The 71,218-nt window shown below is 44.6% G+C and overlaps 1 protein-coding gene across 1 annotated transcript; it reads left to right on the plus strand.

Moving 5' to 3' along the window:
- Positions 1-4,724: 4,724 nt before the first annotated feature.
- Positions 4,725-37,362, plus strand: LOC8042536 (arylsulfatase B-like). Its single transcript, XM_029983151.2, has 9 exons — positions 4,725-4,814; positions 8,340-8,499; positions 17,507-17,619; positions 17,680-17,819; positions 20,628-20,742; positions 24,782-24,908; positions 29,347-29,640; positions 34,981-35,423; positions 37,120-37,362. The coding sequence occupies exons 1-9, from the start codon at positions 4,725-4,727 to the stop codon at positions 37,243-37,245; spliced, it is 1,608 nt and encodes a 535-aa protein (XP_029839011.2). The 3' UTR covers positions 37,246-37,362.
- Positions 37,363-71,218: the final 33,856 nt, after the last annotated feature.

A 71,218-nucleotide genomic window follows, 5' to 3' on the forward strand; every position in this document is an offset into this window, starting at 1 on the left:
AGGTTAAGAAAAAGTTATCAAATGCTTATAATGCAATTAATACATAGTTGAAAACGAGCTCCACAATAATGGCAATAATAATCCCTCGAGAAAGGGAACGAATGGGACACAGGACAAACACAAAACCCCAAACACAGCAAGGTGACTGGTGCGCGACCGAAAAAATCCGCCTGGTCCTGGCATCGAACCAGGGACATCTCCATATACAGTGGAGCGCTCTACAAACTCAGCTAACCAGGAGTTAGACGTCAGTAGAGCAAACGGGTTTTATCAGCTGCCACCAGTCCAACACCAACAAGGATGAACGACGTGCATTTTGAGCTGATGATTATAGTGCAATCAATGCTAAGGTGCAAGAGATCTGGACAATAATAATCTCTGGAGGAGGGAAACGAAGGGGACAAAGGAAAAACACAAAACTTCGAACAGAGAGCGCTCCACTGAAAATGGAGAGTTCTATGGTTTGATACCAGGGCCAGGCGGATTATTTCGGTTGCGCACCACTCACTTTGATGTGATTAGCTTTGTGTTTGTCTTTTGTTTCATTCGTTCCCACTCTCCAGGGATTGTTATTGCCATTATTAAATGCCTAGGTTTACTTTCTTAGGTGAAGCTTGATACTCTTGGCCACTAGCTCACGCTGACGTTTTTACTTTAAGTACAAAATAAAAGCAGATTTATTGATGATGTATGTTATGTTCATCGTATGCTACTTGTTATAAGAAGCTTAAATTATTCGCATCCGTCAATTTCTACAGTTTCTAGTCAGCGGAGTTTTTGCCAACTTCTTTATCTCCGTATTTTCTCACTAAATGTTCAGCTGTCCATATTAACGAGTATTAAAAACTAGCTGAATAAATACGAGTAATTTTTATAAGACACTGACACGTTAGGCAATACCCTAAAATTATGACACTGTTTTTGGGCCGCTGTGTCGTCTTTATTCATCAAATATTGCTGTGACGCTGTGACACCGGTGAGTGCGCAAGATATGTTTACTCAGTAGAATTTTTCAATAAACCTTTTAGTTGCAAGTTAGAGCTCGTCCTATGTTCTACACTTCTTCCGTGTCCCGTATCTTTTACGCAACACTTTTACAATGTATGTTAACAACCAACCAGCCCGTCAATCAACTATTTCACGTGACATTTGTAACAACAAAATTTCTTATTCCCCCTTGATACATTATGTTGCCCCAAAGAGAAAACAATCATTTTGCTTTCTGAATGTAATGGTTATATGTAGGGAATAACAAAAATAGACGCCTTCATTTGCAATCCAGTCAAACTGCAGTTGACAAACCACGAAGCAAATCACGAATTAGTCAACTGCACGTAGCTGGCTTCCCGCGCGTATTAGTTTAGTGTTAGCTGTAGGAATGGTTTTTACCTGTTTTTACCACGCATATTTAATGACCAGGGACAGAGAACGTTTGTTTAATTTGTTTTAATGTTTTAAAGTTTCAACGTTTTAGAGCATTGTGTTCCCAATAAAAATATATTAACGGGTTCAACAGACATGAGAACAAGGTTTCACATGAACTTAGATACCGATTGGATGCGCCCTATATAAGTTGTGAAATGTGATAGGTTTATTGAAGAAATAACTGTATTTTTTTTCTAATAATATTAGTAATAATATTAATAGTCGACCTTATTTTCCCTCAAGCGGTGTGAGTGGACAGGAGAAAAAGTTCCACGAAGCAGTTTGACGAGGCTCGCGTTCCCCTCCCTTGTCATTACAGGCGCCACTGCAGAAACACACAACGAACTATACAGAGACACAAATACTAAGGGTAAAAAAAAGCACAATAAATACTATAGTAAAGTGGTTAGTTGGGCGAGTTGGTAATGATTGAACATGGTTAAAATTGTGCAGAAATAAAAAGGTACAGAGAAGAGGGAAGACAGAAGAGACAAGCACAAACTCACAACTCGATGTATTGAAGGAAGAAAAAGGAACAGCCCTCGGTATCAGCTCGAGCCGAGGCCACACTCGCACGGGGGCACCCGAGCACGCGGAGGACACACACCATCAACCACACTCAAACGACTGTAGAAAGGCTATTTCCTTGTCGGTTAAAGCCACAGAAGGGCGGCTGACACAACGCTCGCCTAAGCGGAGTATACTAAAAGCTTCAAAAATTGCGCGAGTGGGTTTTTCGGTGAATCTGCCAATCATCGAGGTCTTTTGTAAAGAAGGTGTACACTTACACGCTTGACAATGCAGAGGTAGGTGACCCCCCACTGTTGAATTTAGAGAAAGATTGTGCTCCCTTAACCGGTCATTAATGCACCGTCCCGTCTGTCCTACGTAGGATCTGCCACAGGAAAGGGGAATGCTATAAACCACTCTGGTTGAACAGGGCACGAAAGGGCGGACGTGTTTTGTGCGGCACCTGTGTTATGTAATATTTTCTATTTTTGCTCGAACTTTAGAACAAATTTGACCCATTTTTTGGGGTGCTGACATCACTAAGGGGACTCCGTACCTATTGGCTACCTGTTTGAGATTGTGAGATATTCTGTGTATATACGGAACCACCACCACACTTTTTTTGTCGATATCACGTGCAGCTTTTTTGCATCCTTTTACTTTTTTTATCAGAGTTCCTACCACTTCAGTTAGCGCCTGCGCTGGAAAGCTAGACGCTGTAAGTCTCTTAATTTGCGCATTAAAACTGCTTTTGATGGTGTGGAGGCATGACTTCTTTAGGGCTGAAGTAAGGCAGGAAAGAGCTATGCCTCTCTTTACGACTTTTGAGTGCGAGGACGTATAGTGCAGTAAACCTTTTTTAGAACGGGGTGAAAATGACCAGCACAGGTGGTTTGTTTGCAAAGATAGGGAAAGGTCTAGAAATTGCAACACACCTTCCTTAGGAGTTTCACATGTAAAAATAAGTCCTGAACCGCACTTGTGGAATATGTCCATGATGCTACAAAGTACATTATTGTCCAATGTCTTTTGGTACACTAGCAGAAAATCGTCTACATACCTAAGCACGTGAAGAACTGGCATAGACGCTATGGCCGTCTTAATGGCGCGGTCGACCCCCGCAAGAAAAATATCACTTAGGACCGGTGCAACGCAAGAGCCTATACAGACTCCCGATTTTTGCAAAAATACCCCGTTTTGCCAACCAATGAATGTCGAATTAAGATAGAAATGTAGCACCTCAAGAAAACTTTCTATAGGTACACCACTTGAGTTTCGGAACGAGAGCTCACCGTGGGACTCAATACAGGACTTAACAGAGGCAAGTAGATGTTCGTGGGGAAGCGAGTAAAAAAGATCTTGAACGTCCACGCTGAAAACACTGTGATTGGACAGTTCATTTGACCTTAGTACTTCAACGACGGCTTCCGAATTGCAGACTCTAAAGGGATCCGTAATCTTAACACCCGAAAGGTGCTTTTGAAGATAGGCCGACATCTGCCGTTGCCACGACCCTCTTTCGGTGACAATTGCTCGGAAAGGGCAGGCTTCCTTGTGTGTTTTGGCACTAAAGAAGACTTCAAGGTGTAGCCCTTCAGCTTTGTTGATGTTGCTTGCTAACTGGTTCAACGTGAAACGTTGACAAAGGGAGAGTGCCTGGCTCTTGGCAATAGGTACGGAGTCCCCTTAGTGATGTCAGCACCCCAAAAAATGGGTCAAATTTGTTCTAAAGTTCGAGCAAAAATAGAAAATATTACAAAACACAGGTGCCGCACAAAACACGTCCGCCCATTCGTGCCCCGTTCAACCAGAGTGGTTTATAGCATTCCACTTTCCTGTGGAAGATCCTACATAGGACAGACGGGACGGTGTATTAATGACCGGTTAAGGGAGCACAATCTTTCTCTAAATTCAACAGCGGGGGGTCACCTACCTCTGCATTGTCAAGCGTGTAAGTGTACACCTTCTTTACAAAAGACCTCGATGATTGGCAGATTCACCGAAAAACACACTCGCGAAATTTTTGAAGCTTTTAGTATACTCCGCTTAGGCGAGCGTGGTGTCAGCCATCCTTCTGTGGCTTTAACCGACAAGGAAATAGCCTTTCTCCAGTCGTTTGAGTGTGGTTGATGGTGTGTGTCCTCCGCGTGCTCGGGTGCCCCCGTGCGAGTGTGGCCTCGGCTCGAGCTGATACCGAGGGCTGTTCCTTTTTCTTCCTTCAATACATCGACTTGTGAGTTTGCGCTTGTCTCTTCTCTCTTCCCTCTTCTCTGTACCTTTCTATTTGTGCGCAATTTTAACCATGTTCACAATAAATACATATAAAAACAAGCGCTTACAAGAGGAAAATTTCAACAACAAAAAATAACACATAAAAAATAAGCTTCCGCAAGATTAGAAAGATTCAGCAGAAATGAAATAGGCCATCAAGAACTTGTTTGCGGACATCGCCGGAAGGATATTAATATGAAACAGTTTATTTAAAAGTATGGGCAAGTTATACAAAATTAAATGATCTTCGTAAGTTGTTCGGGACCTGGTTATGTTACAGGTATTTTGATAACGGATATTATAAGAAAAAAAAACGTGGGTATTCAAACTAAACTTTGACAATAAATCTATATTTTTTGCTCTAACTGCTGTTCAGCAAAAGCAGGCTATACGAAAATCGTACAGGCACTCGTAAGACAAAATTATCACGAGTTGAAACTACTTGGTACCTTTGTGAATGTACTTTTCTTTTTATATATTTTTGGTTCGCAAGCATTTTGATTTAATTTATCTACAGGATGTCTCTTATCCTGGCTTTGCAAACGGTCGGATTCTCCGAGCCAAGTCAAGTTCCTCCAAATATAGTGTTCATCCTGGCGGATGATCTGGTTTGTAAATTTTCAGTAATTCTTTTTTTCGGATATCTTTTTTTTTTCACTTCAGATGCTCTCAAAATAACACGCAAAGAATTTAAGAGCAGGCGCAATACAAGAGCTTATATTTAAAAAAGAAAGTTTTCCCATTTAAGCTGATGTTTGCACTTATTCTTTGTGTACTGTGATGGGTGCTTTTTTTCTGACGTATTTCTACAGCGTCACTGTGTGCGTTTTTGTTGCGCACTGAAAAAAAAAACAAAAAAACAGGCCCCTTAGCTTCTGAACAGTACCTTAGTTTAATCTCCTTCTATACAAACATTCCCAATGTACCAGTTTGTTACGAGGGAACACTTCAGTTTGGTCAGCTCGGCACCCTTACTCTACACTGATCTCCGTCATTCAGAAATATTAAATCAATCAGTGACAAATCAAAACGATATTTACGTGACTCCTGACACCCAGTGTTACCAACTGTAGGAACATGTCCCAAAATGTTAAGACTTTTTTTTAGTTTTTTTGTGTTTTTTTTTTGTTTTTTTTTTTTTTTTGTTTTTTTTGTCCAGTAGCGGTGGGGAGGCCTTATGTTTCACTGGAAAACAAAAAAATTTCAAATTTCTTATAGTAATGTTCTTTAATTTGCAGAAATTATTTTTAGAACGAATTAATGCGTTTTCTGAATTGCAACCTTGCTATACCTTGTTCAACCCTTAGCTGACAAGTGCAGTGGGCCTTTACGCTCGTCTGCCCAACCGTTGGAACGTGATCACGTGGCAAAAGATAGATGTGTGATCAGTTCAACGATGACATGGCTTCTACCACACTCTCGACGTTATTTTTTTTTAATTCATTGGCGCCACAGCTTTGCCTACGTCAAGTTCCACCCATGGCGGCTGATGAGGTGTCAGATGACAACATGCTTCTTAGTCCTGCATCGGAATGATGCCCTCATGTGTATTATCCTGTATTCCATTTTAACTCTACTTGCGTTCGAACATTGCTTTAGGCGTTATGAGGCGTGGAAACAAAACGCAGGTCGGTATTATTTTAAAGCATCTCTATCAATACTGTGAACTCATTAGGAAGTTTTTGCATAGCGTTACCGCAGGCTACCATGGGGTCGTACGGCTCCTGGCGTGCCGCGATCAGTGCTTCTAAGCACTAGTCTCTATGACGATTTGCGGAATCACTAAGCATTTGTAGCAGATCGTTTTTCTCCTCCGCTACGGTATCCGGGAAGAAAACGTCGCAGCTGCGCATGCGCACCGCCAGCCATGTCTGCATAGTTCAAGGTCTTCTGGCGGATTACGGAGCGCTATCCGGGTGCTTAGCGGGCTCCGGAAACGGTCTACTACAATTGCCTATTGATTCCCGCTTTGAGACCACTGCGCGATTCCGGCCACCGGTCAGCCATGTTACGTCACCTACAGGAGGCGTTGTCAAGCCTGAAGAGCTACCACCTGTCGAGCACATTTTATGCTCAATCACTATCGTTTGTCGAAGTAGTTTCATGAAACTTTATGTAAACTGCCGACCAATTACAGGTACGTTCATTCGACCAAGCTCGATGAAATGCGGTAGTTTTACAGAGCATCGTGAGTGAAAAAAAAAATAGTAACGGAAACGGTATGGTGATGAAATGGTTGTAATATGGCGTGCACAGATCGACGCCGACGTCGAAAACGAACTTCAGGACGACCTGTAGGACGACCTCAAGGGCGACGTCGAGGAGGACGTCGAGGACGGTGTCTAGAACGACGTCGATGACGAACTCAAGGACAACCTCAAAAACGACTTTAAAGGGCCCCTAAACAAAAAACAAAAAAAGTTTTTTTTATTTTTTTTTTTTAGCAGTCTGGTTGAGACACGCGTGTCGAAAAATCAATTTTATGCGAAGAAAACCTTTTGGAACAATATTGACGATACGTGATTGATTTCAAAATTTTCCGCGCAAAGTCCATGACGTCACGAAATGGTCCTACACTCTTTCCACCTCAACGGGATGGCAAAGCCGATCCACCTCTTCTCTAAGCGCCCGAAATGACGAGCGAGAAAAGTGGAAAGGAGGCCACTACCGTTTAAATCGCCGTCTCGCGCCGGTAATATTACTCTAAAAAGTTGTTTTTTTTCGAGAAAATTATTTTTTTGACACGCGTGTCCCAACCAGATTGTTTGAAAAAAAAAAATTTTTTTTTCAGGGGCCTTCAAAGTCGCCGTTTAGGACGGCGTCTAGGACGACGTCGAGGATAACGTCCTAGAGGACGACATGAGGAATGACGTCTAGGACGAGTTCAAGGAAAACGTCAAAGACGACCTATAAGATGATCTCAAGGACGACCTCTAGGACGAGTTTAATGACGTCATAAAGGCGATGTCTAGGACAACCTTTACGACGATATCGTGGACAACGTTAACAGGTCACGTCAGCTTCAGCCTCCGGCGCCTACGAGCTTACGCGACTGGCGCTTACGTGACGTCAATTACGCCACCTTGCACTTCAGCCACGGGCATTACATGACCTTGTTACGCGCCTTTGCAATTAAACCACGGGCGGTAAGTTACCTTGAGGACACGACCTTGAGCGTGGTTGGGCTTAAAAAGCACACTGGCTATGCGTGCTGTCGACTCAATCCATATATTTTTTTTTTCGAGCTTAGGTGCTGAGGTTTTCTGAAACTTTCTCAGGATCCCGGAGCGTTATTGTTTGAGAGTTTACATGAAGTTTCACGAAACAGCTTCGACAAAGATGGGGATTGAGCACAAAGTGTGCTCTACAGATAATAGCTTTCCAGGCTTGATAGCGCACCGTGTACGTGGTGTAAGATGGCCGGCCGGTGGTCGGATTTGCGGAGGGGCGATAGCGATCCAGCAAACCGTCAGAGAGATCAGTGCGGCCTATAAACACGGCCTATAAACGCGGCCCATAAACCACGTGACCCCTATCGAGCAGTTGTAAACTCTCTGTAATACAGGCTCTCTGGCAGAACAGCTGTGATGCACCCCCCCCCCCCCCCCCCCTTCTCGGCAGGAATGCAAGCCAGCACGGTCTCTAGGTTGGCACTGTGGTAGTTGCGTGTAACGGGGACGTAAGCATAAAGGAGGTCGTGGTCTGCAAACCGTTATGGTGTAGCCAATGTGGGACCACCATACAAGGAAGGAACATACCTCAGAGAGTGTCTGCAGACTCTATTTTGTAAGACACATTAGAGTCTGAGAGCGTCTTGAACATTGCCTTGAACAAGGTTCTCTTCTACGCACCTCATACACGTATATTATCGCCGCACGAAGTGCCATTCGTTCGCTGAAGACACGGTGGCTGCAGAACGGCAGGCGGCAGAAAGCGGTCTGTCACTGCACCACCACAAAACCTCAAAGCTTTCACCAAGGGCTGCCTTACAATCAGACGCCGTGGCAGCTGCTATTCCCAAAGAGAGTGCGATATCCGTTAATTACTCGTAAAGAGGTTTTATTGTTACAGGCTCGATCATTCGATCATTTTGGGTCTTTGTTGCCTGATGCGAGGTCTCTATTCTACTACAGGGCTGGGCGGACGTCAGCTTTCGCGGAGATCCACAGATACCGACTCCGAACCTGGACGTCCTCGCCTCGCAGGGCATCATCCTCAACAACTACTACGTGCAGTCCCTCTGCACTCCCTCAAGGGGGGCTCTGATGTCGGGCCTATACCCCATTCACACAGGTTTGAGATAGCGTTATCTTGCAACACAACTTTCCAAGAATCACGCGTTATGGTAGAGCCATTTCAAAAGAGCGCTCCATCTAGTGGCTGCTGCGCCGATTATCCTTGTCCGCCATTGTTTGGGCACGCATACTCTGAGCATGTATTGGACACGAGGATTACGTCAGCGTTCGGCGAGGACTCGCAACCAATCACACGCTTCGTGCCCAATTAATGGCGACCGCCAGTGTTACTTGGTGAATTTTTGTAAAGGGTTCATACTTACGTTGAAGCAGTGAGTGCGCAGTATTGATACTTTCAAAGAGCACCTGAAGACAAAGGATTACAGACCGCGTTAAATGCGCTTGCAGAAAGTTCTTTGTAGATGCGTTTGGCATTAACGGTTAATATTTACCCGAACAACTAACGAACTAGCGTACGGTGTTAGGGGTACATTCGGCGCTGGTACGAACACAACACACTAAGGCTCGCTTTACGATGATCTACAATCAAAGCTACGGTAAACCAGGCCTAATCGCACGCCTGTTAGTATAGTTGTGGTGCCACGACGTATATTCTTCGAAGTATGTTTCCGAACGGCGCAATGATACGCTTTTCGGAACAATATATAAGGTGCTAGCGTGCTGGCTCGTGATAAGATCAAACGCCCTGTAGCTTTTTGACTGTAGACCACTGCACGATGGCACCAGACATAGGTGCTTCGTATCCGCACGCTGCTATGTCCTCACTGGATCTGTTTTTGTGAATTTATATCTGCAGCCCCTGTAAAGCTGTGACGTTGCTTCGTCTGCGCAGTTATTAGGATGTTTTAGTGAGTCGTTTTGACGCGAACTGTTTGTTCCCGAACGATTCGAAGACTCCACTCCGCATGCGCGCGGATATTGCGCGGGAACTCCGGAAGGTTTGACTTAATCGTTACGATTTGAGGCACGTGAACTAGTGTGACCGAATAGACTTAAAGTCGTTTAACGTGGTGGATGAAGCAGAAAAAGCTTGGACAGGCGCTGCAACCCCCACTCCTAGGTAGTTCAAATAAGCAGCTCTGGTTTCGTTTACGGCGGCGAGATCATAGACTGACCAAACTCTCCCCATATACGGCCCTGGTCAGTCTATGATCTCGCCGCCGTAACGCTGTCCTCCCGAGTGAGCCAATCACCACGCGGCGTAGAGCGGGAGGCATGAGCGCATGCGCGTGAACTCCCGGCTGCTCCCACCTGAGTGGGGAGGGCCGCCATCTTCGATCATTCTCCCGGCGGAATGCGTGGGATCGGCATCTAAATTCCGAATATTGCCTTTTATATCGCTGGCTCTGGCAAGAAAATGACATTCTGTTATTCCTCGGTTGGTTAAGAAGCTAGTAAATGAAGATTTTTCGGCGTATGGCCACAAACTTTTATTCATGCGAAAAAGAAGTCGGCCCGTAGCAGACGACGCGTAGCCTCAGGAGTGCTCTTCTCCGACCAGTCTCCGACAGCGTTGCTAAAAAATGGCGGTTGTCTCCTCTCTGCTCCCTTCTTTCTCTCTCGCTCCTTCGGCGCTCTCCTCCCTTTCATTTACTTTTCTTCTCTCCGGCGCCTTCGTCGCCACACCCACTGGCCAAACTCTCCCAATATACGGCTCTGGTAAAAACGAAACAACAGCGCCCTCTTTGAATCACCTTGACCGCTTGCCCAAAGTCACCCTGCTCCACCTACCAGGAAGAAGCTAGGGCTTATTGTCTTCCTCGTTCACGCTAGTTGGGAGCCGCAAATCATAACAACTTTGCCGAATCCTTCCCAGGCTCCTTCGGAGACGAATCAATCGATTCAAAATGACTCACTAAATCTCAATTGTCTCGAAGTCCGGGACAATTGTTCGGGGACGAACCTTTCGCGTTAAAACGACTCACTTGAACTCCCTATTACATCGTTTTCCATGTCATCCTATAAATTGACGCGCTGTTTTCAAACAAGGAAGCGTCGGCCGACACCAGATTTGGCGACTGCGCGTGCGCCGAAACCAGTTTCACGAGATGTTTACCGCCTGCGGATGCACCCCACTGATCTCTATGACAATTGCTGGATCGCGCTTCCCCGCTTGTTCGCTGCAGCGCAAGTGAAGCCACCGGACTTCACTCGCTTGGGATACGATTTGCCGTTTTTGCTAGCCTTTGCTGCGGTTTTCCAGCGTTCTGTGGACACGTTTTCTACTCGTTCGTCGTCATTCGCCGAAGAAGTTTTTTGAAGACTCTGTGTATTGTTGAGACTTGCCGTTGTGAACACGTGGAAAATTTTACGAAAGTGCAGTGTCGCAGGAAAAAGGCACAACGCGTCGAAAGGAAGGGCTGGCGGCGTGTTCAAAGCGTCCTTGGCACGCCGAAGTGCCGTGTCTCTGTGCCTTCGCGCGCTTGGATACCGACCAAGAACCGACGCCGTGTGTATGTGTTTAGCGAGTGCAATGTGCGTGAAGCTGTTCGTGCCTCTGGATCAGCGTCTTTTCCCCTCGCGGTTTAGGAACGAGCTTAATCCAGCGTCCACTAGCGACGGAAGACGGGGGGAAGGTACGTCTTTTTTTCGTCCTTAGACGATTTACACAATACCGTGCACAACAGCTCCTCATCACTGATCAGTGCTGGCTTATTATAAACCTACTTAATTGCACTTGACGTTTGAGCGCGGCTCGCCTAATTGTAATTGGTCAACAGATTGCACACGACCATATCGGCCGCGCTTCAAAGATTTTCATTCTCGCCGTCTTGTACTTTTGCTTTCGAAAACCCCCTGGCTCCACAACGTTGCCCTATTCGTGCTCCCACGGAATCTATTAGAGTAGATTTGGGACATAGCCATGGTTAATATAGTACATAAGAACACGTACAGATCTCCCCCTTTTATTGATAGCAACTCACCGGAACAGCTGGACGATCCAGAACTCCGTGGCCGATATATATAAACGATCTAAAGGCATCTACGCGCGACACACGTTCAGAACTTTGGCGCGGCGTCAATTCTTGACCGGTATCCAAGCGTGCGAAGGCACAAAGATGCATCACTCGGCGTGCCAAGGAAGCTTTGATCACGCCGCGACACCGGCGACACGTTTTCGACGAGTTGTACCTTTTGATACGTCTTCACGCACATTGCACTCGCTGAACACATTCACACGGCGTCGGTTCTTGGTCGGTATCCAAGCGCGCGAAGGCACAGAGACACGGCACTTCGGTGTGCCAAGGACTCTTTGAACACGCCGCCAGCCCTTCCTTTCGACGCGTTGTGCCTTTTTCCTGCGACACTGCACTTTCGTAAAATTTTCCACGTGTTCACAACGGCAAGTCTCAACAATACACAGAGTCTTCAAAAAACTTCTTCGGCGAATGACGACGAACGAGTAGAAAACGTGCCTACAGCACGCTGGAAAACCGCAGCAAAGGCTAGCAAAAACGGCAAATCGTATCCCAAGCGAGTGAAGTCCGGTGGCTTCACTTGCGGGAGCGGCAAGCGCGATCCAGCAATTGTCATTGAGATCAGTGATGCACCCTATCGAAAACAGCGCCACACTCTAAGAAAAAATGGAGGAAAAAAGCCCAGCAACGGCGCGTCTTCCTCCCTTCTACTGACGCGCCCCCACGCGGACACGAGGAAAGGGGAGGAACGAAACGTTTTTCTCCATCTCCAGGCAGACGAGAGAAAGCTTCTGCCGTCCCGACTCATCTATAGGTTTCGTTTTTCGAGGAGGTTGCGCACGTTGTTTAATAAATAGCTGTTGAGTTGATTGAGCTTCAGCGGCAGCGAAGGCCGACTGTAATTCCGTCTTCTAGTCTAAACGTGCAGAACATTTCGGTTGCATTGACGTTTTTATCACTAATTTTATCAGACGAGCAAACGAAGCCGCTAGAAACAGCGAAGTTCCGGAGCAGTGCCAGCAGCGCCACGTACACTGGGTAGGATGTCCGTCTCCGGATTGCGGGACTCACGCGGCACGGAACTACAGTAGCGAAACCACGCGGAACTGTGTCGACGTTTTCGACATTATGGAAACCGCAGGAACTGCGTTAAAGACAGGCAGGTTTTGCTGCCGGCTGCCTGGGTGCCTTCCGTGCCGAGTTCGGTTCTGTTTTCCGATGCCGAGTGCAACCGGCGTTCAACGTGGTTCTGTATGTGTGCGTGTCAGCAACATAGCTGCAACATCGTGATGGCAGTGTTGGGGGTTGTGAACAGAAGACTGGAATTATCGCCGCGATGTGACCGTGTGTTCGCGTGTCAGTGGTGTAACAACAAGATGAGATGGCGTAAATTGTCGGGCATTGATGCCGCTGGTCGGGCCGTGATCGGCGGGGGCGGGGTGTCGCAGGTTAACATTTCGCTTTACATTAAAAAAGTTTAATACCGCTTGAGGGGTTACGTGCAATCCATCAACGTGCGGATAGTCATGTTGGAACGCTGGTCTGAACAGTATAAGCTCCTATCGTACAGTGGCCAATGTGACTGTCGGTTGTCTCGTCCCCGAGAGCGACTGCGCTCTGGGGCAAGGACAACAGTCGTGACGGAAAGTACGTATATTTACAGTGTGGAATTTTAGCATTAAAAATAATAGTAGGTAAAATAGAGAGAAAAAAAAAGCTACTCTTCATTTTTCTGTTTAAATGTACAACGGTTCCTTGAGAAACTGCCCTCCAAGTGGCGCGCTAGGATGAGCGCTAGTAGTTTTCGGGCTCGCCACGGCGTAGCTCCGTACACTTAACACACGCCGCAAGTCGCGGCTTTGACTACATTCAAGTTGATCGAAAAGCGATTTCTCAGCCCGTGAAGCATCAATTCCAACTGCGTGAATATCCGCACTACAGATATTAATTCAAGACGGCAATTGCAGCTTTGCGCGAACAGCACAAATAGAAAAACAAACACAACAATAGAAATACAGGCTACGACGTGCTGTGCGGGGAATCAAACTCATGGCTTCGAACCGCATTGGAGCGGCTTGATTTATTGGCTTTCAAAAAATTACGGCATGATCGAGCGTTTGCTTTTTGATGAGAGATTCATCCTCTGAGCCATTCAAAATACTCTCACAGGTATGACATTGCTGGGAAAAAATCAACATGCTGGGAATATTTTTTATTGCTTATTCAGTCACCGAAAAATTTCGTCAGTTCAAAACGACCAGTATAAAAGACGGAAACGCAGATCACTTTAGTGTTCGGGTTAGTGTGGTGTTCCGTTGTATTGATATTTGTGTGTGCCGTGTATGTGCTCAATGTATGTTTACCTGATGCTGCTTATAAGCGTAACGTGTGTATAGTAGAGGATCCCCAAGCGCAGGAGAGGCGTGAGGAAATCAAATTATTTAGAACATAAATTGGGCGGTACCTAGCGCCACCTAGCCTAGCTACTTGCAATTACTCTGCTTGACCCCGCCATCTGGTGTCTAGCGATGTAACATTCTTTCATGCTACGCGATGAACAGCGGCTTCGAGTTTGCTCTTTCGAGAGCGGCTTTTGGTTTCGCGGATTGAGTTTGCCCTTCTCCGTGATGTGCAGTTGACGAAGGAATTGTGACTCGAGGAACACCAAAGGTAAGACGCAAAGTGCGCGAAATGACTGGGTATCGGTTGTCTCCGTTTAACATCGCAGTGCTGTCGACGAGACGACTGAGTAACTGCTTTCGAAACGCAAGTTTCTGTATCTGTGGGGGGAATGTGGCTTCGGAAATAAACACAGTTCGCGGAAAGCTCGTGTTACGCTTTTATTTGCTGCTCCTCTCGTCCCGTACAAGAGACGTAGCGTCCTCGTCAAGCCTTATTGGGCTCGATTCGCTCGATTTGGGGCCGCCATAATAAGATGCAGGCGACGGAGGAACTAGTTGCTCCCCTGCTTCAGGGACGAAAGTTTCTCCCTTTCTAAAGGAACATAGGGAAGGAACGGATAGACCGTTCCTTCCCTAAGGAAGGACTATCCATACCCGTTTTTCTAAGAGTGCCCTGCAAGGGCGTGACGTCAAAGTCGCGTGTTGGTGTAGACTATAACGTGTCTGAAAAAACAACAATATGGAATACGCTGCTGTATTTTTGAGAATGTGACCTAAATCTTTACTAGGGAAGAATAAGAATGTGACCTAAATCTTTATTTGGGAAGAATAAGTACTCGCTTACCTGTGGGAGACAAGACTATTAAGGGGGACGCCTGTTGAGATTGACCTTGCATTCCTGTGCGGACGACGACCGAGCGAACGTCGAGACGGTTCGATTGCGATCAGAACCCTTTTCACCGAGCAACCCTAGTTTGTTAAAGTTCACATCACGACCAAGAACTGTTATCGCTAGGCTTAATGTGACGATGCACGAAAAAAGTGGATTACTGTATCCGCACTAGAAGGACCGTAAGGGCAAGATCTTAGATCATTTGTATACCTGCTAAGTATCGAGCTGACATCCTGAGCCTTTGCCTCGGAAACTGCTGGTCCGGTCACGTATAGGGTAAACGAAACGAAGAAGAAGCTGCTAGGGAAATACTACAGGCCTGGGTGCCTCAAAGACGTGGAGCGCTACGTGAAGTCAACCCACGCATTCCAGCGTGTGTGTAATCTGAGTGAAAAATGGAAAGCCCTGTTTAAACTTGTCCCACTGATCTCGAAGCCTTTCCGTAGACTTGTCATCGACACGGTGGGCGCGCTGCCCAAAACAAAGTCAGGATATAGGTTCCTGCTCGCCATTGTCTGCTTTGCAGCTAAATACCCGGAAGCAATTCCCTTGAGGGAACTGAGCTCGCCTGGAATGGATGACGCGCTTTTCAATGTGTTTGCGCGAAGTGAATTTCCAACGGAAATTTAGGCTGACCAGCGAACAGTTTTTACAAGCGCACTAACAACCACGCTCTCGCAAAGGTGTGGAGGGAGATTGGTACACAGCTCAGTGTATCACCCTCACTCCAACAGCCTGGGAAATGGGCACTCTGTGCTCTAGAGTATTACGCGCGTTATGTTACGAGCACAAAGAAGACTGGGAGATGTCTTGCAGCGACGTTGTTCGGCTATGTCCTCATGTGCAGTCACGTGCACAGGTTATGTGCAGAGGTCACGTGCCGGTCACGTGACCTGACGTCCTCTAAAGACGTCACGTCTTGACAGGTCGACTACAAGGACGACGTCTAGGACGACGTCGAGGGCGACGTCCTAGAGGACGGCTCCAGAGACGACATAATTAACGGCCTCTAAGACGACCTCTAGGGCGATATCAAGGATCAACTCTAGGACGACCTTTAGAAAGTCCTTGAGGGCGGCGTGAAGGACGACGTCCTTGAAGACGATGTCAAAGATGACGTCTAGGACAACCTCTAAGACGACCTCTAGGGTGATCTCAAGGACGACCTCAAGGACGACCTCTAGGATGACGTCTAGGACGACGTCTTAGTGAACGACGTCGAAGACTACGTCTCAGGACCTCTGCGACGACGTCGTCCTCGACGTCGAAGGCCGTCGTTCAAAGGTCGTCGTCGTTGACGTCGAAGGTCGTTCGAAGGTCGTCAGGTCCTTAGAAGAGGGTGCGAATGTGAAGGTGTGCGTACTGCCCCTCCGCATTCGTTCGGCGCAATCGGGTGCAAGCACATTGAGCTGAAATGGTCTACTGCGCATACCTACTGCGCATTAGGAGACCAGAATATACATACGTAGAATATCGCGCATCCACCCATACCACACTAAGCGCTCATGTCCAAATTTGTAAAATCTGAGAAAATATGCACAGTACATTGATACGTAAAGTTGATGACCGGAGAAGCGCCCATCCCCCATTTTTTGCGATTATCTCTAAATATTGAGTGGGCACTTGCCCGGTACTTTACGACTGCTGAAAATCTGTAGTAGTAGCTTAATAATGCCATCGCATTAAAAACACCGAAATGGTGGGGCTATCGTGAAATCCGCTAGAGCCACGTGTCGGTGGTTTGTTCGGTGCTGTTCCCAGTCGCTACCAGATCCCTTGCGTTCCTCTCTCTCCCCCCCCCCCCCCCCCTTCCCCGGACTCTCCCTTCCTTCTAACCCGTGGTGGCCGACTACAGCCACCCGGGGTTAGGACTGAACTGACGTATAGCTACAGTTGACGACAGCGCATGGCAATATTGTATGAGCTTCCTAACACCGAATATAATTCTGAGGAAGTCACACTTTTTAATCATGACAATGGGAAGTTGCGTCTGCACTGTACTAAGCACCAAGATGGCGTCGCCTATAACAATTTCGGGGAATAGAGTGTCGACACTCTAAGCGTAGCTCATTTAGTGGCTCTGGGCTGAACCATCGACCCCACCTGCTCCTCACTACGGCCCCAAGTGAGAGAGGAACGAAGCTCTGGACCGAGGACTCCAATTTTAATCATACAATTAAGTTATTCTTCTTGAATTCCTGGCGCTCAGAGTGACCACAAGTCCCATCTGAAAACGGCCTGTCTCCTTGGAATATTCCAAAGGAGCTCTAAAAGTATAGCATCTTTGACGTCATGGTGTAACATGACGCTACGAGACGTAACCATAGGACATGGCGTTGCAGTGTCAATCAGAAAAGCACGTAGTGAAGCGACTTTCAGTCCCGTGACCACATGACGTGAAGTTCCTGTTGGACATGATGTCATGGTGTCCCACGTGACGTCATGTGAACGTCAGGAAAGAGCGTAACCACGTGACCTCCGCGTGACGTCATAATGTTGCATGTCGTAACAGCGTCATATCACGTTACGGTGTCACCTGACGGCACAACGTTACGTGATGGCACAATGTTACGGTTTCGTGGGACGTTAGGTCACGTTACATTATAATGTCACGTGAGAACCGTCATGAATATGATGATCGTCACGTGAACCCATGACGTCACTGAGGCTACATCCCAGGTGCGGACACGAAAGCGCTAAGAGCTGGGGTTATAAATGCTATGTATTTAAAACGTGGTCGGTGCAGTCGTCGCCACTCAACCTTTTCTAAAGCTGCGGGGTATTCACCTTCGAGAATATCTGCGTATTGGCGTGTCCATTTGTCTCTATCAGGTTTACAACATTACGCCCCTGCACCGGGCGAGCCTTGGGGGTTGACGACCAACTTAACCATCTTGCCTGAGCACCTGAAGAACCTAGGATACTCCACTCACATGATTGGAAAGGTAAAGCTGTTCTAAACACCACCCTTTGTCTTCGCCTAATCATTCCTTATTTACTTGCAGTGGCATCTGGGTTACTACAAAGAAAGTTACACGCCGACCCGAAGAGGTTTCGATTCGTTCTATGGCTTCCTCGGCGGTGGCGAAGACTACTATGACCACACAGTATTCTGGGCAAGCACGTGCTTCAGAACGATGACGCCGTTAGTTAAGATGCTATGCGCGTTATACAGGGCCGGAAATAAAAATATGAGGCTCTGAGTTAAAGAGCATCTGCCCCCCCCCCCCCCCCCCCTTGCTACACAACTGTCTCCTTGTTATGCTTTCCTCGCTGCGTACGTGGCGTCCGAAATTTAATTATAGGGTCTTCTTATATAAAGAACGTTAGCATAAATTCCCCCTCGCCCCACCCACCCCTAAGTGCGCTGGCGTTATAGGAAGAAACAAAATAGATGCGCATTCTCGTGTGCGTTGTTGGCCGAAGTTTCAATACACTCTGGTTGAAACCAAAGTTAAAAATCGAGGGCTCAGTCCTCGGACTTCGATTTATGCAGGACACCTAGAGTCGTGCTTAAGCTCCTCTGCATGAAAGGCGGGGCGGGGCGTAAGCTTATTGGTGACTCCATCGAAATCGACAGCGCCTAGCGGTTAGTAGAGAAAGCTGTGGCGGCAGGTTCGCTCGCCAGCCTTTTAGAGCGAATCAGAAATTCAAGGTGCCTGGCGATGTAAAGACCAAGTCATGAAAGTAGCTTCGACGGCACGTCATTAAAATCGCCAATATAGGAGGTATCCATTGGCGGTCATAGCTGAGTCCGTGGCTGCTGAGCACGAACTGATGGTGAACTTCTACAGTGATTTTGCAATGCACATTCTAAGCAATAAAAACGTGAGCCCTAACAGCCTATAAATATGAGCTCCTTCTGAGCATGCCTGCGCTCCGTCTCCTTTTTTCCCTGCCCTGCCACCTTCCTCCCGGTGCGATCTGGTGCTGTGTGTATTTGTCTGTCTCCCGTGGCCCCACTTGTTCCAGCTATCTTGCTGAAAGTCCGCGTTGGCTGCTCATTTCCGGCATCGCCCTGGCTACCTCTTATATCACCCTGCTGGAGAAGACACCCCACGTCAGCGCTCGGCTATCCCACCAGTTGAGCGCCCATATCTGACTCTCGCTGCGTCTCAGCCCTTCCATTGCAATCTCTACTGCTTCTCGCTTCTCCCCTTGTGCCTTTCCCCTTGCCTCTACCTCCTCAATCCGCCCTTCCAACTGCCTTGATGCGCTCTTGCTTTTTTGCCATTAGGCTCTCCCTCAGCTCCCTGACCATAACCTCCAGCGCCGCCTGCATTCTCTTTCTTTCCGCAGTTCCTCCACCAGCTTCGCTACCCTCCTTCCCCATTTTTAGTTGAGAAATGTGGTTGGGGGGCTTAAACACGCCCTGCAAATGAACTCTGCCTCTTGTGCCGGCCCCACATTCGGAAACGAAGCTTCATCCAAATAGCACCACCTGCAACACACGTCGCAACGCATGTCCCCTTTGTCTTTCGCCTCGTCCTCTTTCTTCTTCGCGTTCATCTCGCCATCATTCACCCTATCTACAACGGGTATTATTAAGTGTACAGTCGTCTCCTTTTTTTTTCCTTAGCTCGCTCAAGATAACCGGCCGCACTGCCCTGCGTGGCAAGCTCCCCGTGTAGCCTCGCCACGAGTGGAGCTTGCTACGCAGGCTGTCAGGCAATGAAGCCGCAAAAACCAAAAACTAACCGGTCTTTGTCATCACAAACTATTTCCTGGTAGCGTTGAGACAAATCAAATCCTTTCTATTCCGGTCGTTACTAACTTCAGCGAAAGCGGTCAAACCATCGCGCCAAACGTTCAAACAAACCATGTCACGTAACCCCAAAAATCCAACTCCTAACGCTAAGCTTATAACCCAACCTAACTTCAAAAGCTGCCTTAACGCCCCTATCACTATTTAACACTATCTTCTTCTCTACCCCATGCACACTAAAACAAGGACAAAGAAAATATATAATTTCGCTGGAGCTTCGGAAAACTACGTCCGCTGTCGTCCGTCCTCCACACCTGGCCCGGATGGATCGATGCATGCTAACCAGAGCCGTAGAGTTTGGTCAATGGGAGGCGCGGGCAAAGACAGGGCATGCGGCAGACTCAGAAAGAGGGCTTGGCATTCTCTCTTGACCAACCAGAAGCCGAAAAGAATCCCCTAGCGGTTGTAGCCAGAAACAGTTCTGATCAAAGGTCTATGTTCGTATATGGTTTTAATAAGCGCGTAAGAGTGAAGTGAAGTAACTCTTTGTGGTTGAAAATAGGGTGCACGTGTTGTTTTGATCATGATCATGCAAAAAGATGTAAGAAACGAATGCGCCGCTCAACTCTGTTTTGCACGGACAGTGTGTGACCGCTCGGACGGCAGATTCCCGGCCCTCGGCGCTTGGCGTACGGATTATGTCGATCGTTCCGCTAGTCGCACTCTTCCACCATCATTTTGGATGAGCGTGATTGAACCATCACGTGTACCATATTTTCAGCCATCAAGAGTTACTCTAATGCAGTTATCAGGTTTGCTTCTCGCGACCACCGCCAGGGTATTATTTCCGGCTTCTGGTTGGTCACATTCAAATTTCTGAAGACGCCCTGGAACATGCCCAGCCCGCTTTCGGCCAATGGCGCCTCCTCATTCGTCTCCTATACTTCCCAACGAATGGCCAAACTCTCTACATATACGGCTCTGATGCTAACGGCTGTACCCTTTATACCGGGCGGTAGCTTGCGCCACCTTACCTTGAGGTTAATAACCAAAAGTATGATTTCTTTCCTACGCCAGTTTGCTTACCTTCTGCAGTTTCGTAACTATCACCCAACAATGATAGGTATCCAAGTTTCCATACTTAATTTCGGAAAGTGTCTATTGTCGAGTGTTAGTCTTGAATGTATTGTTAGTGTTTGTTTTCCTTTTAATAGTATATATCTCAATTCATCCCCAGGCCAACGCAAGCGGCCTGGACTTCTGGGAGGACACGACCCCAGTGAGAAATGAGGCGCACCATTATTCGACCGATTTATTCACCGAAAAAGCCCTGTCTCTTATCAAGGATCATGATCAAGCAAAGGTACTTGTACACAAATATGCCCAAACGCAGTTAATATCACTTTTATTTAATATTAAGCCAATCAGATTTTATAAATTAAGAGAAAGTATCTTAGTACCGGGTCTTTGAAAAAAGAGAACAGTGTTTTTTGGCCCGCATAAACAAACCACGAATTACAAAAACTCCGTTAGAATGTGGCGCTAGTGGTAGTGATATATATTGTGAAAGACTGAGAATGTGACGTTATATCAACATTGGAAGAACAAGGCGTTTTCTTGAGCCGACATCTAGATAACCCTATTATCGTCAGAAGCAGAAATGATAATTCTGCACGTATGTTTCATTTATATATATACCGCAGAATACCGGGCAAGCGCCTACTTAAACTTTAGAGGTAATCGCGAAAAAATAGGGGATGGGCGCTTGTCCGGTCATCAATTTTACGTATCAATGTACTGTGCATATTTTCTCAGATCTTACAAATTGGGGAGTAGGCGCTTAATGTGGAATGGATGGATGCGCGTCATTCTAGAGTGAGTATATATATATATATATATATATATATATATATATAAGGCCCTTGGCTGGGAAAAAAGAAAACATTGTTTCCTTCCTAGGTAACGTCTTTTTTTTCTCAATGGATTCAATGACACGCGCACATAGCGCAATTTGTGTAGAGTCTTTAGACAATATTAGGCTTCGGTTGACTTTTTTTTTCTTTTGGTCTAGGTAACATCATGTCGTCAAACTGATGTATTCTACCGCCACCGCTAAGCTAAGGTTTAGCCCGGTAACGGCTATGTTGGCGTGAAAAAGTACTTCTCTTTCAATGCCTAATATTGACGTTACATATCACGCCGATATTGATGTTACAAACGTCATGCCGGTATTGGGGACTTTTGTGACACCCATTAGGCGTTACAGATGGCTGATACAGTCACGCTTAAATTTACGTGGACAGACGTCACCCTTTAAAAAGGCTAGAATAGTCGAATCATGCTTTGAAAATTGGCGTAAAATTCAAAAAGAGCAAAGAAGATCGTTGCGCGTAATTGTTTTGCGAGAAGCACGTCGTCGCCTTATGCTGCCCAATTTGCTGAAGGCTGCCATTGACGGGAAATGCTTTCTCATCCGAAATGCAAACTGCAAAGGCGCAAAACACCCAGTACTGTTCAAACACATTATCCCCGCGTTTTTGTAGAAAGACGGCATCACAACATGGCAAGAACCTATGTGTGGAAATCGTCTATCCACTCAGTCAAACAAAGGAAGACAAAAAACATGCGTAAGAAACAAGTGCAATTTAGAGTTAAAATAAAGAGATTACTGCGCACGTTTAAAATTTTCAAGTTTTAATCCCATTCATTTTATTATGTAATCCCAAATTTTGTTTTAGAAGGTTAACTGATTTATGTAGAAAGCGATAATGTTTTGTGGAACTAACAGAGTTGGTGCAATAGACAGTGTGTTACGTGACAACAACAATGTGCATTAAATTTATGAGGCATGTAGGCGAACTTCCGATGAAGCCAGGTTGTCCCATTTAAAAACAACCGAGAGCTCACCTAAACATTTTAGCCGCCCGAGGCTTGGAAGGCGCCTATCCACAGTATAAATACGAAATATCTGTCGATGCGATGTTTCCAGATCCACTGGGGCCACATAGCTGTCTTTCGTGAATTATGTACAGCACTTCATGGTGCCGATGGCCGCCTACAACCCCTCGAATATCCGCTGATCTGAACATTAGCGCAAAACTCGCCGAGCGGCCGAAGACAAGTCGAAAACTTGATTGACAGAAGCGCTCATTCCTCCTGACGAGAAACCAGGTTCAAGAATCCGTCGAGCGGCTTCTCGGGAGCAAAGTCGTGGGCAAAACAAAACGTTACGACCGACCCATCGTCCTCAAATATGGACACTCTTCCACCTCTTTGAGTGTTGAAGTTGGGCTGGACCAGGGTGTAAGATAGACAGGTGGGGAGACGAGAGCCAAATGAGTGACCGCATTGTGTCCCCCTTGGTTTTCTCTTTTTCTGTGGCGCCATCTATGTGGAGCACCGCGAACTCTCACTCCGGTTGGGCGACAGATGGCGACCGGCTAAACTGATGGAGATGGTTTTTTGTGGATTTTTAATAAAAGACTGTCGTGCTCTCGGTTTATTTTGCGCAGTATCCCATAGAGTTCCACGCAAATCCGATTCCGATTTTTTTCCTCTCGCCGCAGCGCCATCTGTCGTAAGTCGGGGGTACCCGCAAGCAGACGAGTACACAATCCGGTCACGGCGCTGCGGTAGGCTTCTATGGGCCGTTTCCCCACCTGTCTACCTTACACCCTGGGCTGGACCCTCCCGACCTCTTCTCCCCGGCCTCCGGCGTGGCTCGACCTTCAAATTTTAAGGATATTATTTTTTTGTGCGTCCTGATTTGGGCCGCTATTTGTTTTATAGGCTTCGCCACTGTCAGCGTGAAAAACAAATTATAACGCCGATGGCGTTCGGAAATCTTATGTTGTAAAGCCTAAGTGGCTTTAAGAAACTTGAAAAGACTAGAGTGTCATGGCTATTTCAGGGTCACTTTTTTGCCGTGTCGAAATATAGCGTATGTCACGCGTAAGCCCTCTGTAGGAGTGTCTTCAGCCGTGACCGAACTACAAGCGTAGCGTCCCCCTCTCACGGAGTTCCAGCCTTTTACGACGGGTAGTTTAATTTAGGCAAAAAAAAAAACAATTATTATTACATATCTTTCGTGTTTTTTTTTTTTTTCTGGAAAACACCCAGCATATATACAAAATGTCCAAAACCAATTTACAGCTTTTTTTTTTTTTTTTTGCATCACAAAAATAAAGTTTGCTAGCCGAACGCTCATTCTTTGCACAAATGTGTGGCTAGAGGTCTGAAATGCCAAAGTTTCAAAACGACCCATGATTTTATGCAGAAGTTACGAGTTATTTTCTAAATATTTCAATGGCGCGCCACTGAGCCTTTTAACGTACAGCGCTGAAGTGGGGAGGAGGGGAGAAATACTAGCCCTAGAACGGGCCAATATTTTACATCAAAATTTTCAGAAAATCCCTGATGCTTTCTGAATGAGATAAAGGTTAGTTCTGAAACTTTGGCGTCCGGTTCGTACCGTTGTGCTCGATTCGGGCTGAGAGTGAACGTCCGGCAATTCATAAATTATATTTTCAATTAAAGAAAAACATTTTTTTTGGGGGGGGGGGGAGAGGGGGGGGGGAGGGGGATACGCTGTACCTTTTACAGCGCAGCTCTTGGGCGCCCGTTTCCGGGTGAGCGGCGTCGCCGTTGGCGTCGGCGTCGAAGTAACCGCGCGCGTTGCATTAGAAAAAATTTTCCCGATAAGCTTAACGGAAAAATTTGTCCGCTAAATTTAGCAAGTGAACTTTCCCCTACATTTAGCGGAAAACTTTCCTTGCTAAATTTCGCGGGGAACTTTTTTCGCTAAATTTAGCGGTTGAATTTTTGCGGTAAACATAGCGGAAAAATTTCTCCGCTAAACTTAGTGGGGAAATTTTCCCGCTAAATCTAGCGGGAAATTTTTTCCTTTAGATTCAGCGGGTAAATCTTTCCGCCAAATTTAGCGAAACATTTTTACGCTAAATTTAGCGGAACAATTTTCCCGCTAAATTTAGCGGAGAAATTGACGTCCCGTGACCTCAACACCAATTCAGCTTTCCCGCTAAACAAAAGTTTCGCTAAATTTCTCTGCTAAATTTAGCGGGGAAATGGACGTCAAATGCTTTCAAGACCTATTCACTTTCCCAGCGAAATTTGGCGGAAATAGTTTCGCTACATTTCTCCGCTAGATTTAGCAGAGAAAGTTTCGCTAAATTTAGCGGGGAATTTAGCAAAAATTTCCCTCAAAAGGGGAAGGCAGCAGGAGAGGAGGTGGGGCATGCCCTCCCCTCCGTACCCTTTCCTCCTCCTCCTCAGGAGCTGCGCTCTAATTCGGCATTGCGGAGAATCGTAGACGTCTTTATTTTTTAACAATATTGCTTTCAAATTAGTCTCAGTAACATGTGCACACCTTTGTCCAACCACAGCCAATGTTCCTGTACTTCAGTCATCAGGCAGTTCACTGTGGAGACTACAAGGTTAAACTAGAAGCACCTGCCTCGGCTGTCGCACATTTTCCCTACATTAAGAGCCAGAACAGATCAATACATGCAGGTAAATTTTAAATCACTTCTAGATATGTCTACACGTATAAATCTGTTTAGGCACTAAATGATCGCGTGGGCCGCTGGTGAGATCTTCGTTTAAAGGAAGCTCTGTAATGCTTTAAGGTTCTTCCTCTTACGGGAAAGAAAGCAACAACGATCCTTAAAGACTTTTTCAGCTCCTCTAACTGCAACGCCTATACTTAGCTGAGTGAAAGTGACTCGCACTTTAATATAAACGCAGATATTAAAACAAAATGGAAGCATGTAACCTTCAGTTGATCTACTACGCATATATATTAATAAACTTTATTACTTGCAGTATTATTGCAAGTAATTATGCAGAAATATATCCAAACGAAGACTAAGCAATGATGCAAATAATCAGACTTGTCATATTGAAGACTAAACAATAAAACTTTATTACTTGCAGTACTATTGCAAGTGATCATGCAGATATATATCCAAACCAAGACTAGGCAATGATACAACTAATCAAGCTAAAATATGCCAAACCGTAAACAAACCGCAAAAACTATTGGCAGACGGTAAAGCTCCCAACACAAACTTACCACTCACGGCGTTTCAGCGTGTTTAAATATCATATAAGGTGACCTGTGTTTTTCCTTACGTTATCCATTATATAAAGTATCTTTCAGACAATACCTCTGCATGTTGCCCGAATAGCAGATAATTTGCATTGAATAGAAACCATCCTCAAATAGACATTTTTTTAAGTGCGCACAATGATGTAGCTGCTGCGCCATTTACCCGAGCCCCCATGGCTTTGGGTATATACTCTGAACATGCATTGGACACGAGGGTGACGTCATCGTTCGGCGAGAACTCGGATCCAATCACCAAGAAGTGGCAACAGCCAGCGTTGCTTGATGATTTTTTGCAAAGCGTCCATTATACACGCGAGCTTGCCGTAGGTTCAACCCCTGACATTGACAGAAAGAACTCCTTTTGTAAGATAAAAGTACAGGGTATGATTTTTATAAAATAAAATTTTAAAATAAGCCGTGAAAGCTACACAAATTTTGTCTCTGTGAGTTATACGGCCCGACGGATATTATGTTCAAGAGATAACGGAACTAAAATATGGCTGACTAACAAAAATTTACTAATTACTTTTTTTAATTATATGTGTTTGGACACATGTTCATATTGAAGAGATGAAGGTAATCAATGTTGAAAATCAGCCCTCTATTGTTTTGTTTTCTTATCCTGGATGGAGCATGCAGCTCGAGTTCTTAATTGTCAAATTTTGTTTCGGAAATCTGCCGATGCGGATACCAAGCGTATGATCCCCGCCTGAAGGACAGGCCTCGTTTGATGTCGAAGCCGGAGGGTTAGGTATTAGTGACAAAACTTGCGTCACTTTTGCGTCACAGCGCGCCGGAGCTGATGGCGATCTGTGTTACGTTACTGGCGAACTAGATTTATGTGCTACCTTAGGGGCTGCGACAAGTTGCTTTGCTTTGTTACGCGATGCCACCGCAAAAAGAACAGTATCTATCTGAGACGCAGGGGAATAATTTAAAAGTGACACGTTTATCAGTCCGTGAATGTGACGCATCAGTATTGTTTGTATGAATAGTTAATTTATGCGCACGGAAAGCATACAATTCCAGATGTAATTCGAACCTTTTATGAACGTGGCAGAGTCGTGAACTGTGCTGTTCAGAAGAAAGGCGGCTCTTTGGCTTCGAGCTAGCTTTTGCTGGGAGGTCTTCGACGCTCAGGAGCTATTGCAAGCCCAGCTGTTTTGTCTTTAGTGTACCATAGAACGGTTCTGCAATGGCTTCCCCAGTGGGCTTCAGGCACTTAGTCACAGAAAGAAAGCGATCCCGGCATGCGCAGAGTTGCACGGCGAATTCCCGACTGCCCACACGGATGTACGCTGCTGACTTCCCGGATCGCCTGGTTCCCGGACATGCCAAGTTGGCGAGCGTATTCACAAAGTTTCGGCCAAACAGGTTCTGTATTAACAGAAGGCGCAGAAAGTTCGTTATCGTATGTCAAAATTATATAATGGACGTCCTTGCTTACGTGAAAGTCCACCGCAAGCCAGCACCCGAAATTAAGGATGAGTGTGGAAGCAGCGCCACTTTCGTCTGGAATGTACTACGGAAGAATACCCTGCATCCGTACCATGTGCGTCTACACCAGAACCTCACTGAAGAAGACCTTGCAAAACGGCGTAAGTTCTGCCACTGGGTCCTAATTAAAGCGAATCTGGTCAGGGACTTTTTCAACAAAGTAATTTGGGCCGAAGATGCAAAATCCTCTCTAGACGGAACTGTAAACTTTCACAATGTGGATTACTGGAAAGACCAGAAGCCCCATTGGTTACGAGAGCACAACCACCAGGTTCGCTGTGTCAACGTTTCTGTGTAGCATCCTCGACAGCAAGGTTATGGGACCTTACTTTCTTGTAGGCAACTTTTGATTCGTGGATAACTTTGCCTGCAACGTTCCAGTGCAAGATCGTGCCGAGACGTGGTCTCAGCACCATAAAGCATCACCGGAGTTTTCGTCTGGCGCTAGAAGCTGACTTGAGAACAACTTTCCAGATCGGTGTATCGGACGAGCCGGACCAATAATTTGGCCTCCCAGATCGCCCGATTTCGCGGAAGTGGACTTTTTTCTTTGGGGTCACATAAATGCGTGACCGAAAATAGGGATATTATTGACTTTGAGCTAAGAATCCTCGAGGCTTGCGCAAGCGTTAGTCCCGAAATAATAGAGCGACCTGTGGGCTCAATGGAAGAGAATTTAGTGGATTGCATTGGCAGCTGAAGAAAAGCACTTCGAGGATTTTTTTTTTTTTTTTACATTCCTATTCAGACAGACGCGATTTATTTTTGTTGCTAAAATGTGACTATTAATGTAAAAAAACTTTTACCAAAAAATAATAGAGAGCCCGACGTTTCAAGGCCAGTTCGGCGCCCCTTGTTCACGGGTGTCTGTTTTCGTTCCTGTCGTCGTCTTGCCAATTGCCCGGTGTTGTTGACTTCCTTAAAGCGGCCTTTCGGTGGATGTCCACCGAAAGATTTACGTTAATAGGCGACTGAAAAAAAAAACAGTCCTGCGGCGACAGATTTTATTCCTAATGTTTTCTCTCAGCCATGAAAAGCCATTAGGCGTCAACATAAATGTCTAGAATCTTACGGTTGGACCACAGTGAAACAGGCAAATAGCACGACAGAGCCTAACGTGTTTTAAATAGTTTACGTTATCATCGGCAGTGATAGAGTATTAAGAAAACACTGGACGTATAACAGCGTTCCTGACATTTTTACGATAACTGTTTGCTGCGATTGAGACCAGAATGCAATTAGAAACATGTTTAACTAGAACGCTACTAGGTGTGCAACCGAAACACCTCCTTGCAACTTGGAGTGGGCTACAAGAAGGTAGACATGCTGTTTCGGCCGTCGACTCTGGATGTTTGAGTGCCGTGATATGGGAACGTCTAACTCAACACTTTTTCACCCATTTTTTTTTTTTGCTTCTTTTTACGGCTTTTTTTTTTTTTCTGCCATGGTTTCTGCTTCTCGTTGTAGAGAACCATCCACTACGCAGCACTAGGTGATTGAACTCACCGACTTAGCATTCACCTTTTCGTTAGCCACTCTACGCGCTTTTTCTTCTTTTTGGCCGGATAATGTTTGTCGCCTTTTCCTGCTGCAAATCCCGTCGATGCATTCAATTTTAGTGAGTATAGTTTACGTTCAGGTTTTTTTTTTTTTTTTTTTTTAATTTGACGGTTCCCCGTGCTTAAAACATTATTAAGAGATACCGCGCAGCAATTAGAGCAATGCAACTTGTCGCGGCCGCTAACGTGGCTTATCGCGTAAACTAAGGAAACATCGACTGCAATAAGCTCGGACGCGCTGTGGCTGAAAAGTCACGCAAATTTCGTAATTAACACGTGATCCTCCGGCGTCAAACGAGGATTTTCCTTTCGGCAGGCATCGCGGGTTCGGTTTCTCAACAAATTTCCAAAACAAAATTTGACAATAAATAATTGAAATTACGTGCTCGAACCAGTTTTTTTTTCTTTTTTTTTTAGGAACTGGGCTGGTTTTTAACATTGATTGCCTCCATTCCTTCAATATAAACATTTGCCCTAATACGTCTAATTAAATAGCGATTAGTGAATTTTTCTTAATTAGTCATCTGTTAGTTGCATTTTCTCTTAAACATGATGTCCGTCTGGCAATACAACTCACATTCGCAGACCACATACGTCTAGCGTTCACGTTTATTTTCTAATCTGCATTCAATAAAAAAAGAAAACGCCCTGTATATGCGAATTCTATTGCGCTAAGTCTGAACGTCTTTCATATGATGACGGAGGTGATCCTCATGATAATATGGGAAGCACTTCTACAGTCATTCCTTGTGGATATGAACAATTAATCCACGTTCATTGTCAGGCGCAGTGTACGAGCTGGATAAATCCGTTGGACTGGTCATGGAAGCGATGAACAAGAAGGGCATGCTGAAGAACAGCATCATCGTCTTCAGCACGGATAATGGAGGTCTTCCGTGGGGCAAGGAGCCCAACAGCGGCTACAACTGGCCTCTGAGGGGCGCCAAGTTCACGCTCTGGGAAGGGGGCGTCAGAGGAGCCGCCTTCGTCTGGAGTCCTCTGCTGTCCAAGTCTGGACGTCTGTCCAACCAGTTGATGCACATCACCGACTGGTTGCCAACTCTCTATTCAGCAGCCGGTGAGATGAAACATACATTTCTTTTTTCTCTTTTTTTTTTGTGCTACATTAAAGCTCTGTTGTCCCGTGATAGGGGATTCCCGAAATTTGTCGTTAATTGTTTATACAGTAGGAGTTTAACCTGCCAGAGTAAGACCGAATCGTTACCCACTATAGGTGACAAATTTAGCCCGTACACTACAACTGCTACCATGAGGTCATTAACGTACATCATGTAGTAATGACAGAGGACTGCACACCGCGATACGATGCTTATCCAGATCCAAACTGGCAGGGCTGAGGATTGAACCCAAGATCTCCGGGTTCTGCAGTGCGAGCTTTCGCCCCAGGTGCTCCGAGGGGCGGTGCACTAACAAGCTCGGCCAAGGATCCCCTGGAAATTCGCCATGCCGCTTTTTTTAGCTGAGGATAACACAGCAGACATTAAGTAGGAGCAGGACGAATTACAAATATGAAAGGAGGTTTGCTTCATGGTTTAAGCCGACGATAGATGCCCGAGCTTCTGCTCAGGAAAGCCTGAAGAGTCCTTAAGCCTATACGATAGATGCCAAGCTTCTGCTCAGGAAAGCCTGAGGATCGAGTCCCGTTTTCTATGGTTTATACGTACACCGCGTGAAATGTGTTTTCATCTGATCTCTTGTAGTGCGTCCGTGTTTGGAAACTATGCAAACTGACTTTGTAGTAGTGATGGACCGAATCTGCCGAACTTCAGATTCGGCAAAGTTCAGCAAATGCCGAACTTGTGAAGAAATGTTCGGCAAAGTTTCGGCAAAAATTCGACAAATGTCTGCGCACGCGCGAGAATGCGACGGGGCCGTGGATTGCAAATGGACGCCGTGCAGTCGTGCGGTTACCATCGTGCAGTGCAGTACAACCAGCGGTTACGGCAAGGTGTGGAGTATGCAACACGGTAACTATGCGTTTGTAAGCGAGGGTGGTTGTCTTCAATATGTTCTGCCTTGAGAACAGAAGATTGACCAGTAATTTACGCAGTCCACTGCGCCAGTGACGAATGATGCGGTACATTCTGGATAACGTCATTTTCATTGGACATTTACAGTGATGCAACGAGGTAGTTGAAACATTGACCGACAATGAGTTCAAAGCACTCCTCGCAGTCATAACAATTTTGTTTTCGCCTCAGAAATAGTGTGTGTCAAAACAAAATATTATTAAATATTCCCATGTATGTGCACATCTGATATTTCAAACTCTTCCTATCTTCCTAAACGTTCATGTGGGGCTAACATTAAAAACTGGTATTTTAAAGGTCAAAAACGAGGCGTTGCGAATATGGGACGCACACTTTCATGCAAAGCTGACGTCAAGTGACTCAAATAAAAAAAAGCATGCATATTTACAATAATATTATTATCTCTTCTGGTGAAGGCTCAGCTACCGTTGCATTCGCTTTCGCGCACAAAACGGTGACTTCCAGAGAAAGCAAGAACGCAGCGTTATTGCCTTTATTGTAACAATGTACAAACACATGCAGCTTAAAACCGAAACTCTCGTAGCGTGATTCGTGACTGCGCCACGCTCGCTTCTACCCAACCTCGTTGTCACGCCACTTCTGCAAGGAGTTACTAAAATTGCCAGTAAACACACAAAAACGACACCGATACAATTATCTTGTAGAATATCACCTTATTCAGTAATAAGTGTGTCAATGTGCAATTCATGTTGAATTTAAGTTAAGCAAAAAATCCTAAAACCGTTTTTCACCGGAAAAAACTAAATATCAACGTTAAACCTGGTAACAATGTATTTTTGCCGAATCTTTAAAAAAGTTCGGCAAAAGTTCGCTTTGCCGAATCCCAAGATCCGGCGCCGAACTTTCGATTCGGCAAAAGTTCGGACCATCACTACTTCGTAGTGTGGAAACATGTTGTTTCGACGGCAAAGTGTTACTTCCTGTTCTCATGGGGTCGGATCGGGTTGTATATAAAGCCTGTCGGTAAGTGCCTCTGCATTACTTACAACGGTGTGTCGGCAATGCTTCGCTACAGACCACCTCGAAATGCAATAACATTGATGTCTTTTATAAATACTATAGTCTGCTGATTAAGATGCGACGAACCCTATTCGCGACTCCAACTGTCTATAGGTGGCGCCACTTGTTTTCCAAAATGGTGGTTATAGGTCGAGTGGGAAATGCGTGCTGATATTCCAGTTGCTGAGCCTTTCTGGTAAGCTTCACTGAGCGTCATAAATTATTCCCGTTTATACGAGGATGCCGGAGTATTATGCGCGCCGGTCACCTCTTTCTTCTGAAAACAAAAACGATGGTTAGCGTAATATTTACGTTAGGAGGCACGTTTTATTTCCTGAAGGAAAACGAATATAAATTATATTTTGGATTTAATTACTCGATACAGGTGTTAATTTTGGTTTCTCTCTTAAATCAAGTTGTGTCCCACAGTGTATTATCTAGCTAAAAAATTGGTCCCGGAAACTTTGTTTTGTGACATACGTGTCAGATGCATGTATTTAATAATATTGGGAAAAGTTCAGTGTCTTTTTGAAGACAGCTTTTTTTTTTTTTTTACACATTACCTAGAATATTGTACTTATTGAAAAAATCGGCCATGATATTTGTGTTCTTTCTGATTTTTCTCGCTCAGATAATTGACATGTGAAATAATTAACTGCGGGCCCTTTAATGTGTTTTGGGGCATTTAGATTAGTAACTGATTTAGCATTATTATCAGCACAACAGAATGAAATCAAATTTCACAAATACATCGCCACGAGAGACAGGAATTAAAATATCTTCACAAAATATATAAATTAAAAAACGCAATTACCACTACGAAGGAAAAAAACGGAATCCGAGTCAAACAGCAGAAGTATGCGTGTTTTTTAAGGCAACGCTTAACACATAGGACTTTATATTACATCCAGTGTCTACGCCTATCTTGAAAATGATGTCAGAGTTTTTTTTATATCCTAAAAAGAAAAGAAAATGAGACCTTTATGTAAAGTCTATTACGAATAAATGGCGTACTTTTGTTATTGTAGCATTTATTGGGAGCCTGCACTACCGGAAGTTGTATTAATAATAATGCAATTAAGATATTTAATACGTTGTTTTTTAAGCTCTAATGTGTGTTGCTTATAATCTAATTTCAAGCGCGCGAACAGCTTTGGCAGTTCAAATTTAGAAAAATATCATCGCTAGAGCCTGTTGCAGCCTATTTAAAACACAACTTATAAAATAGAAAGTCTAAAATCAATGAAAACATTCTAGCTAGTTTGAGAAGCAAAACTTCCGAATTCGTGGCCATTAATTTGGAACTAAATGCTCCAAAAAACAAAGAAAAAAATTCAGTTTTTATTTTTGATTACAAAATATTTTATAACATTTATTTGCATTAATTTTTACACGCCATCGTTTTGCCAATCTTAGCCTTTCCAATTCGAAGGAACGCCTACCCGCTTACACGTCTGCTCACTACAGCACGTTTCGTTTCTTTGTACACGCACTACTAAAACTCTCTAGTTATGTACAGCCCCATACGTGCTGCAGCACTACAATGAGGAAGTAAAGAGTGTTCCTTGCATTCAGAGATGACTGTTGGCGAGCCATGATCGCAAGCAGTTCCGCCGTACCCGCTGAGCACGAGAAGTGGGGGACCCTCACTCGAGCGTTTCCCGTTTCCGCCGCGGGAGGGCGAGCAAAGAGCTGGGGACGCGAATAGCGATCAAATGTCCGCACAATGTTCATTTCACAGCAAAGCAGGCCCACCTCGCGTCACTGTCCCTAGTCAAACCCCGCTTTCTCTCCCCCGGTTTCTCCTTTTGGCGACCAGCGCAGTCATGCTCACCGCGTCGCCGCTTCAGATCAGCTATTCCCGTTTCAGCCCGCCCGTTCATGCTAGGCATTCTGAAAACTGCGGCCCATCCAGTGAGAGCCTCAACCCGCAACCGGCCCATGCGCGCGATAAGGAGAAGAGGACGGCACATGTACTTTATTCTCCCGCACGTGCGCATGCATTTCGATCTGACGGCCGTAATCTTTGAATTCGGTGGTTTAAAGTAAGGCTACCGCACTCAATACGCATAGCTTGGGGTTCCGAGGTACAACATGCGGGGGGACGAGCGTGGGGACGGTGACTGCGCATTACGTATTCACCGCATTCGGTGGGAGTTGGTACCACGAGGGCGCCACAGTATTTGGTGCCCCAGTAGACTTCCGGTAGTGTATTTATTTCTTCTTCAGTAACACACAGCGATCGGAAAATAAGATTTTCCTTCGGAGAGGTACCTTTAATAGGTTTGTAAGAACCTACGCGGTTTGTAGAACGTAGTACAAATAACAAAAGGATGTGTGACAAGAGGAAAAGAAGAGAAAAACCGGAAGCGCGCAGGGGTCCGCCGATAGTGGGCGGCAGCGAGCTTGTTTGCAAACAAATATTGGTGAATAAGCATTAGTGCTGCCGTTAGGATCGTCTGGTGATATCATGCCTCGACGTTCCTCCCGTGAATAAGCTCATTATAACTGCTCCGTCCGAGTGATCATAACTTGCTTATCTGTTATAGGTTGGGTTCCGTACCTTGTCAGCGATAAACCCCGATAGGCACCTCGGTAGCTCCGAGGAAAAACGCCGGCCTACGGCTCCCAGGTGGCGGGTTTGAATCCCGGCCGAGGTCCCCGAAATCTGACTGAGGCTTTTTGCGTATAATAAGGCGCCTTTTAACTGATATTTCGACTGCACGATGACGTATTCCCAGGTGGTCTAAATTATTACTACCCTCCACTGGGGCGTGCCAGACTTCTCTTTAATTTCGCACGTAAAACACTCAAATTTAAAAAACTTTTATATGCTCCGAAAATTTTGTTGAGCCTGTTTTACTCAAGTCGAGACGAACCGAAAAATCCAGGTTTTGAGGTGTCGAACTGAATAAGAAAAGACGATACTCCACGGGCAATCATATCTTTCTTCTGTTCACCGGGAACACAGCTCACCAACTCCTTCTTTTCGGAATTCTACTTCTTTCTGTCGTTACCTTTGCTAATGGGTACAAGGACATTATCCGAATATTCGGGCCACATATATTCATAACAAAGGGTTCCCTCAGCCTGAGTGCGATTAGTCCAGTAGGATAAGACTATCACGAGATAATTGGTTGGAAAATATAATCGATGGCGGATGTTAAGCTATTCTTGCTAATAATCTAATACAGGTTTCACTGAGTTAATTAACTTCTCGGTGGAGATCCTTTTCACAGTACATCCAGGAGATCGACCAAAAATATTATTCAGCATTATCAGACGACCTAACCGCTACATAACCAAAGTTGTCTGCAAATCTTGATTTATTCTTCATCGCATTCCAGGAGGAAACCTGTCAACGCTTAGCGAGATTGACGGCAAGGACACGTGGAAGGCCCTATCTGAAGACCTGGAATCTCCTCGGCAAGAGGTCCTCATTAACATTGATCCGACGGACAACATCTCGGCGCTGATTGTTGGGCGGCGTAAGATAGTTCTGGGATCGTACAACGAAGGAATGTACGACCTCCGCATGAAGGCCCCTGGAGGCTCTCGTACCGTGGATGGTCTTGACCAAATGATGCTATCGTCTCGAACCGGAAAAGTGCTCAAAGATTTCTACAACGTCCGTCAACTCACAGTTAGGCCTAACTGGCGCAACGAAACCGTCGTGAGATGCGACCAGTACGCCCCCCGCGACAACTTCGTAGCTGCCAGCCCTCCGTACTACTTTGACCTTGAACACGATCCTTGCGAGCTGAACAACTTGGCGGCTTCCAACATGACGGTAAGTGCGCAAACTAGAAATGTAGACCAGTCTCGCAATCGAAATACTTCCGTTGCAATCGAGGAACCGCACAAACTTTAAACACAACTTTTTACTCCCGAATCTCTCGGAGATGTGCGTCAAATATTCGCCGTTTTGGGCTCATCAGAAGCGGATTAGATAGTGGCTGAGGGTCTAAACGTAAGGATCAGGTGTCAAAGGCTACAAAATTCTCGGCCGCAAGTTGCGACAGCGTTGAGATACACTGTCAGACGCGCTTTGTGCGAACGACAAAGGGTAGCCCAGGGGTGAGGTGACAGCGCCCCCCGCGAATTGCGGCGGGAGGTGGCGACTTCCCCAATTGCAAAGGCCGTAAGAAGAGAAAGAGAGCGCGCGCTTCCAGTCCGGCCGTGGTTATACATCGCAATGCTACATACTACTTAGGTCAGTTAGGAATGGGGCAGTGGGGGTGGAAAGTGAATAATAAACTTCTCTTCACTTGAAGACGGTTAAAGATAAAGACGGTGTGCCGAAAAAAAGAAACGGAGATTAGAAGAGCATCAATAAGGTATTTTACCATTCTTGAGTTCCGTCGGCCTTGTAACAGAAAGATATGCCGAGTTTATGTTTACTCACATTATCTAATAAGCTTACCATTACATCTTTGGAGAGGGGGGGGGGGGGGGGGGGGCATCTGCGCATCAGTCATTGCCAATTCGAGGCATTAAAGCAACAAAGAGATGGTGCAAATTAAATAAAAAGTATGAAAGTGGACGACGTAAGACATAAGAAGATGGATTGTGAAAAGGCTGTTTTTACGGTAAAAAACGGAAATCTAAAAATAACATTTCTTTGTTTTAAATGAGCTCTTGTAGTAGATACTGCTACATATCTCGGAATGCGTCGTCCACAATTAAACCCACTTTCAGCAACCCACAACTTGTAGTGATAATTGGCTTCCAAAATTGACATCTGACTGACATAAAGCCACCATAAAAAATATCGATTTGTCAATGTGTCCTTTTTTAAATTCATGCCGCCTTCTCCTACTTCACGAGGTGCCGCCAAGCTTAATGGGTAGGGCTATCATCGCTTATTAAATATTTAAATTATTCTGTAGTACTATATAGAACAACGGTATAGGAGGAAATCTTATTTACAGCATGTTTCAATTCTCATAATATACTTCGTTTACTTCCATCAACGTTGATGGTTGGAGGTCGAGGAAAAAAGCTGTAAAAATGCCGCTTGACATTGCCTCGACCTCCTAGATAGGCTTAACAGCAGAGACGTAAAAACAGGTGTTCAGTACAGATACAGCAAGTCAAGAAGAACAAATACTTCGCGAAGTAATAAATGAAGAACAAAAAATACCTCCACTTTACCCATAAACATTTTGAAATATTCTTTAATTGTTTGAATGGTATTTAGGTAAATCCAACCTACTATCATCTATTTCGTTAAGTAATTTACGCAGCTTATATCCAATACTCTGAACGTTGTAATTTGTTCTCCACGCGAAGTACCTTATCTGATACTCTCGAACATAAGGAATGTTTTCATGAGCGAGGAATGCGACAAGACTTGGTATCTCACTCTACGTGACATGCCAATATAGTAAGTCTTGAAATGGTACTGCCATGACTCGAAACAAACAGTATTCCTTCAGTCAAAAACATGTTTTAAATATAAAACGATGTGGTTTTATTCTCCGCAGGAACTGAAGGAGCTCATCATGAAGATTGATGAGTATGCCAAGAGTATGGTGCCGCCTGCAAACAAACCGTTAGATCCCAGGGGACTGCCACGATACAACCACGGCTTGTGGGGCCCGTGGAAATGACAACTTTCAAAAGAACACCGAATAATTGCAATAGTATTAACGTTTGGAAACAAAACACTCGAAAATGTTATCTGTCAAAAAATAAAAAATAAAATACCTCAAATAGGAATAATAAACACACAGAGGACGTTCATAGACAACCGCAGTATTTTTATTGTCGGAGTTTTTATCCTACTAATTTAAGAAAAAAAGGTGGTCTTTAATTTTTTTTAATTTATAGTGCTAAAATTTATTATACTGATATTGTCAGTGGTGATTTCAAATCCGCATTTAGCTTTCAGATAGCTTTACCACATCGTGAGTTATCAATAAATTTGTAATTTTAATTAGGTCCTCCTTACAGGTCGTTAGCGTAAAAGTCTTCAGAATATAGGGTGGTCCAAGTAACCAGGCCCGTTCTAAAATGGGCCGTAAAAATCGACGCCTGCACGTAGCAATCTAAAATTTCCATCAAAGGTGTATATCACAGGTCGGTTTTTTCTTGTAAAATTACAAAGCGTAGTTCTCTTTCTGTAAAAAATAAGGCCAAGAAACTTGCCAGGGTCTACGGTGGGCAGCGACGCAGACGACAGGGTTTCAGTAGCGGGGTGTGTTTGGCGTTCGTATTGATAGATGGCGTCGGGAGCAGCGTCCGAAGGTGCAGCCGACCAGCGAAACAAAGCAGACGACACGCAGACGAAATCCGTTGGCAGCAAAAGCGCCGCCGTTATGCATCGCGTTTTTTTTTTTTTACTTCGAGTTTTGCTTTTATTGGCCGCATTTATTTATTAAATTTAATTACCGAAGATACATTTCAAAAAGGTTATGTTCATTTTAATAAACCACGGTGATCGCGAACCGTCGCGATAAGGAGGTAGCGCCGTCTATCAATACGAACGCCAAACACACCCCGCTACTGAACCCCTGTCGTCTGCGTCGCTGCCCGCCGCAGACCCTGGCAAGGTTTGTTCGCCTTATTTTTTACAAAAAAAAAGAGCTACGCTTTGTAATTTTACAACAAAAGAACTACCTGTGAAATACACCTTTGACGAAAAGTTTAGATTTCGATGTGCAGGCGTCGATTTTCACGGTCCATTTTAGATCGAGCCTGGTGACTTGGACCACCCTATATATCGGAATTTTTTATTAAATTGCATTCACCAAGACATACTTTGAGCGGTGATGCTATTTTTGCTGCTTTATATGTCATGCAATAATATTAATTAAATAGTCTAAGAAAACATAGCCTCCCGTTTGGTGCAACTTGATTGCAAATATCTTTTACCAATGTAATATCATTAAATCTGGGTTAAAATAGCATCACCGCACAAGACATGTTTTGGTGAATACAATGCTATAAAAAATGTTGATATAGTTTGAAAAAGTTTACGCTAACGACCCGTAAGGAGGACCTAATTGAATTTATAAATTTATTGATAACTCAGTATCTAGTAAAGCTATCTGAAAACGAATTTTATATTTGAAATCACTACTGAGAGATACATCAAAATACTAAAACGCGATAAATTAAAAAGTAAAAAAGTTAAAGACCAGCGTCTCACCATTTAAGTACTCATAATTAGAACCGGTCGCCTATAACAAGTAAAAATTGTTTTATTTTGTTGATTAAGCATATTTAATTTTAGGTCACACACTTTTACGACCGTATGCCTTAAAACTTTGGAAAATCTATACGCCTCGCAAGTGGGCTCATTTTCGTCTTCTGCGCACGAGAAAGGAAGTAGCGGTGACGTCAGAACGCCGAGCCCTGATTGGCTGACCGCGACCCCCTATCTGAGCGTCGTCTGCTCCTTTGCAACGTCGTCTGCTCGCAACGTCGTATGCGTCTGTCTCACCTTTCCTGCGAATTTCGGAAGTGCAGGTTCTTACGAGCGAGCTCGACTTCGTCTTTCAGAGAGGGCAGACGAAACAACTTGAGCGGTACGTTGTTTTTGTCTAACAACTAGCAGACGCGCATCAAGGAGGGAAGTCAAAGGTCTCACTGGCGAGGTGTCCCGAGGCGCCGATGTTTGTTTGCTAAGAACCGAGAGTGAGCGTCCACAAGTTCCCCCCCCCCCCCCCCCCCAAATACTTTTTCCCTTCATTTGTGTGCGGCGAGACTCCTCTCTTCAACGGCGTCGGCAGGTTGGCGCAGTTAACGTCGTCTGCTTTACGTCTGCTAGTCAAAGCGATGGCTGCTTTACCTTCATGCGTCTGTCGGAGATTCACCGATTTTTCACCGGCGAAAGTCACCGTTGCCTCGGGAAACAAGGAGATAACAAGAGGAAGAAATTGACCTCTTAATCTAAAATTGAGGTCAGCGATCAAAGTATAATACGGGAAGGGTTCACAAGGGTCGCGCGGGCATATTCCATTCAGCACGCCAGCCGGTTGTGGGCAAACGGTCGCCGAGTAGCGGAGTGCCTGCTAGGCCTAACTGCCGTGCTCGCTTGGTCGCGTTCGGTGAAATCGTGGCCGTTGGAGCTTTTCCCGGGTGTTTGTGGATCCATCGTTCTTGTTCGTCAAGGTCTGTTTCAAGTACTTTTTACTTTTTTCTTGCTGCTTGAAGTCGGGACGCGTGAGAAGCGCATGTAGAAAAATAAACGTCTGTGGGTCGTCGCGACCGCGACGCTGTCGGCCATGCTGCCGTAAGATTTCGTCGTAACCTGCGCAAAACTTACGAAAATTTCGTTTCGTGAATACGAATTTGTTTTTAAGTTTTGTCTTACGCACATTTTTGGCGTAAGGTCGTTTCGTGAATCTTGCCTCTGCACTTCCGAAAGTCGCAGGAAAGGTAAGAAAGACGCAGACGACGTTGCAAAGGAGCAGACGACGCTCAGATAGGGGGGTCGCGATCAGCCAATCAGGGCTCGGCGTTCTGACGTCACCGCTACCCCCTGCGCAAGAAGCAGACGAACTTGCCCTCCCCATTACGGCCAAAAAATACACTGGCGTCATCTATCGGGAAACCGTGAAACCCTGGGCATTTCCCTAAGTTTCCCTTTTTATGCGCATAATTCTTTCTTTTCTGGATTAACAATCTTTTGACAATGTTATAAGCGGCCGCCTCTTAAAAATAGTATGTACATTTGATCCCGTAAATACCACAAGAACTTCGCTCTAGTGAATTGTTTTTAAAAGGTTAAAACAGCGCAAACGACGAGGGACGCTTAGCAGAAGTACACATACACAGCGCTGTGTTTGCGTCCTTCTACTTCTCGTCCCTCGTCGTTTGCGCTGTTTTAACCTTTTAAAAGTGTCAAACTAACTTTCAAGCTTCAACCTCAGCTAGTGAAATGTAGTTTCAGGATCATCTCATAGATGGCGCCAGCGCGACAGTGTGCTCTCTCGTCGTAAGGGATCGCAAGGACTCGGTCGTAAGCAAACGTAAGTGTGCCAACGCGCCTTACGTCGTTTGAGAACGAGTATTAAAATATGGATATGCGATAGATGAGGAAGCTACCACGATGAACAAATGTGGACTTCGCAAAATGTCGCGTTACGTCTTTCTGGTTAAATACATTTTAAGCCCAAGTTCAAAAACGTGTCTTTGCAAACTATCTTCAAAACTTGTCTATTTTTTCTCATACAAAAAATAAAGTTGAAGGGCGTAGTTTAATGTATTCTCAGAGGAATAGATTTTTGATATTTAACGATGTTTATAATGATAATAAAGCATAAAATTATATTGGCAGCTGATAACGTATTCGGACTCTTTAATCTTATAAATCCAACTTAATTTTTAGCGCAATAACTCCGTAGGCACTTAAACGCCACCAATAGAACATGCGGCAATGATGCAACTAGGGCAGCGCTGCTGTAGTCCATTTAAATTGTCCGGCCAATTTTTTGGCCCTCTGGCTGATTTCTGACTTCGCCTGCAACTCAAAAACATTGTGATCCATTGAAGAACATTCTTTCTCCAGGTTTGCAGTCGAACACATTTGTGTACGCCTTGCTGATTTTCATAAACGTGTGCATTCTGAAAAGAAGACAAAGAAAATGACGCTGTAAAAAAAAAGGCGTGTCCTTCGTCCCCTTAATATGATCACATTTTAGAAGAATTTCATTCCTAAGGTTCAATGAAGAAGAAGATGGGGAATGAATTAGCGTAATTCTAATCATTCATTTTCCAAATAAAGATGTAACCCAGCTAGAATGTGAGAAATATCCTTTTTGAGTTATATCTTCTGCACAATCTAACGTATTAACAATGCGCTAACCAGAGACTGGATTAAAATCCTTTGAATCGTGCAATGGCAGAACATTTTAAGATTACGACACTTCGAATTCAGAGAAGGGTGTCAAGCAAATGTGATCTTGCTTCTACGCAAAAATGCACTGGAATTGGTGGCTATGAGCAACAAACCATGATCAGGAGCAGAAGTCTTCTAGAAAACTATCAATTAAAACACACACACGAAAAAAAACAATTTTGCTGCATACATTATTAATTTAAGGGACAGTCAGTTTGTGATATCTACTCGCATGTATCTTGCTAGTGAAGTGCGCGTCCAAAATATCGTTGTGGCAGGCCTTCCGCGATTGGCCAAGCGAGGGGCACTGTGAGACTGTCAACTTCGACGGGGTTGGTCTAAGGGTGCGATTGCTTCAAACATCCACCGTGCTTTTTACACGCACCACCAAACGTGTCGTCACAACTGATGATAAGCAGCCAGGATCGCAACTCGTGACGTCACGGCGGTGAAAATCCTGGTCGTGACATCAGTGATGGTTACAATGAGTGGACTCCACCGAAACGTCTCAGCGTAACACTTCCGGGTGACAACACTAACGGGGTAGCATTACTCTTTTTCGTTAGCCCACTTCTTTTTGGCGGCTGCTTTTGGCAGTACTTGAATGAACTCGTGTGTGAAAAGAGACGCCATCCCAACATTACCAGGTTTGCGTAAATATTTACTCTCAGTACGAATCAGGGTGTGTTAATCATACAAGCTCTAAAATTAGAAATTTGGCATTTAAAAATAACAGATGGTTTCGGGAAGATGTATTTATGAAGTCACCTTGCACGTGACTGTGTAACAGCTGTAGCGATTCCCTCGACAACACTAAACCAGGTGGTTCTTTGACCTGAACTAAACGATAGTTGACCTCATATACGACTGTAGATGTAAGTTTAAAATATATCTAGTTCACAGTGCAGCTTCAGTGTTGTCAAACGGAATTACAAATACATGCACGTGCGTGTTCCTAGAATGGAATACATGTGAACGGTTGCGTCATCAAAGCTTACTTGAGTTCATCCGAGCCGAAAATTGGATCCAGAAATGGTGAACAAAATTTCTGGAATTAACGATACACGAAAGGCAAAAATTAAAAAAAAAAAAACACTTGAACGAGATTAATTTTTTTGGCAAACAACCGGTTTGAAGTCGAGACGATTTCTCTATATATTTTCAACACCAGTAGCTTTACAAAACATATATAGTCCTATTTTTAAGTAAAAATTCCTCACCATAAGTTCATTTACTGAACGTACCTCGACTAGGGCATCTTATTTTTTTACAATTGTTCTCGTTGAAATTGTACAATTAATACATGATATATCAAACATTCGAATGATCACGATTGAATATAGATTCCACACTATTGTGAAATCCACCATGCACGCATAATATAAAAAATACATAATATTGCTGTTTTTTACGTAATATTAAGATAAAAGTATGTGCAGGCCGACTTCTATACCAGGAATTCCTAACATAGCTGTCAAAAAAAGGAAAATTAAGAGCCCCCTTGCAATACTTTTACTGGATCCGACTGATACAAGACAATTAACTAGGGTCAGTGGGGTGTCCTTGCTGCCCGTTACACATTGGAATGTGAGCAATAAAGCTAATAATGCGATACCTGTACGTACAAAACAAAAAACAAGTCTTGTTTCGTTGAAGATTTTCCGAGACCAGAGTATGCCTGCAAATAATTCAAAGGGCACAGCATTTACTAAATTGCATCATTTCAAGCTTTTTGAAACATGTTATTCAGCTCATGGTCAATAGTCTATTCAATAATTATACATGGAATTGAAACCAAATGAAAAGGTTCCTATTTATTCTGGCACCATTTGCTACGTTTGATATCAGAAATTGTGTGGTCGGTTCACACCATGATATATTCACCTATACGTTTTTTAGACATACTCTCGATTACCCAATACTGTAGATATTTGTTGTCCTGAAAACTATACTCGATTGCCGATTGACAAGTGTAATTCATTTCAGTCATAAATAAAAGAAGGGACAATTTTTTTGTTTAGAAATCTCTTCGCATTTTTAAGTCCTGAAAATGGTAGTACATACTTTTACGACATCTTGGAGTGTCTTAGCTTCCAAATATTGTTCCGCATACTCCCAAGGAGTGAGGACCTGTAAATAAATACCCGTTTCAGGTTTCGTCTGTCAGACGTTTGTTCTGGAGCTTTGAACAATCTGAGGCACAAACCTAGATTTTTGCCATAGAATTTTACAAACTGCAGTCGTTCGGCGGACGTTCGCCCTAAAGATTTCAACAACCTGATGTTTGGACTGACGTTCGTCCTAGCAATTTAAACAATCTGAAGGTATTCGCCTGAAGTTTATGCTAAATATCTATACAATATTAAGGTGATCGGCAGACGTTTGTGCTAAAGATCTCACAAATGTGGACGCTTTCGACTGATGTTCTACAAATATGAACAATCTGAGGGTCGTTTGCATAACGTTTGTCCTTCCGATTTAACCGATCTCAAAGAGTTTCGCTGACAGCAATTTGAGTCAGACTGTAGAGTTTTAAAACCTTTATTTTAAAAATTTGTGAATGTAAATTCGGCACTTTTTGTTGCGACCGTCCAGTATAATCTACGAATTCATAGAGACGAACAGCACTCGATGGTAATGGGAAGTGTTAAAACATTTTTTTATGTTTTTTTTATCAATTTAAATTGAGATGGCGCTTAAAAAATGCTACTTCCGACTGTTGTTTGGCTCTCCAATCGAATGGAACATAAAACATTTGTGATGCGTAGTTAATTTATTTAGGACTAAGAAAACATTGGCTTTCTATCACCAACACCCTGTAGCTCAGCTGAAGTTTTTACATAATTATTGTTTATGTTTATTCATTGATTCTCATCAACAGCAACGTGTCTTCTCGGTGGTTTATTACAACAAAGAAGACGAAACAGACGCACACACATCAAACGCACTAATATTTAAGACACAACAAACAAATAAAAATAACATTTCGTTATGCTTCTGACATTGCTACGTTTTTAAAATAGCTCAAAAGGCATGAACATGGTAATTGGGGGTGACGAAATGCCATTCTACAAAACTTCGATTCGGGTGACTGCCGAAAGCTGGAAGCACACCAGCAAAAAAAAAAAAAAAACAGTTACATTGACCCCAGAGAGCGAGAAGATAAACAAAAGCTTTTTGCGGAAAATAAACTTTAGCATGACACTTTGCAGTTTAAAAGTTTTGGCAAAAAAAAAATCGTGAAGACTTCATTATTCTGAAATAGTGTCCACCTATTTTACTTATCATGCAGTTGTAGTCATACTATTATTCATTTTCGTTGTATCGGTCATAAACTAAAACATTAATCTTCTCTGGGCGCCTTCAATGTATTTTGATTTTGAATAATTAGGTGAATTCCAGGGAGTAGAAGCGGACTACACTTTTGAGGGGACAACGCAATTAAACAGCACAATCGCAGACGACAGTAGTTTAAACTCTCGCGTAACTATGTACAATATGCTGAGCATCCTCAATGGTAAATCAACCACAGCGTTAACGCAAATATCACGCCAATAAAAGTCGCCGCTTCATTGGACATTATACAGCTTTATTTATATTAATAATGCATATAGCTCGTAATATTTAGGACTATGCGCGATATATAAAAAAAAACTTACCGGTAAATTATTACCAGATATTGCATTGTAAGCATTTCCCAAATTTGTGGCCACACATTTGGTAGTGTCTGGATTAGGAATCCCCACTGTTATAGGGATTAATAAAGCCATAATTTGCAAGCATATCTGGTGCTAGAAGGTAGTAAGTGAATCGTTATATTCCGTGATTTATTGTATTGATATGATGTGCAATTTGTTTTATTGCCAAGATCAATTTTTACAGCAATTGCTTCTAGCAATTGTTTATAGACACAGTAGCTTTGCAACTAAAACTAAAACGTTTCAATAATGATTTAGAGAAGTTTCAACATGTACTGCATATGTTATGAACTCATGTAAGTCTTCACAGATTTGAGATCATATGAATAGAGTACCGAGAAATTGTCGTCTTCGCCTTGCGTTCACAGATTTGCAATTCATTATTATCGGAATATTTACGCGGCTTATCACAGCAAATTGACGCGGAGTGTTTCTCGAGCTAAACTAAACGTTTGACTCTAGTAAAAAAAAAATCATTTGTATGAGAAATTTCTTGTGTCCAATAAACACATATGAATCATACAAGATATATAAGAACATATAAGAACATATAAGAACCATATAAGGATTATATGAGAACTATATAAGAATTATATAAGATATATAAGAACCCCATAAGAACCCCACAAGGTGATGTTCTCATATATCTTATATAGTTCTTACATAGTTCTTATATGGTATTTATACGGTTCTTATATGTTCTTATATATCTTGTATGATCCATATGTGTTTATTGGACACAGAAATTTCTCATACAAATGCGAATATTCAATAGGGGGGGGGGGTTACATGGAGCTATTCAACGGGTGGGCTGCGGATGCAGAATAACCTTCACGAAAACCATTGTCTTGCAAGATTGATTTTCACTCAAAAAACGCCAAAATATTTATAACGAGAGTCAAATAGAGGTAGAGGCGCACCCGTTTTCTGTCGAACTGCTACGTAGATCAGATATGTATTTATCTTCAACAACATTGTTCACGCTATCCGCGCGGCGGACTTCCTCGTGTTTTCGCTTCATCATGTGCTTTTGCTGTAAAGCAGCTGCGTGCAGGTCACTACCGCGCTGCATATATTTGTTGCGCTCATCTCCATTTATTTCTGCAGGTAATTTTTGGTTCACCTTTTTGGTGACTTTAAATAACTTCCTGAAGTACCAAGAAAATACTTACGAGCCCTGTTCAGGGTGTGCGCAACCTCAGTCGCATATAACGGAAAGGCATCCACCGGCCTGTGAAGACGAATGTCACACTAAAGGTGCGACGCAACAAGTTTCGCACCCTGACTAAATACCACTTAGAATTATTTCTTGGCATTCATAACCTATAAAACTCACGTTAGGTTTCTTGTCGACGCAATAACAGTAGCAAAAAGAAAATACGATCGAGAAGAATGAGCCGCGCTGATGTCCTCAATTCGTTACCAGCACGCGCTGCAACGTAGCATGAAGCCTGTTATATGCCGCAAATATATGCCAGCCCCACTCGCTAAAGTTGGCTAAGCACAAGGCTCGATCTAAGTTCCACACGTGGTATTAAGGTTCGGTTATTGCAACGATTTGGAACAATTCCAAGCAGCACGGAATTAGGCCAAGCATTGGCCAATGGCTGGCAATGGTCTTTTGGCCAATGGCCAAAGAGTGGCCATTCATCGGCCAATGCTTGGCCGACGGCTGAAGGCTAGTGGCCATTGGCCCAGGACCAAAGAAAGGCCGGTCATCGGCCAATGGCTAGCCACTGTCTGCCCACCGGCCAAAGGACCATTTCCAGCCATTGGCCAATGATTGGCCAAATCTGTGCTGCTCGGGAAGCCGCTGACCGAATGCGTGTTGAAGCACTGACTGTCGCGAGCCCAAATTGAATGCTTACGCAGCGTTCATGTTCACTGTGTGATTCACTGGGGATCGCATTGTTGGCAGCGCCAACAATGCGTTCCCCACATCTTTGTCACCGAGTTTTTCGAATCAGAGACTTGAAGGAAAAGTCCGCTTTTATGCTTTCAATAACACGTGGACAAAGAAGCTTCTTGGTAATTGGTGTTACGTGCGAGTGTACTTGGGTCCCATTAGTGCAAATAAGCAGGTGAAAGTAAGGAACGTTCCTACTCAATATCGTTCCACGGCCCCTTTAACAGAAAGTGAAAACATGCAAAACACGTCGTTCTAGTATATCAATATTTGCCTTCTCCGTGCCGCTATCTATGTCTACTGGGTAGTGATATGCGTTCTGAGTACCCCAGTGAATCAGCATCTTTCGACTGTGTGATAAGTGTTTGAAAGGTGAATACCCGCTCAAACATTTGGGGGCCTGCATACCCGCACTATGGACGTAGAGCATCCGTCCGTAAAGCTGTCATCATCCGCGAAGTCAATTTGAAACAGTTGAACGGAGTGCAAAGATGTATTAGATCAAAGTCAGTTGACAAGCTTCCTAGAACGCCTGGCACCTTTTCGCGGCGCGCCTGCTTGGTGGCGCTCGCTAAGCTATCAGCTTGCCCTATGGACAGAAGCGGCGGAACCGGTGCAACGTTGGATTCACATTGCCTGCGGTGGAAAGTGATTATATGTCGGTTTATGTGGCAAACATCAAGTTTGCGCAAAAGTTTGCGCAAAAAGAGTGTCGTTCGAAAACAGTTCTTCTCCGTTGCTCATGAAGGCATTACCGCCTGTGACGCTAGGAAAGCTATCCACCGGTACCTGGTGGCGTACAAGCAATAGAGAAGAACCATGTTGGGACACCGCTCTTTTGAGAAGCTTGTCAACTGACAGATCTAATACTCGTGCCACACGGACACGGCAAATGCCATTCAGGGCGAATCTCATTCGGGCGCCGAAGGACATTACATTTCAAGCCCGTGCTACACGTACATTTCGAATGTCATTTTGCGCCATGATGATGATAGCGGCTGCTCTCTGAAGAAAACTAGTTGTAAAGTCTTCTTTTTTTTTTTGTAAGTTAAATACATTTGTTCAAGGTTATGATCTCTAAAACGTGTCTATAGGTAGTTTTAACCTAATTTTGCAGTCAATTGCTTTATGTTTTGTGCGCTTCCACTGTAATTCATTTGTTGGTGACGCTCTAGTTGCTCTAGCCGCAATAAGCCAAAGCCAAAGACAGAAGCTGACCAAAGCGAAAGGAAATGGCGCCTGTACAATCGTGAGTGCCGGTCCTTGCACCGGAGGACGGTAAACGGGTGCGACGGTTAATCAGCGCCCTCATTTATTTATGCGCCAAGCACCGTGCCGAGCAGCAAAGGCTCGAAGCCGAAGCTGAGGACGCTCACTCTTGCGTTTGTGAAATCGAAGAGCAGCTGCTCTCGAACTCCGTGGCTCTGGCTGCTGCTTTCGCTGCGCACCGCCCAGTGCACCAATCGCGTTGGCGGTACCCAAGAAAACAAAGGTAGTTTCTAGCGGCGCTTCCAGCTCCATAGGAAGAAACTTCGAAGTTCGAACAAAACGTAACAAAACCGAGAAGAAACGCGAAAAAAATGGCGACGCAGGCGAAATGGCTCTGTCTACTGGGTTAAAGAGTAGCCGCTTGCAATTATGTGACAAGCCGCGCTTCAAATCTAGTATAAAAGAATGCATACATAAAGAAAAAAAAATAAATAACTTTTAGTTCGGGTATATTTTGATTAACGCAATCACATTGGTGTTGTTTTTTACTTGGTGCCTGGGGTAGAGGCTACACATTTGGCCCGTGACAGAATGCGAATGAGTTCCGCCGAACCCCTTCGGTGGCAAATGACATTTGCAGCGAATGCCATTCGTGCAGGCCGTGTAGCACCAGTCGAATGACATATGGGGCTAATGTCATTCGTTGTACATGGCATTCGAGTTGCCCGTGTGGCACGGGTATAAGAGCGTTGGTGCGAAGGTCGTCCACTAGAACTTCGTTTGTGACAATTTTTTTATAGGAATTCAAATGGAAGTAAATTATTCTTGGAGGATCACCTTGGCTTGGCTTTCTACGAACAAGCTAGACTCAATGGATACAGCGCTCGTATTTAGCACGCATATAGCTACTACAGTCCGGATTGCGTGATGTCCCCGTGCTGACCAAGAGGTCGAAATCGACCATTTCAATGATGGCCTTCTGCGCGCAGCCATCACTGTCTGTTGGGTTGTGGAACGCGTTCTGAACATGCGTAGTAGCTCTGCTGTGCGGTATATTAGACGCTGCGCATGCGTCTGCAACCCAGTGACTCAGCGTTTTTATCCTGGGTGAGATGTCCTAGAAATGTGTATAGTGACTTCTCGAGATATATATTATGTAAGTCAGAAGGGTCGTCGTTTTCAACTACAAAAAATATACCATGAACACTAGCTTTACAGTACAGGGCATTACTGAGAAAAGAGAACCGCGCGTGTTTTGGCCGGTGCAAATTAACTATGCATGATGCATCGCAGAAAGCTCAAACTACGAAAAAAATTTGACTCTTCCAGTTGAAATAGACATAAAAGTATGAGAAAATGACGTTACCTGGATCTTAAAGATAAATGAGAACGCCGAAATTCCTTTATGAGCCAACGTCCACCTAAGCCTAATATTGTCAAATAAAAAAAAACTGTCATTGTGGTACTATGTGATATTCGTATCAGTGAAAACGCTTATCAACAAAAAAAAATATTAAATGCGTTTGCATTTATTACCCTGGTGCATGCAGCCGTCTTTCGTTTGAACGGTAGTGGTTTGGATTGGACCGGACTGGACTGGACTGGACTGGACTGAACTGGATTGGATTGGTTTCGTGAGGCCGCGGCGCGGTTCCCGCCGTGCCCTTGAGCTCCGTTCGCTCGCTCTTTAAAGGGGCGGTGCAATGATTTTAACACTGAACGAATGTGCAGCTTGTATTTTTTATATTGTTTACTTCGGCATAAGTAAGGAAAAAAGTGCCACCATACACCAAAATACCTCTATTTCGTTGCGTAATCGTAAAATAAAAAACGCTTTTTTTCCCAACCTGCGGCCACATGGTGGCCGCAAATGGAACCTGTGGTGTGACGTCATTCGGAGTGGTTTTTGTAAGTGATAGTGTTAGGCAATTGTAGGCTTGATTTAAGGTTAAGTTTAAAAAATCTTGTTGTTTAGGCATGCAGAAACGCTTCGAAAGCCTAATGTTGCCGCTAAAAGGGTATGAATTATTTGTGGCGCCGTCTACCGCAAGTCAACAAAACCTGCCGTCGCCGTCATCCGTCGACGCCCGAGGCGCTTACGGCGGCTACACGAGCAACCCGGGCGTTTCGTCTTTCCCTCGCTCGACGGAGTGCGTTGGTCGTGACTCGTGGTCCGTAGTATCGTGGTATCGCTATTGTTCCTGGTGTCTCGACCTCGACTTCGACTGCCCGCCGCGTCGCAAGCATCTTGCGCTCGACGTCGCTCACGCCGTCCGCCCATGCCGCCATGTTGGTCGGGAATCGGCGGGAGAGCGGGAGAGCCAGTGGGGAGAGCGGCGAGCCTGGAGAGCCGGCGAGCGCTGGGGAAACGGAAGCCAGAAGAACCCAACCGGAAACCAACGCCACTCCGAATGACGTCACAGGCGAAGCTGGTGCCGCTTCAATGTTGAGTTGAGGGGTGCCAGAGATACCAATTTCTTTTATTTTTTTTAGTGAAAACTAGGGCAAGCAGAAAAGAATAGTTTTCGGTCCTTCGTTTTATATGTGGCGGGATCAATTCCCGCAATTAATTAGCCAAAGTCCGCAAATTGTTGCACCGCCCCTTTAAAGGCCGACAACGAGTCTCGAGATTCTGCAAGGGAGAAGATCCTCCTCACCACGGTGGAGGAGGAAACAGGCAACGGTGGACAGGGCAGAAGGGGGGAAAGGAGGAAGCGAGGGAAAAGTGGAAAGCGCGAACTGGGTCGCCGGTCTTTAAGTCCACTTTCCCTCTTACAAGTTAAAGAGGGAAAGAGTCTTCCTGCACGCTTCCAATGACGCGCCACAGAAGCGGGAGAGGAGGGGATCGAGCGGCCGTGGCGGTGGCGCGAGGTACGCGGCAAAGCAGGCGCAGCGACCGCGGCGCCGTTTGCGTGAAACCGCCGACAGCCGGGAGGAAAGATTGGCTCGTCCAAGACAACAGCATGTGGACCGTAGACGGCGTTCGATGAAGCTGAAGTTGCTGCATCTGAAACCGCCGACACCCAGGAGAACAGACTGGCACTTCAAACATAACAGCATGGTGACCGCTGCAAAGTTGGAATTCCCATTCTTCGCTGAGTTTGAATCCCATCGCCAAATACTAACGCATTTCGTTCGGAACCAGCGTAGCGACAACAGCGATTTTTTTCATTATTTTTGTTTTCTTTCTCGCTATGAAGCTTCTTTTTTTGTTTGTTTGTTTTTCACCGAAATACTCGTATATTCAACAGGCCCCTACGATGCAATTTATTATTTTGACAATATTAGGCTTAGTCAGACATCGACTCGTAGAAAAATATCGTCTTTCTGAATTCTCTTTTCATCCAGGTAACGTCATGTTCTGAAACCTTCCCACTCTACTCCTTTTTTTTTCTGTATATTTATTTGGACCACTCTAGTGTACATGCTCTTTTTTTCTTATATTTTAACATTATAATACGTCACTCCTACTACGGTTTTCAATTAAGAAGCTCAGTACTCATAAAAAATCATTTGAATCCGCTAGCGTCACATTCTTACAAAGTGTGAGCTTTCTGCGATGCACACTTCGATTACGCGAGCCGAAGAACACTGTTCTCTTTTCTCTGGAACGCCCAGCATTATCCTATTTACAAGAACTGCAAGGTACGGAACGAGCAAAGAGCACTTACGACAATCCATCAAGGAAAAGGGGCAACATTACAATAAATGGTACATCTGAAACAACCACAGAACGGCCGGAAAAATAAATCGTAGAAAATTAATCCCAGAATCCTCAAAATAAGTTAAGTCTATATCATAGACTGAGCTTACTTACGCAGTACCTTGAAGAAGGTGTCATACCCGCAACTGAATTCCAGTTGCGACGCGTAAAAGCTGAAAAATATTCATTACAAAAATTACTAATTATTCCAAATTTGGGAAATCCATCAGAACCATTTCCCATAATTTAACTAGAAAAGTACGTTTCATTTATAGTTAGGAAAATTCACCAGAAGTTTCGCTGATGGTTTTTTCTCAGAAACTGGTCAAAAACACCCAGAGCGGGGGTAGAGTCACCGACAACTTAAGAAACCTGGGGTATGACAAGTCCCAAGCATCGCATTATCGGTCCGTAACCAATGAGACTGCAGTATTAACCAATAAAAACGCAAGAGAACAAATAACGAAGCAAGAATCATAATAATAATAATAGCTACCGCCACCCCGCGTTTCCTAACCCTTTGAAGGCCACGCACGAGTCTTCACTCGGACGTGCATGCAGAGGGGTCAATTTCGAGTTGCTCCCTACATAATCCGACTGGGCTGTCGATTTTGTTTTTTTACGAGTCAATCAATGTCTCGTCTTGTGATAACACTTGTTCATGCCACGTGGAAAGATTTTGTTTTCGGGAACTTCTGTCTCGGTTTGCTTCTTCGCTGTTCCTGAAACGCGAATCAGTGTCGTTCAGCCTCGCGATATATGGCAAACACTGAGATCTAGACCTCGGTAATAAGCTAATTTAGTTATAAACTAAATTTAAAAAAAAAAAATCAAAGTTTCGAATAAAAGAATGACCCCAGGGTGCGTTCAGGCCGGGGGAATACCACTTTGCGTAGAACCTTGCCTCGAAAAAAAAAGTATAATTGATTACAAATATCCCAGGTTAATGGCATGTCGACATCAATTACCTTTGAGCCCACAGATCAGTGTGTTTACGATAAATAAACGTACACCCGCCGGCGACATGAAGGTGAACACCGGACCGTCGACCGCTCCGTGCTATCAGCGCCATGACGCGGCTGCTGTGGCGACTTGCTTTCTTATCGCGCGCTTCGCCGAGATTAAGCGCTTGGATCAAGCGCTGTTCTCTGCTGTGCTGCTACTCCCCGCAGAAAGCGCGAGGATTGGGGAAGGAGCCTTTCAGACGCTATCGGTAGACAATGTGATTTAGTAGTTCTTTGTTGTGATATGTGCAGATCCGAAAGGCTGCGTAACAAATCAAAAAGTAATTTTCTTTATTTTCCGCTTCTTAAAAAGAAAAACGCAATATTCTTTCATTTCTGTGATGTGTCAGCAACCGCGTCGCACTTGCGGGGATGTTATATGAGCCACGCCAACAAAAAGAGATGCCGAAATGGAAACCCCCTTCCCCACCTTCTACAGGGAGTAGCAGCAGATCTGAAAACAGCGCTCGATCCAAGCGCTTAATCTCGGCGAAGCGCGCGATAAGAAAGCAAGCCGCCACGGCAGCCGCGTCATGGCGCTGACAGCACGGACCGGTTGACGGTCCGGAGTTCACCTTCATATCGCCGGCCAGTGTACTTCATGAAAACATGCATAAAATTTTTCTGATTTGGACCAAAGTGGGCGTTCTACCTGCGGGGAAAAGAAGAAAAAAACGGCGCTCAGATGGTTATGCTGGCAGTAACTATCCAGCCCCCTTCTAACTTAAAAAAAAAAAAAAGAAAACGCTGAGCCTGACTGATTATTTTTATGCTTCTTTCTTTGTCATTTGTCTTTCGAGGTTCTTATACACTGAAGCTGAAATCTGTAGAGCGACAAGAAGGTGTTGGGGACCAACCACCTACTGCGTTTATTAGGGGACCATATAGCAAAGTTACGTCCGAGGCTTACCTCATATTGACATACTTCTTTATTTTGCGCTTTGCACTTTCTTCGTACATGAGGGAGATGTCCTTCTTAAAAGTTACCTGGAAAAATAAGAGAAAGGGAGATCCTTCGAACTTTAAAAAATAACGCAAAGAGAGATCGTTGGACCCTCAAAAATGTCACAAAGGGAAATCCTTGGATAATTAAAAATAACGCAAAGAGAAATCCTTGGACCCTTGAAAATAACACAAAGTGAGATCCTTGGACCCTTCAAAATAACACAAAGGGAGACCTTGGACCATTGAAAATTACACAAAGGAAGAGTCTTTGGACGCATTGCCTTTCTCGAGGGTTTGTAACCAATTTAAGAATTATTATATTATAGCAAAAATCACTTTGTAAAACTTTATGTCATAAACGTTCTGAAAGATTTTGTCGTGTTATTTAATGTATCTAAAATTTCTAAGAGAAAAAGAAAACATTCCCAGTTGATTAAAGGACTCGTGCAATATAGCATTAAAAGCATCTACATACGTGACATGTGTCAATTCTTTACGGTTTCATAACTTGATCGAACTCAGAGTAGAACTACGCCTTGCGTCTTTAACTGTTGCTTGAAGGATTGCTACTTCGCAGTACGCACCTTGTCGTCCTTGTTGTCCTCCAAGAAAAGAAACTGAGTTTGCTGCATAAAAATTTACGAACAGTGTTAATGCGTCTTCTTGCATTAGGAAACCATATGTCGAGTAATCTCTTGTGTATAACTGCTGTGAATAGTTGCGAAACTCAAGAGTGGAACAATATCGTCATGCAGACTGCTTTTTTGTTTTTCAAACTATCCGCAATTTGAACGTACTGCACGAAGACGCTTATGTTTGCGATGCTGATTGTTGCTACGATATATTACGAGGATTAATTATATAGTGAACCATGTTTTTTGCTTATTTATCTGTACATGTTTTTTTATGTTTCCACTTATGGTACATAAGTTGAAACATGTCGTCATATCATCACCCGGCGTAATGTCTAACGCGAAGCAGGTATACATGTAAATAAACAAATAACCCATATTATTCTGCCGTCATTAACTAACTCTGCATAAATGAATTTTTACAGCGAAGCTGTATTTGATTCGTTGGTCGGTTTTTTCGTGTCCGTCGACAGAACAGTAGTCCACGGATAAAATAGACGACACAAAACCCACGCTCGCGCCTTAGCAGCGTTCGCGCGCGAATTATCTTTAATCATATGGGTCCGACAATTGTTTCAATAAGAAAACCACAAAACAAGTGCCAAAACCACGTCATAGATGCGAAGCACGTGGCGCTCCCCGCATGCGTTTCGCGGTAAAGTTTGCGGTTGCATGAGCCTCCGTGGCCACAGCAGCGGACGAAGTCTTTCATATATAAAAAAAAAGTTTGGGTACAGTGCATTTACATTCTAAGAAAAAAAGATGGTCTCAAAGGACTAATGGCAGCATTTGCTCCCCGAATGTCAGGTTTAATGCACGTATATTTGTAGGCGATACAGGCATCGTCACCAGGTTTCAAGGTTCCTAGACGGGCATTACAAACGAGGCTTTAGCGACACACACCAGGTGCCCTTTGCGAATCGTTTTATTCGTTTTAAAATTCACTTTTGTGTCTTTTTCAACAAGAGATTGGTTTGTTAGATGTGGTACCGCTCAATTGAACACGTTAGACCAAGAAATAAGCGCCGAACTTTCGCTACAGTATCCCTTTAAAGGTATCGCTTTAAAGTGTGTGTATTATATTGAATCCCTAGAAACGACCTCCCCTTGCTTTAATGTTTTTTTAAGAAATTATTTACTCTCCATGCCTTCAGAAGACTATGTTTGATTTTTTTGGATTTTACTTAATTTAACTAAATGGAAATGTGGCCATGCAAACAAACTTCATTATTAAGGATTTTGAAGAAATTGCTTTCAGTACTTTAATTATTTTAGTGTATACGTATATAACGGATCAAAATATTTCATATTGTGCTTATAACCATTTATTAAAACGAACACCAAGGCATCATGCAAAACGTAATAGAAACATTGAAGTCTCGCTTAATAAGCTCAAACAAGAACGCCTAAAAAAGGTGTTCATATAATGCAGTTTCAGTATTATGATGTAGTGACATTGCTTACGTTGCTTGGTAATACTCCGGATAGCTGATTTTTAAGGTCGGCAGCAAACAGCTGGGCCTGAAAATATACTTGAAATCAGTCAGAAGCATTATTTACAAAGACATGAAGGGCCTTTTTTTTATAATTATAAACTTTTTTCAATAGGTCTAGCGATACGACCGAGTTGTGAAAGTGCAGTGTCATTTGTATGCATGCAATGATAAAATCCGTAAAGTACAATGCTAAAAGAACGTGTCATTAGCAGCTTCTCTTTCCCACGAAAGCATAAACAAATTACCCGGCTGTGATGAAGGCTAAAATTTAGAAAGCAAACATGATCTTGAAACAATTACGCCTTAAACCCATTAACTAACCAGAACTCCATGGCTCTAATCACTTACAAAACCTCTCTTTTGTGTGGCTGTGAATTGAGAGAGATGAAAAAACTTCATGGCGTTAAGATAAAAAAAAAAGAGTAAAAAATTATTTAATTTGTTATCCCCTTCGGGTCCGCCCTGAACAACCGCAGGGTAAAACCCGATTTTCACTTGCCGAGAGAATTCATGAGAATAATTTAGTGTGAAGAAGGTATGTTGTCACCAGCAAAAGAAAAAATTATTGTATAATCAACAGATCTGTTACACTGTTCCAATGCACGTTTTAACACCCACATTTTCTGTTCTGTGCGACAGCGACGGGCCCAGACAATACACACAGGGAACTCATGAAGACACTAGGAAAAACACGTACATTGAAGCTATGGCATGTGATTAATTAAGTAATTATGGGAGGAGAGATACCCAATGATTGGAAACTAAATAAAATGAGACTAATATATAAAGGCAAAGGAAACAAAGACAACATTAAGTCATATCGCCCGATAACGGTAACTTCTAGAGTGCCTTCATGTGCGCTTTTCGTAGAGTGATGCCAACTGCCTGTTTCCCTTCCCCACACCCTCTTCCACCGCCATTTTGTTTCTCTCATTGTTTCCCCGTGCGCCGGAAAGTGGCCTTTGTGTCCATCGGTAATCCCATCCGAGGGAGAAAATGCTAATCCTCCCTCCGTGGGTTCCACAACGCTCCTCCGAACTTCTGAGATAAGGTGCTTGTTTCCGGGAAAGTTATAAGCCCCACGGATTATCGCCGAGGAACAAAATGGCTGCTGGTTTGTCGGCGAGTGGTATTACAAAGGGTGGCATCACCCTTGCAAAGCGCACATGAAGGCTCCCTAGTAACTTCAGTTCTATTTAGCTATGCAGATAGTAAAGCTTAGAGTGGGGCAATGGGCAGAAGATATGCAAACACTGGGCGAGTTCCAAATTGGATTTCGAAGAGATAGAAGAGATAGGTATGGAACGTGGTTATATACGCATTTGAGCATTTGACCGCAGCGCCCGACCAACACGCGGCCCTGACGTCACGAAGTTGCGGCGGCGCTGCCGACGGCACTGCACATGCGCAAACGCTTCACTCCTCCCGAATTCAGTTTCTGCGCAAACGCAGTGCCCACACCTGGTGTGGGCAAACGCGGGCTTGTTTGTAAACAGGGTGTCGATCTATAGACCTTTCCAAAAAGAGCGCTCTTGCCGCCGTCATTTTGCGCATCGAGCGACTCCTATCAGCCAGACATTTCTGGCACCCGCCTGAACTGTGGAAACCCGGTCAGCGTGACTCCTTACCTGCGTTTTGCATTCGGAGTTCGCCGGCTTTTCTTGGAAGTTTTTACTTGATTCGCCTGTTTAGGATGCTTACCCATTGTATGTTATCTTCCACTGTGAGAACCAGAGAATACCAGGGCTCGTAGCCTGCTCGGCTTTCGCAGGAAACGAACGAAGAGAGCGAACGTCAAGCAGCCCGCGGCGCAGGCAGTTCGACGTTCTTGGAGGATTATTTCCGTCGAGATAATCAGTCTGATTGTCGTGAAGTGACGTACTATCGTCGACACTGTATATCGGATATGCTGTGTTATTTGAGACCTTTCTCAAATCCTGTTCGGATAACGCGGCACTGTGGGGTATGTACAATATATTTTTTGTTCGATTGATGAGACTCATTAAATTTTATGTTGTGGGCGGGGAATATTCATGCAGTTCGGATATCCTGTGTGGTCAAATATTTTGACCTATATAGATTGACACGGCTGAGTGTATGGCGCCGTAAAACGATGAACATAAAATGAAACAAACATTCCAGTTGCATTTGTTCTGTCGCGCACGGACTCACCAAAACAGCTTTCATTCCTTTGTCTTTGTTCCCAAAAATAGAGCACTGCTTCCTTAAAGACCTCTATAAATTATGTTCGCCACAGAACAAAAATAAAAAAGAAAACGCGGCAATTCAGCCGCTACCAGCGTTCGGATTTGCGCTTACGCAGGCTGCCACTGCCCACTGACAAGAAACTCCACACCTCAGCGCAGTCGGGCAACACTGACGTACACTCTCAAAACCAGGGACGCGCGCTGTAAATCGCTTCGTTCAAGACTGCCGCTGGAAAGGTCTATAAACGCTGTGCCAATGCATGCAACGTTCAACGCGATTATATACGCATTTGACCGCAGCGCCCTCTCCTGTATAGACGTTGAGCGGCTACATGCAACGTTTCATCCATAACAGAAACCCCAGCTCTTGAGTTGCTACCACATCTCAGAGCCCCCTACTCGTCCCGCAGTCGTGGCCGAGTGGTTGAGGCGATGGACCAGAATTCCATTGGGGTTCCCCGCACAGGCTCGAATCCTGTCGACTGCGCAAAATTTTTTTTCTTTTGATGTGAGCGCGGACGCCGGCCGGATGAATGGACAAGGCTAGACCCTAAGGAGCTTCGCCCTTAAAAAAAACTGATTTAGGACATTGAATTTTTTTGACGGTCCAATGTTTTGCGTCACCCTTTACAACAATGCGGACTGTTTTAAGGATCGGTACTGAATCTTTGAAGACATGGTCACGCTTATAGGCACAGACAAGAGGAAAGAACAGGACAACACAGTGCGCTAACATTGTGCTATCTAGTTCCTCCCTCTTGTCTGAGTCCATAAGGGCGACCATGTTTTCAATTTCCTTTCAGAAAGAATGGAAAATTTAGTTTTAGTTTTAAAAGAAAATGTATACCTTTTTGCCGTATTCGCTGGCGTTCAGGTTCAGCACGCCCCTAGTGAGCAGATAAGTTAAGCCCAGCATCGTCACGTCCTCCGCGACCCGCAGGCAGCCATGCAGACGAGCACGAAGTGGATGTCCGTACCGCGCAAGCAGGTTAGGGTCGACGTGTCCGTAGAACGAGGAGAGCTTAGAAAACACTATCAAGCGAAGGTAGTTTTGGGCAGGCCTAGGAAAAAGACAACAGGTCATAGTCTTCATTACTCCAGACTCTTCGAGCAAATGCGGGGGGAAATTTCAAATTCAGATTCAAGATTAAGAAGTAAAAGCATGACGCGATTTCAATGTAAAATAAGCAAGCAACAAGTTTTAAAGCGCAACTCTTAGGCACCCATTCCGGCTTGAGCGGCGTCGCCGTCGGCGTAGACGCACGTTGTATTATGGGACGTCTCCCATAATGACGTTACACGTGACGTAACATGTGACGTCAAGAAGGTCACAACGAAGGTCACACCTTCACAGTAAAGGTCACGTGCAGGTGGTGACCTTCACGTGACCTTCACGTGACCTTCACGAGGCCTTCACGAGTGACATCACGAAGGTCGCCAGGGTCACGAGTGACGTCACGGGGGAGGAAGGAGGGGGGAAGGGAGGGGGAAGGAAGAGGAGGGGAAAAAGGAGGGAAGGACGAGAGGAGGAGAATGGAAGATGGGAGTAGAAGAGGGGAGGGAGGAAGAGGAGAGAAGAAGTAGATGAGGAGAGCGTACGGAGAAAGAGGAGGGGCATACCCTCCTCTCCGTGCCCTCCCCTTCTCCTCCTCAAGAGGTGCGCACTAATTCGGCATTACCAGAAATTGTAAACGTCTTTGATTCTTTTTTTTCTATTTTGTTTATTAAAAAGTATTGTAAACTTATATGAGGTCCTTCTAGGAGTGAAATGGAACACATACACTGCGCACAAACAAACGGACAAGCTAACGAAACAGAAACGAGCCCTAAATGCGTAAAAGCAATTCCACAAATATCTGGGTAGTAAAGTCATTTTTCAGTACTTGGTGGGCCAATCAAGCAGCTAGCTGATTTAATTTTTAAGCCACCCATATCTCGTGGAAACAACCATGAGAGGTAAACAAATTTAGCTGCTTATCATGTGTTTTTCAACATCGATAAATTTAAGTAAAATCATAATGAAATTTAAACACGAAATAAAAAAAACTGAACATATCGTGTTTTTTTTTTTTTTTTTTCATTCTTTTATTTCAAAATACGGCAGTCTTATGTAAGTTATTGAGGGGGTATACGAAAACACATACTTTTCATACAAACAGGCATTAAAAAAGCAGTAAACATGTAAAAAAAAGTTGCAGTTAAATTTCAGACGATAATAATCCCTGGAGAAGGGGGACAAGAGGGACGTGATTCTTCTCCAGCTTGCTTACGCCTTTTCATTAATCTTATTAACAGTCATATCTTAATTCTAAATTAACTCGGTACTTCATGGGGATAGGCAGCAACTTACTCAGTCGGTAAGAACAACCCTAAGAGACAACCAAATCTAAGTTCATATCGCAGGCCCTTCATCAACAATATCTTCAACGTGAAAGCAAGTTGTAGTTGAAATGATATTCAACTTACACGGGAGAGTCGATAATCAACTTTATATATTCTCTAATAAACAGCAAGTGTTCGTCCACAATTCCAAAGGTTGTCGGCGACGGAAGATTAGCTACGTCATGAAATTTATGCCATGACCACTGCAATCAAAGAATGCTTTGTTAGCTTCTACATATCATTGTGAACCTTTTTAAGTAGAACAACAAACATTACATAAGACCTTGTAAATAGTGTGACTAATACCCCTGTCAGACAGGCTAGTTTAGTGTCACTACAAGCGAGTGCATTTCGCGCTTAGTGTCATTTCTGTAGTGTGCCACACGGATCCTTCCTGAGGAACACACTTTGCTTAGAGTGAGTTTGACGAACTCACTTCGCTCGATCAAGTGCGTGTCATCAATAGGAGTGTTTCAACAGTAAAACATAACAACACAGAAACCAAAAGCGTGGTGTAAGTTTTATTTTATAAAAAAAAAGAAATTAGTGGAAGAGAAGACATGTAGAAGAGTGGCATTGCAAAAAAAAATAGTGGGGTGGACTTGGAGTTTAGGCTGATCTGAATCAAGATTAGCGCAGCGGTGAATCGATAAAAGACGACGACAAAGTCAGTCATTCATGGCCATCTTGGTTAGCAGAGAATGATAGAACCTAGTTTTGTTTCAGCATGTAACCATTCGAGACAGCACGATAATTATGATCTGATTAGGCAGTGTCAGGGCCTCCTCGTAAAGTTCCGTGGAACGAAGCGGAACGCCAAAGTTGGATATGCTTCGTTCTTCATCTTAATTAATGTAACGCAGTTTTAGAGCACAGCTCCAAGGCACCCGTTTCAGAGTTGAGCTGCTTCGGCGTAATCGCGCGTTGCATTAAGGGCTGCTTTCCAAAATGACGTCACACGTGACGTCATGTGTGACGTCACGAGGGTAAAATTTTCCCGCTCAAAATTGCGGTAAACGTTTTTGCTAAGTTTGGCGGAAAGTTTTTCCGCTAAATTCAGAGGAAAAATTTTACCCGGGTGACGTCACATGACGTCACACTTAAAATTTCAGATGACGTGTCATTTGACGTCACACGTCAATTCAGCGGGAAAATTTCCCGGCTAAATTTAGCGGGAAATTTAGAGAAATTTTTACGCTAAGTGGAATGGGAACAGGAGAGGAGGATGGGAGGATACGGAGGGGGAGCAGCTGGCATACCCTCCCCTTGGTACCCTTCTTCCCTCCTCCTCAAGGGCTGCGCTCCAATTCGGCATTACAGTGAATTGTAAACGTGTAATTTTTTTAACGTGTCTTTATTAAGGGGTATCGGTGGCCGAGTGGGCTAGCGCCCACCAGATCGGAGTACGTGGAAAGAAAGCTCGCGCTGGAGAACCCAGTGATCCTGAACACAATCCCCAGCCCTGCCCGAAGAACACACTTCCAACGAAGTGAGTTCGGGGAGCACACTACGCTCGCTTCGGTAGACCGAGTGTGTAATCTCGATAGCAGTGTTCAAGGATTAGAAATAATAGAAGAAATTAACGCTGCGTAAAATTAGTATTATTTTGATAGGAGTAATATCAGATGCGCACTCGCTTTCTGTTGGTAAGAAAGTAGTGCCTTGTAGAAAAACAAGCGGCTAATCTAGTTTCCAGCCTTGGCCCCTGCGCGACGGCCAGCGACGGCCAGGAGGCACCTGCAAGACTCCACCAGGAATCTGAAGGTGGCAGGACAGACGCGATAGGCTTGCTTGAAATGGAACTCGCCCAAATGGCGCAAGGTGTCTTCGAACTACCGTTCGTTCCTCTGGAAAGTCCCTCGTTCTCGACCGATCACGGGTAGGTTGTCGGTCACGAGAGCGGCTATGGTGAAGGCATTGGCCTGTAGCTGCTGATCGATGTCACTTGAAATTCTTGCCTGTGCTTCGGCATCCAGGTCCAGGGGTGCTATGTTGCGCTTTTTGCACTCCCAGGAGACTTGGAAGAGGGAAGTGACGTCAACGACACAGCAAATGCAGATTGGATGTTGACAGAAGAAAACGAAATCAACACCCAATCTGCGTTTGCTGTGTCGTTGACGTCACTTCCCTCTCCCTAGTCTCCTGGGAGTGCAAAAAGCGCAACATAGCCCCCCAGCTGCCTCTCTTCTGAAAGGCGTTGGGCTCTCACGAAGAAACGTGCCCCAACCACGCGCTTCCACTGTCCAACATCGCGGATATCACGCTCCAGTTCGTCCTCCACACACTCCATGATGTTTCGTTATGGCGAGTGGCGAGTGGCCAGTGGGCTCGCGCACACCAGCTTGGAGCACGCGGAGCGAAAGCTCGCGCTGCAGAACCCAGGAATGCTGGGTTCAATCCCCATCTTCTGCTCGTTTCGATCTATACTCCGTTTCACCTTATGTTGTACCGCAAACAAGAATAGAAGCGCGAGCTCATAGCGTTGGGAGCTACTCTTAACGCACGAGAGCTTGTGCCGCCGAGATGGGCCCTACAGCAAGGAGCTCGCGCTTGTAGCCTTTCCTGCGGTACATCATAAGGTGAAACAGAGTATAGATGAGCATCGTACCGGTGTGAGGACGTGTATCACTGGCTTGTAATGGCTGATCGGAATGATTAAATTGGATTCAAATTTGGATTAAAGCTCGTCAATTAGCGCAACAATGTGTAGTAACGTGTTTCTAATAAGACGACGAGGTTATTTATGAAAAAAATGCGCATGTACTGTAATATTTTGCGCGCCCAACTTACCCATCGTTATTGCCATCATTTTGTAGTGACACTAAGTTTTCCCGTGTGGCACCAACACACTTGCAGTGTGTTTTGACGGGTTGAAGTGCACTCGCTTGTAGTGACACTAAACTAGCCCGTCTGACAGGGGTATAAGGTAATAATGGGCAAGTTGCTGAAGAAGGAACAGAGCGATTTATTCTGACATATCGACTTATCAACTCCCCATCCGAAAATCACGAAAGTGAAAACAATATGCATCACATATTTCACAAACACCATCAGAGCTATTTCTAAATTATTCTTGACGTAGCGCTAGTTATCAACAACTCAGAAGATGTTAGTGGTTGAAGGGTAACAATATGTTATCCTTCAAACATTATAGGGAAGCTGAAGCGGTTTCGTATTTGAATAAACACATTTAAACCGTCTTCATCTGGCCTAGAGGATCACGAATATTGAGATTTCTTTTTTTTTTTTTTTTTTTTTCATTTACTACACGGAGGCTGCAGAAAATAAATTTCGAAGTACCGCTGAAGCCCCTCCTTCCCGAAACGTTACGTCACGAAAGGAGTTTTGGGAATCTCCGCTCTCGCGCGTCATCAGTGACTATCAAAGGTATGCAGCGCACTCTTGCTATTTTCGAAAAGGTGATAAAAACACGTCACGACTGGTGTCAGTGCGGGAGAATATACCTGGCAAGCTCGCACATGCACGCGCTACCCGCACGAGCGACACGCCTTCGGCGACCGAAAGAAAAATTTACGACGTAAAGACTATCCGGAGGCTTTTCGTGCTTTTCTCGCGTCTATAGTTACATCTTCGGAGAAAACGAACATAATATTCAAATCCACGGCATAAAAACACTCTGCAATTAACGACTAACCCGTTTTTTTTTTTTTCAAGAAACTCTTCAGCTCAGTGACGTTTCTTAGGAAAAATTCAAATTAAAGACTAAAACGGAAGCAGTTTTATTTTTAAAAAAAATTAATCGCCGTCTCTCGGCCCCCAGGGTGATAAATATTGCAATTAATTCCCACTGTGATGAGCGGAGTGCAAATGAAAGCGGCTTTAAAAGGTCGCTCAAGCTCTTCCTTCTGGGGCAGCCAGTGCGAGGAGGAAACATGTGGGAGAGTGACGTCATCAGAGGAGTTCTCAGCATATCTGTGCCCTTCCTAAGCGTTCCCTAAGCCTGCATTTGACCGCTTTTTTTGTCCCCGTTGCCGGCTCGCCAGTTGGTTACAGTCATTTATATTGGACGAGTTGGTGATTTATTAAAGGAACCAGCAGCGAAAAAAGATCAGCAGAGAGGAGACAGACACAGATAGACAAGCAAGGATAATTGGCTTAGGGATAGACTTGTATGTATCGCGTTACTTTTATCTACTTATTTTTTACTGACGAAGTACGATCTGCTTGCTATTTGGGAGAATAAAGGAGTAACGTATTTTCGTTCGCTTGTAATAGAGTAACGAGTAAAGGTATTTAGTTATTTCTTGATGGGAAGGCCTACAACACGAGTCACACAATTCGGTTTTCACCTACGGAAGTACGCTCGATCTAAGGATCTTACTGTGCCAAAACACAGAGATGATTGCGTCAGCAACCAGCTGTAGTCGGTGACAGGGCAAGAATACAGGGCGAGGGAAAAGAAGGTTCGGGAGGAGGAAACAGGCGGAATGCTGGAGAGAGAGCGATGTTTCCTCCTCTCCAGCATTCCATCTGCTTCCTCCTCCCCAGCTTTTTTTTTTTTTTCTCGCCCTGAACTTTTGACTTGTCAGCGACTATGGTACATTAAAATGAGTAGACACATTTTTTTGTCACGTTTATGGTTTTACGCACAGCCGGTAGATGTTCACAACAGCAGCAACCCTAACCCTCGGTTGGTTATTTCAGTGGACACATTGCATGATGCGAGAATTCATTACCTCAAGATCTAAACACTGGAAGACGGGTACTTCTAGAATAAACGAAAAAACGCGTTCCCTTTTAAACTAAAAAAATGAGTTCCTTTTGAATCTCAGTAGCGACTAACGTAATTCGTTACTTTTCTAAAAAAATAATGCTGTTTAGTTACTTTTTTCAGTAACAGGTACGTATTAACATATGAGTTGCAAGTCAGCGCTCTTGTTTGTCTACCTATGCGTACCCTACGTTGCCCTAATGTGTTTCTGTTGTTGTTGTTGTTTGCGATGCTGCTGCCTATAACAGAGCAATCTGTTAATATTTTTTTTTGCGTAGTTCACTTACACCTGTGCGATAACTATAAACCCATTTTGAAAACGGAGCACCATTGGCGACGGAGCACCATTGGCGGTCGAGCACCATTGACGGTCGCCATTTCCGGGGCACGGAGCACGCGATTGGATCCAAGACCTTCGCCGAACGATGGCGCGAACTCGTATTCCATACGAGCCGGGTCGAGTTGACGCCGAGCGATGACGTGTACCTCGTGTCCAATACGCGACCAGAGTAGGCGCCCAAACAATGGCGGACCCGGATAACGAGCTCGGCCTCCACTAGATGGCGGGCCCTTTTAAAGAGGGTCTATTTTCGCATTGCACAATTTTCATGGCACTGATTCAGTGCCCCAATCTGCGCTGTGACACTCTCTATAATAACAAAAAAAAATGTCTGCGAGGTCACTTTCCTGTAGAACACGGAGACAGCCAATCACGGCGTGAACAACACTAGAGTTCTAGCGAATGACGATGCTTGGAATACGATTAGACCAGAAAATGATATTTTCACAGGGACAAGGAGCATAACGTACGTTTCACTAGCAGTGTCCGTGCGGTCATTGATTCTTTTTTTTTTTTTTCAGGCCTAATCGTATTTTCTGCTTGGTCATTCGAGGGGATCTTTCCATTGTTCGCCACGATTGAGTGTGCCCGTGTTCCGCAGGTAAATAAACTCAGACCTTTTCTTCTTTCTTTTTTTTTTGTAGATTGCCGTGCATGACGGTTTATCATTCTTAGTATCATGCATACACTGTTGTCTTTTTTTTTTAACGTATTTTTAGGTTCCGCCATTCGCCGAGATCTCACCGTAGATAGCAGCGATTGGCTCTTCAAAGTGCTCTGCGGGAAAGTAAGCGCTTCAATTATTCTTTTTATGTGGGCAGAAACTGAGGAAGAGGAGGAGACAAACCGGAGCGCCCCTAGCGGACGCCACCGGCGCCGCGCATGCGCGATGGGGGTGTGGGCAAGAAGCTCGCTGTTGCCCATAAACAAACCATTGAAATGCGATGTCATCGGCGTCTGTGTGAGTCCCCTGCCTTTTTTCGCGCTCGAATTGTTGATTCTACGTCTTCCTGGCAATGTCTGACTACTTGAGCGGCCTCAGCGAAATTAACAAGGCTCGTTACACCGCAAAACTTCGCGTCAATAATGTGACATGCGGCGAATCATTCCGCGTGGACGCCGCAGAATGTACGCTAAAGCCTGATTCGCATGATGAGATTTCGCTCGCAATTTTCAGTCGTAACGTCGCTCGGGCTGCAAAAGCGTGAACCGTAGCTGAGATGGTCGACGTCGATACTGAAAATCTAAAGCAGAATCGGACCATGCGAATCAGGCCTAGCAAGTCGGTGATGGTCACTGATAACAATCATCATCATCATCATTTATTTTCCTTGAGGGCCCCAGGGGGCATTATACAAGGGAGTGAACGCAATAAAAACATCAACAAAAATAGTTAATAAAAGACACGCTGTAACCTATACTTGTATTTCAGAAAGAAAGAGGTTAACGGCTGCAGCAAACTTGTTAGTGTCTCTCATGTTTACAATGAGGTCAGGTAATGAGTTCCAATTGTCAATAGCAGATGGTAAAGTCGACATTTTATAAGAGACAGATGACGAAGTAATTGAGCGCAGTTTACATGAGTGTTCAAAACGAGGGAAAATACGGTAGGGAGGTGATAGTAGAGAATCTTTTAGATGGTTGTTGTGGTAAAAGATTTTGTGAAGAAGAGTGAGACGTGACACCCTTCGACGTAAAGAAAGTAAGTCAAGGTTAGCTGATTTGCATAATCCTGATATGCTAGTGTATGGGGAGTAGTCAGAGTAAATAATACGAAGACCTCTGTTTTGAACGGATTCAAGGTTGTTAGTTAGATATGATTGTCATGGTGACCATATGGATGAAGCAAATTCAAGTTTAGATCTGACCAAGGTCGTATAAGCTAGTAGTTTTACTGAAGGTGTAGCTAGTCTGAGGTTACGGCGAAGAAATCCGAGAGTACGGTTAGCATCGGCAATGACAGCATTTATGTGAGTAGTCCATGACAGATCAGAGGTCAGGTGAACGCCTAGGTATTTATATGAGGAACAGGTAGATACTGGGATAGTGGAAAGGTCATAAGAAAAGGATGAAACATGTGAACTGCGGGTGAATGATAGAGATTTACATTTATTAAAGTTAAAAGTCATTTGCCATTTGTGGCACCACTGAGTTATAAGTGCGAGGTCATTCTGCAAAATTTGATTATCGTGGTTTGAATTAATAGGTCTATAAATTACACAGTCATCGGCGAACAGACGTATTGAAGAGGAGATGTTGAGGCAGAGATCATTAATGTATATTAAAAATAGAAGGGGGCCAAGAACGGTTCCCTGGGGGACGCCGGAGGTTACAGTGCAGGTGGTAGATTTGGTGTTGTTAGTAGATGAATACTGGGTGCGATTTGTGAGGAATTCGGAGATCCATTTGACGACTGAGGGATGGATATTAATATTTCTAAGTTTCAGTAAGAGACGTTGATGAGGGACCCTGTCAAATGCCTTGGAGAAATCAATAAATATGGCGTCAGTTTGCTTATTAGAATCAAAGTTTGAGTAAACGTCAGTAAGAAAAGCTGTTAGTTGCGTTTCGCATGAGTATGACTTGCGAAAGCCGTGCTGATGCTCGAAAAGAAGGTTGTAGGAGTCTAGAAAGTTTATTATGTTAGAATAGAGTATACGCTCTAAGAGTTTAGACGACACACTGGTGAGCGAGATGAGGCGATAGTTGTTGGGGTGATCAACATCTCCTTGTACCTACTGTTTACATCGAGCCTGCTCACCAACCTTCAAATATAGGTCTTTTGAGGCGTGCACTTACTTCTTATCGCAAGTACCGGGCCAAGATTCTGTCTACGGGCCGGCGTCGTCTGAGAGAGCAGACGACAAGCAGACACGTTTGAAAGAGCAGACGACAGTTCGAACGATCAGGTGGCCTTTTGAACTTGAAGACGCACTGAACGTAGTCAGCAGGTGGTCCTCACAACTTGGCGGTTTTCTGGCGTTCATGTTGGAACAAAACAAACAAATCTGATGACCACAGCTATCCGTGAATTCAAACCAAAGTGCATCCCACCCAAGCAATCGTTGTCTGACTGCGTCTGCTTCTCCATTTTCACGGCACATATCCATATTCTCGGACGAACCGAGCACGTGAAAACTGACCTTAAAACCTTTCTCGACACTTTTGGTACGGCCCCAGTCGCGGCGTTTCGATGAGAAGGCAGGTTTTTGTGTGGTTCCTTTCAAAACAACGCAGGAATACACGTTTGGCATGGGGACTTCTGCCCACAGCCCCAGACCGGAAATGCGACCGACGCGCCACCACCGCACCGTGACGTAACAGAGATGAGTTCGTGTATATACTGACAGAGCCTGGCAGATTGCCACGAGAACCGGCCGCCGAAATGGAAGAGAAGGTGGAGAGGCAGACAACGGATGAGAGGAGAGCCACGTGACTAACGCCCCGCTGCGGCGAGACGCGAAATACGCTTTTCCCGAGCGAACAAGTGTGTTTCGGATCCTCGCCGCTGCAAAAGCTCTGCGCTGACGTCCAGGTTCCCCGAGAAATGGCTCTTTGATGCTCTGTTCTACCAGATCCTTGCGCTCCAGATATGCTACCGGGAACTTTATGGCTCCGTCGTCGGACTGCCAATCTTTATGAGTATAGAAAAGGCTATGGCTCAACCGAAGTATAGTTCGAATGATCAGCTAGGCCGGTTTGGTCTCCACCGGACTGTTGGAACGTGTTCGAACACGAACGCCAAACGCCGGAGTTCCGCGTTCTAAAACTTTCGACGAGCGCAGCGGAGTAAACGGTAGCTATAGCTTTGCGTCTATTCACCGATCACTCCAACCAAAGCTCGGTGTTCCGACGTCCCCAGCGAGCTCTCGCCTCCTCCTCTCGCTCAATTTCTGCCCGCAGAGTGTGTAGATGAACAGCGAGGACAACGCTGTAATATGTAAACCAGGAAAACAAAAACAACGCCCTCTTAATGGAAGACGAACGGGTTGTTAATCATTATACTAAAACCCAAGACGGAGGGAAACAAAATGTGTGTAAGTGTGTGTGTGTGTGGGAGGGGAGGGGGGGCAAGCACAATGGGTTTTTCAGTGGAAACAATGCCCCTGAGAAATAACTTGTATCTTGAAATGAGCGGTAAGAAAACTGCCTATCAAATTACCTTATCGGGTACGTTGCTGGTCCTGAGGCCATCCCCCCATGATACAATCCATTTGTCGTAATATATTAGTGACAATTGGTCAGTGGTGTTGATCTGCAACGAGACGGTAATTGTCGTTCGACGTAATCGAGAGGCATTGCTACGGCAAGACAAGTGGAACCTTCCCAAGATATGTTTTACTGGCAGCGAACAAAATGTCCATAGCATTGTGGCAGTTAAAACGCGCCTCCGACCGCTGCGTTCATCGCAATCTCGTTTGTGGTCCCTCCAGATCCACCGGATGACGCCGCCATGGGAGTGGAGATCCTAGCGGTGGCACAGCGACGGGGGCGGCTCAGCCGCATGTCGCTGTCCAGCTTCACGCTTCACGGAAGATTCAGCAGCCACGAGTTGGGACAGTGTGACGATGGCGGCACTCCCGTCCGTATAGGAGTTTTTGCTGCAACTTGTACGACCAACCGCCAGGATCGCGACATCCGACAGCGCTACACGCCGGCTTCTCTGACGTCACGTGTTGCTCCTTTGGCGACTACCTTCAGTGGGATGGCGGTCTATAAGACACTAGACACACCAGTCCGAAACGCGTTCCAGCCAGCAAAAAGGAACTAAGTACCATAATATTAAGGAGTTTTAATAAATCGTTTCGATGCCACCGATTTCAATGCACGATGCACGCGCAAAGGCACCAGCGGAGTATCGGATTTCACTATCGGAGTAATTGGAACGATCAATTAAAAGGCCATAATAGGAACCGCAGCACCGTTCGCGGAACGCGGTTGTAGATGTGGTCCTCGCCCTTTTTACGAAACTTTTTGGGCAAAAATGAACGGTTTTCGTTTCTGTTATTTACAGGGGGCACTGACACATCAAAAGAATATATATATATTTTTTTTTTATTATCCGAAACGATTTAAACCGATCCCGTGACAGTACCCTCAATATTCGAAACTTGGCAATTCAGTATTTGTGAAGTAAAAGAACAATTTCCAAATGCCAAATTCGAAGTTCCCGCGCGATCTGCGCCGGTGCGTTGACGTCAAATATTGCAGAGTCCTGAGAGTCCACTTTCTTTCACGACTCCGTGCTGTTGCCATGGCGACTCAAAGCGAGGAGGAAAGGAGTGGCAGATGAGGGTGCCGGCGGACCAAAAAAAGCGGTTTTGAGCGGTGTCGTCTGCCCACGCCGCATGTTTTCTGGATACAAATCTAGGAGACGACATCACACCGGACTCCGATTTTCGGTATTTAAAAAAGAGGGCCGTAGTGGAGTTGGCAATTGTGTTAAAAAACATGTTTACGATTGCCGCTATCAAATGTTATAAA

The sequence above is a fragment of the Ixodes scapularis genome, unplaced genomic scaffold (genome assembly GCF_016920785.2).
Source record: "Ixodes scapularis isolate PalLabHiFi unplaced genomic scaffold, ASM1692078v2 PGA_scaffold6__148_contigs__length_123643588, whole genome shotgun sequence".
In the NCBI taxonomy this organism is placed as follows: Eukaryota; Metazoa; Arthropoda; class Arachnida; order Ixodida; family Ixodidae; genus Ixodes; species Ixodes scapularis.

Excerpts from the sequence above, each read along its gene's own strand:
- LOC8042536 (XM_029983151.2), top strand. The coding sequence starts at position 4,725 with ATGTCTCTTATCCTGGCTTTGCAAACGGTCGGATTCTCCGAGCCAAGT. Across the intron at positions 24,909-29,346 it reads GAACAGATCAATACATGCAG|GCGCAGTGTACGAGCTGGAT; the intron begins GTAAATTTTAAA and ends GTTCATTGTCAG. Across the intron at positions 35,424-37,119 it reads TGGCGGCTTCCAACATGACG|GAACTGAAGGAGCTCATCAT; the intron begins GTAAGTGCGCAA and ends TATTCTCCGCAG.